This window comes from Passer domesticus, chromosome 2 (genome assembly GCF_036417665.1).
Source record: "Passer domesticus isolate bPasDom1 chromosome 2, bPasDom1.hap1, whole genome shotgun sequence".
In the NCBI taxonomy this organism is placed as follows: domain Eukaryota; kingdom Metazoa; phylum Chordata; class Aves; order Passeriformes; family Passeridae; genus Passer; species Passer domesticus.
In genome coordinates this window covers 37,443,061-37,515,149 of record NC_087475.1, presented here as the reverse complement: position 1 = coordinate 37,515,149, position 72,089 = coordinate 37,443,061, and positions in this window count along the sequence as shown.

Sequence of the window (72,089 nt, the reverse complement as noted above, 5' to 3'; positions counted from 1 at the left end):
CTATGAGCCAGGCTCAGAGTCTAACAAAATTATTTTGGTACATGGCTGAGAATCCTTAAGCTGGCCCTATCTGAAGCATGCTAGAGAAAAATCTACCCATCAGTTTAGTTAATAAGTAGATCAAGTAACTTTTCCAGATGCAATAGATATCTTTCACTGAAAGGTAATTTTCTAAACTCTACAGTTTTTTTGCTGCACAGGCTAATGAAGAGTTTTCAGTTCATACTTATCTGTACCATGGTTCTGAGAGATCCCTACAGTATAAAGAGTTTAACACTGTAATTTTTAAAACACAACAAAGTGTCACAGTGAACAAGTGCGAAAAATTACTAATAGGAAAAAACCACCTACAACTCAAATCTGAAATATTTTTCAAAAAAATTGGTAGAGGAATTGAAAAAAATAAATTAGAAATATTGTTGTTATACAACATTCTAGATATAAGAAGTGATGCATACAAATAAGTATGTATCAAGTACTATTTCTAATTATTTTAACCTTACTTTTGAGGACATTACTCATGTTTAGCAGTACCTATCTGCTCAAATTTTCCAATTAATTTCACCAAGTGAGTTGTTTTTCACTGATTAAAATATAAACTCCTTTCTTTACTGGTATAGTGGGTTTACCCTGGCTGGATGACAGATGTCCCCCAAAGCCACTCTAACGCACCCCTTCACAACTGGACAAGGGGGAGAAAACATAATGAAAGGTTCATGAGTTGATATAAGGACAGAGAGAGATCACTTGCTGATCACCACCACAGACTAAACAGGCTCAGCTTGTGGATGCTAATTGGGTCCGTTAGTAACAAAATTAGAGTAGGATAATGAGACGAAAACAAACCTTAGAAATACCTTCTTCCTATGCCTCCCTCCCGCCCAGCTCTACCTCCTACTCTTCAATGGTGCAGGGAGATGGAGCATGTGGGATATGGTCAGTTCATCACATGTTGTTCCTGCCACTGCTCAGAGACAGGAGCCCGTAACTTGCTCCAGAGTGGGGCCCTCCCATGGGAAAATGTTCTCTATGATCTTCTCCAGTGTTGGTCCATCCCATGGGCAACAGCTCTTCCCAAACTGCTCCAATGTGGGTCCTTTTCCATGGGGTGCAGTCCTTCAGACACAGCCTTCTACAGTGTGGGATCTTGCAGGGTCACAAGGAAACATGCTTTACTGTGGGCTCCTCTCTCCACAGGTCTGCACGTCCCAGACAAGAGCCTGCCCCAGCATGGGCTTCTCCTGGGCTCACAGGCTCCTCTCAGGCATCCACCTGCTGCAGTGTGGGTTTCTCCATGGGCTGCAGGTGGATCTCTGCACTCCTATTGACCTCTATGGACTGCAGGTGCACAGATGCTTCACCTGGAGATGGAGCACCTTCCCTCTGTCCTTCTCCACTGATCTTTGTGTCTGCAAAGCTGTTCCTCTCACATATTCTCACTCTTTGCTTTTCTGAGAGCAATTACCTTTTATCAGTAAAATTTTTCCCTTCTTACATATGTTATGACAGGGACATTACTATTATTCCTGATTGACTTGGCCTTGGCCAGCAGTGGGACCATCCTGGAGATGTCAAGCATTGGCTCTGCCAGATATGGAGAAAAATTTGGACAGCTTTTCACAGAAGCCACCCCTGTAGCCCCAGCTACCAAAACCTGGCCATGCAAACCCAAACCGGCTAGGTCATATGCAAGCATTTTGATGGAAGTTATCAAATATCCTGCTGCAAATTTTGACATTGAACTGTGGCTTCCAGAGAATGAAAACAGCAGGGTTTGTACTATTATTAGGTGTATTTTAAAATTCAGAATGTAATAGAAAGAAATATTTGAAATATATGACCACAAATGTGTGTGGTCTATACCTTTAGGTATTTAAGGGTAATTACATTTTGCAGGCCTAAATATATTTTTTTTTGAAAATACAATATTATTAACATAAACAGAAAGATGCTGTAAAATATCCTGTGATAAAGCTTAATAATTAAGCTCCTTTAGAATAAGATCAAAGAGGTACCACAAATGAAATATATGACTTAGCATCACTTTTCACCTACAAATTGTATGTGTTTATTGCTTTCTAGATCACAGACAGTTACTATGCACTATGCAGTCTTTTATGATGGTTTGCAAATTACTATTTATCCACTTTATATGCTGCAACTTTGATATTTCTGCCTTATAACTGGTTTAGTGAACTTTTCCAGAAAAACTGAAAAATGCCAGGAAACACAAAAAGAATTCAGCAGCAAAAAACTTTCCTGTCTCAGAAACCACAAGAGCAATATGTTATTAAATTTGCTATAATTCATTGGATTCAGTTTGTGCAACTTCCAAAGAAGAAATGCCATAAAGAAAACTTAGTGATGGCATATGCAATGCAGTACTACTGTAAGCCAATGAAGTGTGTGTAAAATATTATTTCTGTAAACAATTTTATTTCCCAAACCCAAAGAACTATTTTCATGCTTGACTTCCCATTCTACATGAATCTCTGAATTCAAACTTTTGTATAAATCAAATGTTTTCTTCATTTATTTTTACTGCACTTCATGGTACAATAAATCACCATAAGATAACTTATTTACTACATTAAATGCTGTAAATTACTATAAAATGATGAAACCTATCACAGTGTGATGTTGGAATTGTAAATCATTGATATTTCTTAGTTCCCAGAGTGATGTTGTTTTTCTTGAGCCTATGGTGTCAGACATAATTTTTAATTTACATAATTTGCCCTAAATTATTCTGTTATCAAAAAACAGCAGGTATACACATGAGCACACACATGAACACACACCTGCAAGTATATATGTCAGCTATCATTTCTGAATTGAATGAAAAGGAGGGGGTTGAACTGGTAGAAATAAATCACAAAACATATATCTATCTTCTTTTAAGTTGGTCTAAAATTGTATGATATAGCTTAACCTAATGAAGAAGAATCTATGCATATTTGATAGGTTTTAAATAATGATCTTAATATCATTAAGTTGAGCTCATATAATTTCTTTCTCTGTTATAACATCATTATATGATTTAAGCATTTTCCAGGTATGTCAGAATTGTAAGACCTTCCAAATCTTTCTTTTCTGTGCCACTAGATTAAGACTAAATTTAGATCTGATTTCTCTCCCTGCTTTTTGTTGTAATTTGTCACTGAAAATAAACAGTTTGACATTGCAAAATCCTTTAAAAAATTGCTTGCAAGTTAAATTGATCTAGACATGTTTCCCTATCTTCAGCGTGGAAACACTGTTTACTTAAAGTCCATTTCTGCTGTACACTTGTGCAGCAGGAGCCAACAGCTCTGCAAACAGGCAGAGGCTCCACACAGAGCTGCTAATCAAATCTGCCTAACAACTGATATTAGTTAGGGAACTAGTGGATTAGGACAACATGTTTGCAAAATGTCAGATCTGTTTGTTTTGAGGCAATAAGAGCTACTTCTGAGGGAGATTAAAGATTAGATGAGGTCCTGTGAGGAGAAAAAAAATCACATAACTTGGTTAGGATTTTGCATTAGAAATATAGAGTAAAATAGAATAAAATCAGCAACATCTCAAAGAAGTCAGGAAAAAATAAATAATTTTTTAATATATAAAACTCTGCTTATATATAATAATACATTATTAAGGATAACATATTAAGGGATATACCAGGTTGGAGTACGCCAGGAAGGGGTTTAGTTCACAAAGTCTCTGTGTTTCTGTGAAGTAGAAAATTGATTTATTCTTACTTTATAAACAGACTTTGGATTTTATTATTTTAGTAAAGGCAAACAGGACACTTGCACTTCTCACAGGGAATGAATAGTCTCTATTTTAGGATGAAAAAGTGTTTTGTATATACAAACCAGATTAACTATCTGTTAATAGTTTAAGAAGCAGATAAACGACTGCCACAATGCCAATATATATTTTACACTCAGTACTGAGATGAAATCTGGGGTTGTAGCTACTAAGTTGGGCATATGAAGGAACTGTGCTGAATCCACGGGCAGAGGAACTTGGAGCAGCAAAAGGCAGAGATGAGTCCTGGCACGTGGCTGATCAGATGCATCACAGTACTCCCATCCTTACATCCTCTTCGTGGTGATCACACACAGCACCCTAAAGGAGATCCCATTCTCTCCTAAAGGTGAGAGATTTTTCAGGGTCAAGTGGGAATATAATGAGCCAGGATTAAGTTTGCAGACCAAAAGCAGACTTTCTTTAGACTTGAACAGGAAATATTTCAGCCTTCTCTCACAGGCTGTTGCTGACCTCATTTATTGAAGTGCTACCTTTGGAATGGCTGTTTGCCCCTCAGCCTTCAGAGACAGTCCTAATAGCAAGGCATCTAATTTTTAAAGGCTGATGGATCTTTTCCTGGGGTACATCTTCTGGTTACGTGGTCCTAGATGGCTGATTGTCACTCGCAATACAGGAGTTGTATCTGTCCTGCTCCTAGAAGAACAGAAAAGGGAGTGTGAAGACTAGCATAAATTAGACCTTGTAGCAAATTCTTCCCTTCTGTCCAGCATTGCTGAGACCTCAGCTGAGTTTTTTCCTGATTTTGGACCTCACATTAAAAAAGAAAAAAATATTTGAACTAGTAGTGTCTGGAAGATAGTTACTAAGGCCAGAAATCTAGAAAACTATTGCTTGTGAGGAAAGTGAGGAATTCAGTTAGTTTCATCTGCAGAACTGGAAACTAAAGAGAGTCAAAATAACAACCTTCAAATCTATGGAAGATTATGGCAGAAAATAATAAATGAACTGTCTCCAGGGGGAGAGGAATTAAAAAAAAATAAGTTAAATTTCATTGAAGGAGATCTAACTTAGACACCCAGAAAAACTTTCCAGCCTTTATGCTATTTAAGCAAGGTAACTGATTGCTCTAGCAGGATGTGAAATCTCTATCTTCAGATGCTTTTAAGAAGAGGTTAGATAAACATCTGTCAGGAAAAGTTTAGATATAGTGACCCCTCTCTTCAGGAGGGAGTTTCCACAGATAAATTCCTGAAGTGTTTGAGAAGTTTTTCATCCTCATTTTCCATTACTTTAACACGTCTCAAAATTTTATGTTTAAAGAATTTATGAACTCATTAACACAGAAGTATGCATCATCCAGTCATTAATGTTGCGTTATTCTTTAGAGTTGTTTTGATGTTTTCCTCTTTACTCTATTTTACAACCAAATAATCCTTCTATTGATTAAAAAATACTACATTTGAGAGGTGCATAACAGAGCTGCACATAACTGTAAGAAAGAGCAAGACACTGCTACTATTATTTATGAACCAAAATTCCTAAAGTATTACACAGTTGTTTCACTTTGGCAGAGAGAAAGATTCCATTTACAACATAGAATTAACATTAATCCAATAAATAGGATAGCTGAAATTTAAACAATATGCTAGTTTTTAAGAATAAGTTAAATATTTGTCATTTTTTGTAGTTATAGTCCTACTTGTTCCAGTCTTATTTCTGCAGTAAAATCTTGGAATACCTGCCTTACAAAGGTATTCTAGTTAATTTATATTCTGTTTAAATATATGGTTATTCTAGGAGGTTGGATTACGAAGGAATACTTTCCTTTTTTGATTAATGTAAACTCAGAACACATACAAAGCCATTTATCAACAGATGCTTTTTGACATCCGATAAAGTCTGTTCATCCAGATTTTTTTAAAGCATACTTGTACAAACATTCTCTAATGCATAAAATACAACAGTTCTGCATAGCTTTGAAAGTGAAAAAGGTATTTTATTCAGCAGATGAGAAATGGTTTATTTTCCCAAAAGATCATGGCTATATAATTTATGTTATTTATACAGGACAATGCTGCAACTCCTTGTTCCAGCACTAAAAAGAAAAAGAAAAAAGGTAAAGGACATAGAGGTGCCTTTTTGATGTTCGGTGGTGTTCACAAGACATAGAGATATGCATTCGTACATAAACTTTAAACACAGTTTTGTCAGTAATTTGTTCTCATAAAATTATGCAAAAAAAAAAACAAACCCAAAACCCAACAAAACTCATCACCAGTGAAGGAAGGCAAAAGACAAACTTATCATTCATACAGTAGCAGGTCTATTACTCTCTTTGCAATAAATGTTCCATACAGTAAATCCCATAGATATTTTTCTTAAATGCTACAGTATTAATCACTTAAAATAAATTAGTCAGAGGGATTTCAAAATTGTATGTGGGTCTAAAACAGTGCTGAAGGACAGATGTTTATAATCACCACTGCTTCTTCGCATTAATTTTTCCCAAATGTTTCTTCCAAGCAGGTACCTAAGACTCTGTTTGCTTTTAGTTAAAGGAAATTCAAGCTTAAATGATATTCCAGATTTTACAAAACATTTCAATTAGAAGGCTTCATTGACAGAAAGTTTGTAAGTCTACCAAAAATGGCAGTTCTGTAGAGAAAAAAACCCCAGCGTTCAACAATGACAATGTCAAGCAGATTGGGGTTGAGCAATGTTTCCTTTTGAAAATGAAAAAATGTTAGGGAGTAACTTATTTCTATGCTAGGTATGCATAGAAATATGAATAGCAGAGACTGTGTGGTGCTGGTGGCAAAGAACTGAATTGTTATAGCTGTCCTAGACCACCTATTCATCAGAAATTCTATCTTGATTTTTTATACACTTCTGATCTTAACTGTGAGAAGTGAAAAAAAAATTGAACAAAAAACCAAAGTCTTTTTTGCAGAAGCAAAAGGAATACAAAACATAGAAAGACTAGTGAAGTAAATTGAAATATATTTATTATTTTTATGTCAGTTTAGATTTAAAAATTAATTCTAATACTTTTAAAATGAATTATAGTCCTTGACAAAAGAGATAACCATTATTGTACATGAATACAAGACCTTGTTTTTTTTAAAATTTCATCCTAGTTAAAAAAAAACATATCCAGACCTCTCACTTTAAAGCTAGTAAACTGAAATTAACAAAAATCCCCCAAAAACAGTTAAAAATATAAAATTCTTAGCAATTTGTGTTTTACTTTTGTAGAGAATTCATCACATAAAAAAAATAAGGTTGGAATGAGATATTGAGCTAACTTTCACATGAATAGCTGAAAGTTAAGTAGTTACTTTTCAATATTTGGTTAGGTAAAATTGATATATCCAAATCTATATTTACTTGTGTCATCTCAATACTATCCAGTGAAAGATGAAATTTAAAAAGAAAAATTCCACAAGCCAGGTAAACCAGGTGCATTTTATTTTAAGAAAAAAAATGTGTTGAGGAGTTGTGAGTGATCAATAAATGCTGATACTCTCTTTTTACTTAATGCAGTGGAGAGTAATGAAATTATTTCAGTAATGCATGTGACAGCCACACAGCAGAGAATCCTGTGCGGGATCTTTCTGACAGGAGGCCTGAGCAGGTGCACACCTGGTGCCAAGAGCTAGCCTAGGGCTGACTCCATTTTACCAAGGTGATTTCAGGTCTTAGCATTACCCTCTATTTGCAACGCTCATCTGCTTGTGTTTTAATTTGTAAAATGTGCTTGTGCATCTCAGCCACTCTGTTTTCAAAATCTGGAGCAGAAGCGGCAACTCACATTGATCTAGAGTTTATGTGGTTGCAGGTACCAACATCCACAGCAATTAAATTAATCTGCTAATGTAACAAAGGATATTTACATATGATGGTAAGTGACATGGGATGGTAAGTGAACAACTCAGAACTTCCTTTCTATTCCATTTTTGTGCTTGACAGTGCGTTTTAACTCACTACACAGACTATTTTTACCATAGACTTACATAAGTGACCTCATAAATGAGTCAGGCTGCAGTGTGAGCAAAACCTGCTGCAAGGCATGTAATGGTTAGTCCAAACACATCATCAGTCAGCGTGAAACTCTGGTATATTTAATTATTCGATGGAGGAAACTGGGAGAAAGAATTAAAAAATATTTTAGATGTGTGTGTGATGCTAAAAACCTTCTGTCTTATTTGTCTTGAAAAATATTCTTTATGTTCTTCTATAAATTAATAGAGAATAGAGAGAATATCTCTCTTCTGAGATAGAGAATCTCAGTGATGAGATAGCCATCTAATAAAAAATTCTTTCTTTTGAAAACTCCCATATGATGAAGTGGTAGAAATATTTTTAAAAGATAACTTAAAATGTTATGATAGATAGATAGATAGATAGATAGATAGATAGATAGATAGATAGATTGACAGACATAGATGCATGTATGTGTATTATTTTCTGAATAATCCCATTGCTATTTCAAATAGATTAATTATTTTTGCATTGCTCTTTTGAGACAACTCAGGTAATGTAATTTGATTTGAATTAACCTTGAATGACTATTATCTTAGTCTTAAACATTGGGCACGGACTGAAAAATTAGGTAAAGATTTGAAATTAAAAGCTTTTGACCACATCAAGTTGAATGTTACTTTAAGTAAAAAAATCAAATAAAGAAAAAAATCCTAAAATTTCCGAGCTTAACAAGATATATATATGCATTAATACATTAAAATTTTAAATTTCCCACTGCAGTTAGTGTCACTTTACCCAGTTATGGCAATTCAAATTTGTTTATAACTCTGTTCCATTCTTCTTATGCTTACATCATTAGTTGGCAATATTTCTACTCATCTTATATACAGAATTATCTTTAAAAATCAGATTTAATATTTTTTATTAAAAAATCAATACAAATTAATGTGATAATATATTTTATCAAAGCTGTATTTCTAATATGATCCAGTCAATGGTCCAGTTATTACACATTTGCTTTTTCTTATTTTTGTGTGTCTAGCATACTGTACATGTGAGTAAAACTAAACTATATGTTCTATTTATTCAATCACTCTTACACAGCTGAAAATTACTCAATAAATTAAGAAAGGTGCTAGTAACAACTAAAAGAAACAGGATATATAGACAAATTATTTTGACAACCTACCCAGATTAAACATTGTAACGCCATGCAAGAAAAATGCTCACATTTTATAAGGACACTTTGTTCTCACAACCAGTACACAGCTCAGAAAATTTAGATCATGATGACTTAACATGAGAGGAATATAAATGCAGTACATTTCCTCCTCAGTAACTTGGAGTCAGTCTAAGGATCCAAAATTTTTGTGATGTCAAAAACTTGAGATCACAACAAGTAAAAAATTAAGAATCTCCAAAATTAAATGTCTTAAAGTAGTAATTATTAAATATCTTAAAGTAGTATTATTATTGTCAAATGTCTTAAAATAGTAATTTTTTTGAAAAATTTTTTATACACTTGCTGAGGTTTTGACACCTCAGCAACATGGGTTTTAACTATTGCTTCTGATGGGTCTTTGGGAGGAATTTATTTATTTTTGGGCTTCTTTTATTTGTTTTGAGGTTTTATCTTAAAGTACTTTGATTCTAAAATATGTTTACACTGATAATCATTTTACAATTATCCTAGTAATTAAAACTCTTAGGCAAAATAATGTTAGTGTTCTTCATTTCTGTTTCAGAAGATGTCTGCCTCAATGCTTCCTTGTACAGTAATATCCTCACTTTTCAAAATCTAATAGCCTTAAGCAAGGGATAATTCTGGTGTGGGTGTATAGGTGTTTAGCTAGAGCCACAATAAAATGCAATTAAACAACACCTCGGCTCCAGTTCCACTTAACTCCAAAAAAGCCCCATGAAATTGTTTTCAAGTGTACTCCAAATATGTGTTGCAGGATGTTAAAATGCTCTCTCTGTTATGGCATAATTTTCTATAAAGTAATATCATTACAGAGCAACATGTACCGGATTCTGTTTTGTCATATTTATCAGACCAAATATGTTAAAAGTTTGGGCGCTGCTAAGGCATTGATATTATTAAAAGTTTTCAGGTTTCTTCTGCTGTTTTTGCTTTCACATTAAAATTATGTTACTACCTAACACTAGCCTGTAATAAAAAAAGCACACTTGAAAAACAATCCAATACAAACCCAATTCCCAAAATGTTTCTTATTCAAAATAACTCAAGAACAATACAGATATAGGGTATTTTTTTCCCAGGTGTATCAACCTTATAGTTAAACAATAGTGTGTGATTCTTACTGAATAAATCAGGTAGTCATATGAAGAAATCTACTTACAGACGTGTTAAAATTGGTCCAAAATATTCCATAATATCCCATGAAAATATTTTACTGAATAGTAGATTTCACAGTGTCTGCCTCCCACACCCCCAATAACTCAAGTGTTGCTTTACTACAGGAAATGTTAGATGGAAACTCTCTATTTTAAAAGGGCAAATTTCCACCTAAGAAAATGTGGATATCTCACAAATAGTGTAGCTTAGTGTTAATATAATACAGTAAAGATGAAAAAGCAGTGCCTTTTGCAGTGATTGATTTTATCTCTTGGAATGTAATGGCAATCTGTTTATTTAATCAAGACTCTTATTGTAGTACTTGAACCACATGTGTTTTAATTTGATATAAAAATATCAGGGTATTCATATGAACTTATTCTAAACTAGTTAAACTCAATGCATTCCAAGCATGTAAGATACAACATATGGATTTTTGTTCTCTAACCTTATGAACATTTGCACATGTTCAGGAAAGCCCACTGGATAAAATTTATGTATTGCTAATGATTTTTATTGGCCCCATGGCCCAAAGTGGTGGCAAAATGCCCAGGACTTTGAAAGAATCCTGTTTTACTTCGTAGTCAGAATGCAGAAAGCCATAAAAAAAGAAACGGCTTGATGGAAGTCTGAATGCTTTTTAACTGGCAGAACTGAAGCTGCTTGTGCTATGCAGCCTTTTGTTGTCAGACCTCTAAAGTTTTTTGTTGGTTTATTTTGGGTTGGTTTTTTTTTTGTTTTGTTTGTTGTATTTTTTTGTAGGGTATAAGGGGTAACAACCCATCTCAACATATTAGCAATGATATAAGCAGTGATGTTCTTGAGCTGAAATTTTGCAACCATTTCTTGGAGCACCTGATATGGAAAATCCACATAAGCATAAATGAGAAAGAAGCAGAAAATATTTTTATTTGTGGGATCATTTCAAAATCTCTCTGTTTCAGTTCAGTATCTTAAGGATGTTGTTAAAATTTTTGGGTGGAGATATGGGTTACCACTGAAACTGAGACTTGGCTGTCCACACCATAGTCACCTGGGGCTGATCCTGAGGATTCTAATGCAGATATTTCTTCAAATGTTAATGCACCTTCAAAAAACACTAACGTTTGTAGATTTTTTCTGCAGCTACACCTTGGCAGCTAAGAGAAGGGAGTCAACTAATGATAGGCTGTTTTTCATAACAGTTCTGCTGACAGGGGATTGAGTCCAGTAGCTATGCAAAAGAAAACAGGAAAGCATTTCTAGTCTCTAAAGCTCCATAAATATGAAACAATGGCCATCCTTTCCCATTTTCCTGGATTCTACTCTCAATCCTGATGAAAAAGTGTATTAGCGCTCCATTGCAGAACTGGGAGAAGGGTAATAAAGTTTCTCTTCTGAGTAGTAAGTAAATGTCAAGTATAAATGCCCAAGATTTGTGATGATTCAAAATTTGTATAGGAAAGAGACCAGGAAATCTATTCAGATTTAACAAGGTACAATTATAAAAACAAAGATGAACTGTGAACTTCACAGAAAGATAGTTAAAATTATTGAAATCAATCAGACCACAGCCAGTTTGAGATATTTAAAAGAGGACTTTGCATGCTGTGTAGGTGATTATGTATAACTGAGACAAATTAGATAACTTGACATAAAGACTGAGACCAAAAATCTTATTTAATAGTTGAGCAAGTCTTTTGAAGTGGTACATCCCAAAAGACATTCATAGGTGAATTTATGTGCAATGCTGAGTTTTGGGTTATTTTAAATTCAGTTTTCAAAATAATGACCAAGCTTTCACATCTGCTCTTAAAAACAAACAAACGAACGAACAAACCCCCCCCCCCAAAAAAAAATGACAACAAAAACAAACAAACAAAAAAACCCCCAACCTGATCAGACCCCAAAATCTGATTTACATACCCTAAATTTTCTGTTAGTGAGATTGAGTTCTTGTCTACTGGAATCAATTCTAAGACCAAAACACTCTAGTTTTTGTTTTGGTTTGGTTTGAGTTTTGTTTTTTATGTTTTGTTTTAGTTTGGTTTTGTTTGGGGTTTTTTTAATCTACATATTTTTAGCTTTACAATTATACAGAACTATCTTCTCTGCTATCTGTCTGAAGTGAACCTGAAAATTGAAAATCTATATGGGCCTTCAACTCCTCTGTATTTTCTAGCCCATAAACCACAGCAACATAGCAGTAATTCCTACTACACCAGCCACTGAAATGTGTCCAGACTGGCCACAAAAAACAGGGGATTGTTTCATTCATAAACATTCTATGTACCTCCTTGAAATATTTTGTGAAACCATTTCCAAGGTCTTAACACCAAAAGCATTTCAAATACCAAATACCAAAATAAAAGGAATATAAGGCAAAGAGGTACTTTTAAAAATTTATTCCATAGATTCAATCTAAATATAAATTCTTGAATCTTATTACTTGAAATTATTAATAGAGGTGATGGTAATATCTTTGATGCTAATAGCTTTGCCTTCAAAAATTTTGGCAGAGAGACGGAATATTTGATTGTGCTGATTACCTTGGCTTATGCTATACTGCATTCATATTATATTTTTGTTAGTATCCCAAAAGGATCTGTAAAGTTAACAGACTTATCTATATATGCATAAACCAGGATTCAGCCTCACTGTGTTTGAAAACCTGACAGGAAGATCAAGAGTTATGTCTGGTGCAAACAATATTTCTCTTCAAGGGATCACCAGCTTCAAAGTGAAAACTGGTTCCATGGAACTTCTATTGAGAATGCCTTTTAGGAAAAACATAAAAATCTTAATATGTGTCTTCAACTTATAATTATCAATTATTTACTGTTTATCCATTTCTCACTGTTCACATTCTGTGATTTCATTGTGTTAAAGAAACCATTAAAATGAAAAAAGAAAAAAAAAGAAAAAAATTATAGTTCATATTTGGAAATGTTTTATATAACTGTGCCTTTTCCCTAACTCAACTCTTTGAGTCCATTTGTAAGCATCAAATATGAAACAAGAAGACAAAATACTCTTAATTAGACAATTATACTTGTGCCTAAAAGTGCAGAACTCTTCACAATACATTAAATTGGGAAAGGTTTGGAGCTCTGAAGAAGGTATCACTAGTTCTGAATTCTGCACCATACACAGTAGGACTAATAGTAGAAGCAAACCAGTTGTAAAATCTGCAACAGATTTTTTATTTATGTTACAAGAATGCAAGAAAAGGACAAAATATAAGGTGATATCTAAACTATTTGCATATATATAAGGAAAATCTGAAACTGGTAAGTCAGGATGGGTTTTAACATCAAATAGTGAGAAAGAACAAGAAAAGACTCATTCTTACCTCACACTAGATGTAAAGTATAGTTTTAAAGACACGGGAATTCATGGGCCTAAGTTATTCTTGTTTTTTAGCATTGAAAATGAAACAAAAAATAATCTTTAATAATGTTTCTGGGTTTTTTATTACAAATGAAACACTGCAATAAATCTGTGAGCATATTCTGCTGAGTCCTTAGTAATCTATAAGGAGTCAAAAGTAATGGGAACTCATCTGATCAACTTTAAACACATATTAGGATGAAATGGACAGTAACTAAAAAATTCTTTGTCATTGTTAATATAAAACAAAGATTAGTATCTCAGTGTTTCCAATAACTTGCTATATAATTGAGATTTCAACAGTCATAATTTTCAATTTGTAGGCTGAATTCTTAATTAAAAAACAGAATGAAAATAATTATCCATCTAAAAAAACTCACAAATGCATTCTGCTCATTTTTATGAAATTGAATTAAAATATAAATGATTTTTTTATGGCTTAAAGAAAAATTGGTGAAGCTTTTTTTTTAAAAAATAATTAAGTTTAGCTCAGTACCATTTCACTCAACAGCTTTGGCGAAAGGAAGGAGTGGAAGAAGGATGACCAACATTATCTCAGAAAATTTATTTCTCTAGAAAGTTATATTAAAAAGCAATGTTCAGGTGGCTTCCCACCTGTCCAAACATTAATTCTGGCAATTAAACTGAAAGAAAGATATGAGTGATCAAAAGGGTTCTTCTGAGTAAAGACAGGTCTTTAACTGAAGTTATAGTTTATTTTATAAGCTTTAACTATAATTACCACTTTAAAAATAATTTAAAAATATAAGAATTTTCTTATTGTAGTCTTTACAAAGATTCCGTTTTAATGTGAGCTTAAAAGAAAAATCACCCTAAGTAACAAGGGGAGTCTTATTTGTTCTTCAAATATGCTATAAGGGTTCTTAGAACGCCAATTCAGGAAATTATTTCCATTTTTTTAGCATAGGTCTTCTATTGTTGATTACAATTATGGCTATTTTTACTCCTATCTGCTTTTATTTAATGTCCATTCTGACATAATTGCTTCATATGTTTCTAGACAATTTTACTGCTTGCTCTCTCTGATCTTTTCCAAATAATATTTTAAATGCTGTCTCTTTTTTTACCTCCTCTTTCTTTCAAAGAAAAAAAAAGGTCTTTGATGAACAAAATCTCTAGCCAAGTCACCTGTGAAAATGTTTACTTTTCTCCCACCACTAGCCCTTTTTTTATAACCAGGTCTTTTATCTAACTGTGATGCAATTTCTGGCAGCTTAGCAACAAGATCTTCTCTGCACTTTTATTCACAGCACAAATGGTCATAGATAGACACAGTCAAGAAAACAGGCACAGCATTTATTTCTGTGAAAAAGTGTGCTCCTGAAAATTGGAAAAGAGCACTCCATTTGCCTGTTACAGTAAGAAGTGTAAAGCAGCCATGAACTATGTACAACTTGAGGACATTTCTCGTACTGCTTCAGGATATCAAGTGTTTAAAGACAAATCTCTGCATTTCGATATTAGGAGGTGTACAATCTATCATCATATTGTATTGCATCTTTAGCAGTAGTGATGGACAATTTTTTTTAAATTAAGTGAATTTTTTAAATGTATTTGTTCTGAAAGAGGTTGGTTCCCTGCATCTTCTACTATTTAAAGGGGGAAAAACAATAACCATCAAGTTGTTGCTAATTAGAATCATCACACCTAATAATTGTTTATATCTGGCCAATTACTGACATAGCCATAGCTTTGGAAGTGTTGGCACAACAGCTCTGGAATTCACATGTCAACTGCTATTAGCTGAACTCTTCTCTTGCATGACTGAAGCAGATGGCGACTTCCTTGAGTTGAAGAAAGACAGGATAAAAAATTCCTCGTACATTTTCTCATGCATTTAAAATTCTTGACTAGATTCTCAAGAATCTACTAGGCAATCTGTGAAATCTAGGCAAACTGTAAAACAAGCTGTGTTCAACTGACAGCCTAGAGGGACTTGGCACATAAGATAGAGACTATTTTGAATCCAGATGCCGTTAAATGTGGACTATTAGTGCACTCTATTCATGACAAACATCAGTGGAAGCATTAGCTGGTAACTTGTTATACATGTTGGATATCCCTACAAGTCATTTTTAACCTGCTGATTTTCACATTTTTAACAATATCATCTGAAACATGTATTGGTTACTGCTGACTAATTTCAACGATATTTGCTTGCAGGAATATTCTATATATCTATGACTATTAGGCAGAGAGCTGTTAAAACTGATACCTCTGTCTAACAATCTTCAGCAGAACTTTATATATTGAAGAGAACTTTTGCTGAAGCAATGTCAGTCAGATTATGACCAGACATGGAAACAACAATTTGTTAGTGCTTCTTAATATTATCTGCTTGGAATACATATAGAATCAGACTTGGACCATGAAATAAGGAACTATCAAATACAAATAAACTAAATCACCCTACGTTATTTCAATTCTCAAGTTTAAAAAACAAAAATACTCAGATGCTCTTTTCACCTTAATGATCTGAGCTCAGTGGTTTGACAAGTTTTTCTTTAAAAGGTCACCTGTTCAAGCTGCTTTCTACATTTTCTAATAGCTCTACTACTGATGCAACACAAGCAGGGAGTTGACCAACCATGGTGACATAAAAAGGTCTTCTGCTCACAAAAAAATCACATATTGATGCAATATAATTTTAAAGAAAGGTGGTTTTAATAAAGAATTCTCTTTATACAGGAGGCATTTTTTTTTAGATTTATATCCTGTAAACTATGATGACAACTCAATAATGACTGTGCCAGACCCCTATATTATTAAGATTTAATATGGCAAAATTTCCTGAAATGTGTTTTTTGAAATATTATGAGTCAAAAATTGTTCCTCTGAAGCTGAATCTCATCAACAGTTTTTTATGAGTTTGCATTTAAAGAATTATGCATAGAATGATTAAAAAAAAAAGTAGGAAAGAAAGAATGAAAATAAGAAAGCAAACAAATTTTTTAACAAGTCCCTACACACAGCAGATATATAGTTACTATGCCATATTCATGCTACAGAAGCAGATTACTTCTTTTTAAACCTTTTGAAGTTTGTGGTTTTGGAGTTAAGAATAGAACGAAATTAATTTTGATTACATATATATTAAGTTGTAAAAGCTAGCAGTTCTGCCATGAAATATCAGCTAAAGCATTGGTACCTATCTGATTGCACTAAGTTGAAAGGCTATTTTATATATATATATATATATATATATATATATATATATATATATATATGTATATATATATATATATATGAACATAAACTTGCATTAAATTTATTAAATTTGTACCCTAAATGCAGGTTTTACATGGATGGTCTCATTTTTTGGAGTACTTTGAGGTAACTGTCTCATAAGCCAGCTTTAATTGTAAACTCAAGCTTTTGGCTTGTATTTTCTGTGTATTTGCTTTTCCCCAGTTTATGTCACAGTACTTTGTATCTCAATTTAAAACTGCTTAAGGCAAATCACTCATGGTATATGTGACTCTTCATTTTTTCTTTTAAGTATGTAAAATTTCAGATTAAATCCATCATTCTTGTAAACCTTTAATTAGCTATTCAAAGATTATTTTTAATCTTTCTTATATAAAATAACTATGCATATAAACATATGTAGATATATATGTGCATTGTGCTTGTGGTTTTGATATCCAAACTCTTCTACATCTGCACACAGTTCAATGCAAAAACGTAAAATACATTTATATTTTGGAGCAACAGCAACAATTTTTTTTAGTGTAATCTTAAAATACATACAATAAATAAGTTTGTTGCATAAATTTACAGAGACAAAATTAGCCTGATTTAAGAGAAAATTACCAAATATACTGTCTGTGCAAAGTGGGCTAGTGCAACATCAAATTCTTGCATCTTTCTTTAAAAGAAAAAACTTCAACAAGTAGCTACTTCAACAAGTAGAATTTTTATGGTTCTTTGGTTTTAAGTAAGGATATATCTTACTGTGTTTGGAGACACCAAAGAAGCTGAAGTAACCTATATTGTTTGGAGCAATTGTCAAGTTTACATTTAACAGTATTCTACATTTGATGTAAGCCTCTGGCAAGATTTTGGGGAAATGAGTGTTATATGAGGCAGGTAATGAGTGTTCTTCCCACTAAAATCTTCCCACTGTTTCTTTTCCTTAACCACTGGAAAAGTAAATACAACCTGGGTGTACAATGTGTCTAAACATTATGAAAGGAATTATTTCATAAATTTTCAGAATTATTGTAGAAATTTTAAAAATACAGAGGAAGCACCACAAATTGTTTTGCCTTGTATGCATTTTCTTTGGTTGTCATTGAAAAAAAGCTATATAAAATATGTTTCATTCATATTTCAGCTGCAGACAGCAAACACAATAATTGAAAACAAAATCATGATGATTCACTACATCTCCCCTGATGCATTTCACACCTGCTAACCAAGGTCAGCAATAAATTACAATAACTTAGTACATCAGACAGTTGGCAAGCTAACAGTTTTGAAAGCCCTTTCCAGATTTGAATTTATAGCTTATCTGAGGCTGACATTACCACACAGTTCAGTAACATTAACATAATATTTCTCTGATAGATGTTTGTGTATATGTAGATATATATATACATGTATATGTATATGTATATATATTTATATATATATATCTGTAAAGAGACACATGTATAAATATGTGCTAAAATAGTTTTTTCTTCTTCAATGACTAACAGCCTGCAAATTAAAACCCTGAAGTGTTTGGGTCAAATTTTCTAAGGGAGAGAAATTAAGAGGAACCTGGTCAAAAATCTGGGGGGAAAAAAGGGAAACATTTGTTCTCATATGTAGCATTTTAACTGCAATCATTTTGAGTAAAACTAGCGAAAAGAAATGTAAGGATTTAATTGTCATATTAAAAAAATGAAAGAAAATTAGGAATAATTCTGAGGGTAGCTGCAAAGATTTTAGGCCGTTTCTTTTCTGTATCTTCTTGTATTAAGATAAAAAACCACAAAGAACAAAGCCAAAAAGGAAGAGTCAATCCCTTAAAGAAAATAATGAACAGACTGGGCATTAAATTTCAAACATTTCAATAGATTAATTTTTATAATTTTTATAACTTATATGTTCAAAATTCCATTTTCTTTGATAAATGTATACTGTCTGTGGGTATTATTCTTCTCTCTGTTGAGAGATATGAACCAGTAATCAGAATTACATTGAAAGAGTATCAGTATTGCCTGTCCTCATTATTTTGACAGACTGTTTGTGAGGTCAGCTTTATGATTTAGCAGGACTTCTTACAGCTTTGTTTAGGAGGTAATTTTAATTCTCTACAATTGTAATGGCTGCATGCAAAGAAAGGCGGTCTACAGCTCAATGTCCAAATGGAGATCAGTCACAACCGGTGTCCCCTGGAAGTCCCTGTTGGAAGTAGTTGTGTTCAATATCTTTATTAATCTCATAAACAGAGGGACTGAGGGCACCCTCAGCAAGTTTACACATGGCACCAAGTTGAGTGGTGCAGCTGATAACCTACACTGAAGACAGGAAATCCAGAGGGACTTTCACAGGCTTGAGGAAGAAGACAATATAAAATTCAAGAAGCTCATCAAGGCTAAGTGCAAAGTCCTGCATCTGAGTTGGGACAATATTCAATGTCAATACCCACTGAGTGGTGAATACACTGAGAGCAGACCTGGAGACACTCAGGTGTATCAGTAGATGAAAAGTTAAATATGAGCCAGCAGTGCCCATTTATAAGCCATATATCCAATCATATTTTAAGCTTCAAAAATGAAAACATGGGCAGCAGATGATTTTTCAAGCAAGATGATTTCTCTCTTGAGTTTCTCTCATGACACCCCCACCTGGAGGGTGCTCCAGGTGTGTTCAGTTCTGGGATCCCCAGCACAAAAAGACATGGACCTGTTTGAGCTGGTCCAGAGGAGGATCATGAAAATGATCAGGGAGCTACATCCTTCCTATGAGGAAAGGCTGAGAGATTTGTGCTTGCACAGACCGAAGAAGAGGAGCACCAGGGAAGCCCTATTGTGGCCTATTAATATATGTAAAGGGATCTTTTGAGAGACAAAGAGAGACTTTTTAGTGGACCTTGTAGGGAAAGGAAAAGGTACACTGTTTTTAAACTGAGAGAGTGTAGATTTAGATTGGACATAAATAAATTTTTTTTTTTTTGTTATATGAAGGATGAGGCACTGGAACAGGTTGCCCAGGGACCCATAACTGGAAGTGTTGTTGTGAATGTCCAATCATTGCAAATGTTCAAGGTTTGTTTTTGAGCAACCTGCTGTAGTGAAAGAGGCCACTGCTCATGGCTGAGAGGTTAGATTTAAGGAACTGAAGATGCTTTCCAATACAAACAATGCTATAAACAATGCTGAGATTCTATATGTGTCTATTCTATGGTGTCTATACAAAAGTATCCCCAGTTTTATTAATATGTAAATATGATTAATATTATAGACTAAGTATCAAAAATAACATTTTTTATTATGTAATATCTTACGGAAAGTCTATGCAATACTATTAGTTTTAGTACCTTTTAACTGGTGCAAATATTTTATTTTCACTGCATGTCTATTGATTTTATTTTTATTTTATATTTTTTTGTATTAGTTTTTTATATATACTTCTGATTATTTTTCTGCTTTATGCTCATGTGTCTGTTGCCATTATATCCTATAACTTTACCTGAACAAGGTAACTCTGGTGTCATTTTGACTTGAAGAAGGTTATAATAACATAAATCTTACCTTTGAAAGCTTACAAATTACATCAAAGCTCTTGAAGAAATCTTTTATACATTCAGAAAGCTCACTTCAGTACTCTATAGTGCTTGTACAAGTTTTCTGAATAAGTTTAATTGAGACATATTTAAAAAAAAAAGAGAGAAAAAAGCTGTCTAGTCCAAGAAATCTTGAAAAAAAGCCCTGTTTGTGTGCAAATGGCTTTACTCAGTGATCTGACTACTAATAATTGAAATTGTGCCACCAGCAAAGTTGAACCTATAAAACAGGTATCTATCCGTCCTCTCTAGCTTAGAAACACTGATATTTTCACTGTTCAAAATACTGGGTTTGATTTATACAGTCTAATGGTAGATAGGGATTCTTCTCTTTCTCCTTTTAATTCTTTTCAAAGCATCATTCTGCTTCTCACTCTCACCTAGAGAACACAGAAATACTTCATGTGAAAATCCTCTAAAGTGTGCATAGCTGTCAGCCGACCCTATAGTACAGAACAAAAGCTGAGAATTTGTAGAGCCTTTTAGTGTTGTAACTTCACTGCTCTCCCAGGTGAATTTTGCAAAGAGTATAGAGTGTAGAGAGTAAGAGGCTGCCAGCTTTTTAGCACAGCTGAAATCTCTGGCAAACACATTTGCTGAACTTTCAGTTTTCAACTAAATGCTTTGTCATCTCATAATAAGGACAAATTTAGTCTACTTTTCAAACTTGTCCCGTCGGGAGGTCTTTAAGAATTCTGCTGTGTGTTCACTGTGAAATTTTACTTGAAATTATTGTTTACTGGGCACAGAAGACTGAGGAAGCCAAAGCTGATCTTTTTTTATTATAAATTTCAAGTGTATGTTAGTGGGGACAACCACAAACAAATGTTTAAATGGCATGTGAATGCTTAAAAGCTCATCAGGATGACAGGTACACAGCATAAAAAAAATAGATTTAATGAATTTAAGATATGCACTGCCACAAACTGAGAGATCTGTGGCATCACTCAGCATTCCTTTCACTGCTCTTTGGCAGATATAGAAGGAAACCTGTGACAGATGAACTGGAATTAAACTAATTTGTATGAATTACACAGCGCATTTACTTTCTTCTATGACTATGTAGGTGTTATAATCATAGTTTTTATTTCAAATAACTAGTAGATATTTGTCCCAATAATCTATGAATTCTCTTATGCTGTTTAGTTCCAATGGATTTCAATTTTTTTAAGGATTTTCTATATAAAATTTTCCCCAGCAGCAACGTTGCTACAAAGAAGCAATGAAAAATATATTGTTAATGATTTAAGCAATGCTGAAAGTACTTTTTGTGATAAAAAGGTTCCTGTGTTCACTTTTTTTCTCAGAAAAAATAATTTATAGTTAATTAATAATGCAACATTTAAAAATGAGTGAATTGTGCAAAATCCAAATGAGCATTCATAGTCTGTCTCCTTTTCATATTTCCTCTTTAGTTGTTTGCATAATGTGAAATCATAGGAATTTTTTTACCACATTTGTTTCTGAGCTGACTAATATACTAGTACTGTAACATGTGGTCTGCTTGACATGGGAACAAGCTAAAATATCTCAATATCTCAAAATTACAGAAACCCCCTTTTTCCTGTAATTCATTGAATGTTCATTTCCCCTGCCAAACAATGAGCCTGTGAAGAAATATTTTCCTACATCACAATCACAAAGTATTCCTGGTTCACTTAATGCATTATGAGATTGATTTATAATCTATTTAAACTGGTTCCTGTGCATGTAGTTGTGTATCATCACACCTAATCTTGTTTATATTGCTTCTGTCAACAAAGCAGTTCTTACAAAGTTCTAGTCCTGTTGATGTCCCTGGACTATGAAATTATTTATATGACCTAGAGTAATTTCAGATGTTAAATGTATACAGTTCCCATTTTTATATGCTACACAGGTATGATTTTTTTCTGTATATCTAGAAAATCAGCTAAATATGCTGTTCAATAAATAATATTTACTAAAAACAAAGACAAACAAACAAACAAAAACCCAAAAAAACCCCAAAATCAAACCAAACCAAACAAAAAAAAAATCCCTGTTAGGAAAGGAGCTCTACCATGTCAGGTTATCTTGCATTATTTTCTCCAGTGCTCCAATGTCCAGTTCTAAAAGACTCATGAATAACATCCTAATAATTGAAGGAATATATAAACTCAGTTTTATTGTGGCTTTGTTATGATATTTAGTCCTGAGGTGAAAAATCCTTAGGATTAATCATGAATGAGACTTTCTTGCACTCATGATTTGATAAACAAAATCATTGTGGTAATATCTTTTGATGAGATAAATCACCAAAGCATCCCAGTTATGAGAACATGCTCTAGCTGTGCTCTGCATATAAGAGGCACTGAATTGCTAATGTATTGCATCTTGTACACATATCATGGAATTATAGAATATCCTGGATTGGAAGAGACCCAAAAGCATCATCAAAATTCAACCCCTGTCCCTGCACAGTGTAGCCCCAAGAGTCACACCATGGAACTGAGGACATTGTAGAAAATCTTCTTGAACTCCGTCAGACTGGTGCAGTGATCACTTCCCTGGGGAGCCTGTTTTCAAATAACTTAGGGGTGAAGAACATTCTCCTGATATCCAACCTAAACCTTCCCCAACACAACTTCAGGCCACTCCCTCAGTCCTGTCACTGGCCACAAGAGAGAAGAGATCAGTGTCTGCTCACCCTCTTCCCCTCACAATGAAGTTGCAGTGAGGTCTCCCCTCAGTCTCCTCTTCTCCAGGTTGAACAGACCAAGTGACTCTAGGCTACTCCTCATATGGTTTCCCCTCAAGGGCTTCATTCTCTATGATCATAATCCTCCTTTCAATGCTATTTAATAATTTAATATCTTTGTTATATTGTGGTGCCCAAAACTTCAAAGAGTACTCAAGGTATTTTTGTGTGTGGCAACAGAGAGAAAAAAATGGCGTAGATTGTTTGCGGTACAGAGGTGTGAAGGTTAATTGTTAATAGATACGAAAGGTTTGAGGTCTACAGATGGTAGTTACTCTCAAAGTGCAAAATATTTTATGTAGAGGGCTATTACTCAATCTGATTACATGTGTATTCACCAGGCTCATGATTTGATAATCAAATACTTCTTGATCTGGAAAGATTTGCAGTGCATATATTAATATAATACAACCTACTGAGCTTGTGAGTTGTATACAAACACTCATGCATTATTCAGAGTTTTTAATAAAATTGCTAGGCAACAGAGACGCTTAGTGTAAACTCTAAGAAACCATAGATAACAATGCAAACAATAAATACTGCTGTCTAGATATCCAGGAACAATAAAAGTAAGAGGTTTTGCTAGTGTTTTCATCTCAGTAAGGCTACTTGCTCTCACAAGAACAGGCTTAGTCTGATAGCTTAATGAAAACGCAGGCAAGGACCCCAGAAAAAGCTGGTGGCACTTCTGCACTGTGAACTCACAAGTGCTAATCTGCATTAAAGAATAAAGAAGTTAATTTCCTTGACCTAAGCCTGGATTCCTCTTACCAGGCTTCAAATGCCTGGAAGTTAGGAGCCTAATCATGAGTGGAAAGGAGTCTGGTCTGGAGAAATGAAATTCTCCCTATTGACAATAGAGGAAATACTTATATATAGGTGTGCGTGACCACATATTCTTCATAGGAATAACCAGCAGAAGGGATTCTTGTTCTGTTTTCCAGTACACATTTCAGTTCTGAACCTCTTCACTCATTTAACACTGCAGACTGTTAATTTCCCATTTCACCTACCAGTTTAAAAAGTCATTCTGATAAATAAAGCACTGAAGAGAGCTTTTTTGCACCACCTATCATAACTTACAATAGGATTTATATCACATTAAATTCTATTCAAAGCTTCTCTAGCTCTGTTGAAAGAAGCATGTTTGAAAAAGCTTTAACTTCTTTTATACTTCTTCCTACAAACAATTATAGGGCAGTACCATTTTTCTTATTTTAATTAACTCATTATTCACCATTGAAAGAAATTTTTTTAACATTATCATATTAATGCTGTGCTTCTTTCTCTCTGCCAAATTAAATAATAGAGGAAATGCCAAATTCAGACTAAGTTTTCAGCATCATCCAGCAGAGAATCCTTGAAACATTTACCAACTTACAGATTTTTAAAAGTCTTCATAACAAAAGCAACAAGAAATTAATTCATGCAATAGAGAGTAATCTGAACTATTCGTTAATGGGAATAGAAGTGTATATATATATATATATATATCTATATAAAATATTTTACCTTGAAATATTTTACCTTTAAATAACTTTATTCAGGAAGCCATTTCTCTCACATGAATTTCCTCAGAAAAAGAATATAAAGATGTAATAGACATAAACGAGCAAATGATGAGATATCATATGGATACCCAGTAAAGTAAACATATAAGTAAACATATAAGGCATCATTCAATGTGGGTGATTTTTTATAATAGGGAAAACATCAAAATTATGCTTTTGGAGCCACTGAACAGCCTTCTTTAAAGTTCAATTTATTTTTTTTTTTCCTCCTACAAAGTTTCTTGATATTCTGAAATGTAGTGCATATCTTCACTGGAAATTTTTCAAAAGGAGGGGTTCCAGGAATGGATTTCTATTTGTTTCTCTTATGAGAGTATACATATCTTTGATTTCTGGGGAAGGCTCAAGGGAATAGTATTAAGGTGGGAAAGGAAGAACATACTCCCTCACTATTCACATTTAAAGGACAAAAGAACATTTCCACTATTAGCAATAAATTTAATGTTCTCTAGAGGCAGCAGGGAATTCCAGAAAAACATAGCTGTTGAGCGCTGAAGTATCTCAGAATGTAGTTATTTTTTCTCACACCTGTCAGGAAAGACCTACACTTCATGTTGCATTAATTTTACATGACCCAAAAGCAGTCCAACAGTGTAAATAGACCCTTTACTGACAGTAATTCAACAAAAGGTTCAAAAGAATGTATATGTCTAAGGATTTGTATATGTATAAAACCTGAGATCAATGTTCCAGCTATCCTTACCAAAGACCAGATCTCATTTGCTCTGATTTCTTTTAGTATAGGATATGTCTGTATTGAAAAACAGCAGTGGAAACTGCACAGTGATATCATGTCAGAATTAAGCTGGATGTACAATAATATGTAAAAGCTGAAAAGTAGACTGCTTCCCCACTGAAGATGCACTTGTAGGCTAAGATTACTTTCTTCTTACCATTACTTATGGCTTTCTCCTTACAATTTTGTATGTTGGTCTTCTAAATCTCCCATCAAATCATACAATTTTAGCACTACAGAATAATTGATTCATGTAGTGATAAGAGGTTGGAATGGACATTGAATATCATCTAGCCCCAACCCCTCTTCTACAGACAGGGATACCTCCCACTAGTTCAAGGCCTTATTCAGCCTGCCTTTGAACACTGACTGGCTTGAGGCATTCACAACCTCTCTTGGCAATTTATGCCAGGGTCTCACCACCATCACAGCTAAAAAATTCCCTTCTTTCCTAAATCCTTTAGCATTCGTAAATGTTTTAGGAATGGTAGAAAAGATGAGAAACAAGAAGGGAAGTAGAGGGAGACAAGATGAGAAAACTGCTTGAATTTATTCTGTGAAGTATAATTCTAACTTCTCTTTGAGGGTATATACCACACCTCTACAGTGGAGAAAGAAGGATTCTCACCAATCTGGGAATTGGAAGGGTCCATAGATGGAATGCAGCACATCATATATTCTGAATCACAGTCATGCAGATGTTAAGGATGTTTCTGCTTCCTAAAGTATAAATAATTTTTTGGTGTTTTTTTAATTCTTACTATGTAATTGCTATTTGGAATTTCAATTATAAACCCATTATTTAATATTCACATTTTCACTTAGTCATTTAAATATTTTTCAATAAACACAAAATTCTATGTCATAAAGACATACTATGTTATATTGTCTTTCAAGATCTAACTGCAATGTTCTTAATACATTGGGTATTCAGACATTATTGTTTTCCCTATAGGATGTGAAGGTCTCATAATCTTTGATTTTTCTTCTGGCATTGAGGAAGGGTACTTGAGGAATAGAACACTAGTTTAGAATTGAAGTCTCAGTCCTGTTAGAAGAAAATTAATTTAAACAATGACCAACTCAGTTTAGTGTTGCTGATATTTAGAAATGGATGGAAAAATATTTTCCAGAATTGTCTTGAATCTTTTTACTGATTCCTATTACTTGACTATCTGGTTTTGACACTGCAGAAATTTTCATAGCTAACAGCAAACCTTAAGAAAAGTCCTGGAGATAACTCTGGAGCAGAAAGATTCTTGGTCAAAGCTAAGACACTGTTAATGAAAGGCTCAATTCTCTTCCTTTTCTACTTCTGAATTGCACTGATTCACATGGATTTCCATTAGCATAAAGTAATTTTAGTTCTATAATGCCATCATAAGAATAAGGCATTTTTCTTCCCCCATGTACAACAGCATTAACATGGAGGAGGGAAAAAGAAAATCTAAATTGTTTAATTGCAAGCGTAACACTTCCTAGTAGCAGGTCCATGTTATTATTAAGAAAGAGCCAATCGTAAAAGAAACTTGAAGTTCTGAACCTGTGCTGCCTTGTATAAACTACTTATTCAGAACACACATTTAAAATTTAATCTAGCAGGCATTGTTACGAACAAGAGCTGTACTCTAACTTTTTTTGGAGACTTCTGAGTGCTGTCTCTTTCTACACTGAAGTTGCAAATCTCCTTGATCTTCCCTGTTTTAACATTCCCTTTACAAGAAGAGTTAAAGTAGGTCACAGTGGCAAAGATTTAAAGAAGGCTTAAATGGAGTTTGTGAATTCCTTTAGGAATTCCAAAATCTTAGGATATGTAAACAACAAAAAAACATCATTTAATCCCCTCCTCTCTGTGCATCGGTGAACTCAGTCTTTTACATGACAAACGTTTATCTTAGCATAGAAGTTTGGCATCCTATTCTTATGTAGTTATTATGACCCATTTTTATTTTTGTTCACTGCCTCATATTTTTACTTCCATTCTGTAAAAGGAAGGCTACTCTTTCAGGAGAATTGCATGTTGCTCTTTTTATCATTTAATAGAAATACCTAATAACCCTGACTGTAAGAATACCAGGGCCTGTATATCCCACTCAGTCCCTTTCAATCCCATTCATAATACAACAGGCAGACTAGAAGGTTTGGGCTTGCACTTTATGATTTCTGACTGCTGTTCCTTGCTTCTTATTTATTTTTGTCCACTGCTTCTTGCTCCTTAAAATACAGCAGGTGAACCTGCTGTTGCCCTCCTGGTGGTGTCCCTATCCCACCAAGGGTCCTCTACAGGCTGTGGTCCTTAATGGTGTCCCTGCCTCGGTGTACGTTACCCATAGCAACATTTGCCTCAGAGATATCTTCTCCATCGTTGAGAGTCTCTTTCCAAGGTGATGTCTCCAGCCGTGCTTCCTGTGCCTCACACTCACTGCCCTTTCTAAATACGTGTGAGTAGAGGCACCATAAACTCCTCTGCCTGGCTGAATTTCTGATGCTCCATGATCTTTTTTGGCCTGTTTCACAGCTTTATGGAACCATCTGGGACTGGCATAGGGTGGCTCATTGCTTCCTTCTGCACAGCTCGCCCTGCTACCAAAAGTCTGCAATTTATGCCCAATATAAGACAAAATATAATTATAGCGATGTACTACACATTCAGCCCTGGAATGGAATATGATACCTTCCCACACAGGCTTGGGGAATTAGTGAAGGAATATGAATGGTGACAAAATGTTTTGAATTTAGTCTCTGTTGAGACCTTGAGGTTGTGAACAGACAGGCCATTCATGAAATAAACAGATTGCATTTGTTTGCAGTTTGCAGAACCTGATGGGTTTAGAAAAAGTGGGTTGTGTCTACTAAACAAAGTCACTTTGCACCTTTCATTACAGATTCAAGTAATCTCTTTGAAAATCAGCAACACCTCTAGCCTGTACTTGCACCTCAGAAAGGGATTTGTGCCTATTCAAGCTTTTGAAACTGCAGTCATAAATGCTTTTGCACTCAGATGACACTTTTTTTCAGTGACAAATTCATGCCAAATTAAATATTTCTGTGCTTTATAGTGAGATGGGTGTTCAGAGTCAATTCCTAATCTGATCATTTCCAGGTTCTCAGTTCAATATGATTTATCTGCCTGAAGGAAGCGTTATGGCTGTTATCAGCCACCACTAATGAACGCATGAAAATGACACAGTATGTACTTCTGCTGGCCAGCCATGCAGTCAAAATATAACCATATAAACCACTGCTGCAGCTCTGGTACTCCTTGTGATGTGTTGAAATGAAAAGTCGCTAACAGATATGAGTGTGCAGATTTAGTATAAAAGAATGTCTGTAAGCCAGCTGGCCTAATGTTTGTGCACTGTAAGGAGGTCAAAGGCCTTGTATGGTCTTAATAAATAGAATCAACTGACTTCATATGTATTTTGGCACTAATATGTGGCCTATGGCATCATTTCCTGAGGTTTAGTACAATATTAATAAAAAAGGCTATTCCAGATTAGGTCCAAATCAGTGCTATGGTGGAGAACAGTTTTTCTCTTTGCTCAATCAGAAATAAATAAATAATTTGAATAAGGCACAGCTGCTTATGGCATTACTTTGAAATACCCACACAAATACAAATCCCCAAGTTAAGTTGAAGCTGGCTTCATTTTATTTATTTCTCATTAGTTTGCTTTAAATCACTGACTTCTCTGGGAATGAAAAAAAGGAAAAAAAGAAACAAGTCCTACCCAGGCCAGAGAGATGAAGAAAGCACATGCCAACAATAAATCCAGGTTTAGCCTTTGGCTCTGAAGCACCCTGAATTCATTACATTTGTTTGTGCAGCCACTGCTAATCTGTTGTGACAACAAATTTAAGCCTGATTTAAATTAAAGCAAATCACAAAATAATTATAAGCTTCTTGTCTCTCATACCACTGCTCAGCTCTTCATCCATTATTGGTCCAGGTTAGAGAATCAGCACCTGCCATTTGATGTTTCAGAAGATTTATCTATTAGGCTTTACTTTTTATTTCAACAAGGTACCCCATTTTTTCATGGAAATCCTGTGAGGTACTTAAACATTAAGCACTATTTTACCTGCTTCCCTTCAAAGACACTTACTTTAGAACTCAGAAGAAAATAAACCTCTTGATTTCTTCTTTAGGAGTCTTAAGTGCTTGTCCAACACCCTCATTAACCATTTTTCTGAAAATTTTTATGAAAGCTGCTCTGAAAGACATAAATTCAAACAGTTTTTTCCCAATGTAATGAACTCTATTTCAGTAATGGTCAGTGTTATGACTCAGCGTGCAGCACCCAATCCCACAGATCCCAATCCTCTTCATTTATGAGAGGATGTAATCCAGTTCTACTTATTATTTTATTTCACTTTTTCTCATTGATAAATGGCAAAGCCAACTTTGTATTTAAATATGGAAGCATGAGTATAAAAGTGAGTTTGAGAAAAGTAGTACACAAGAATTCTACACCAGGATTGTAAGAGTAATTCATTAGTCAGCAGTATGTACACTTCTTCCCTATCTGAAATATATAAGTTATCTGTGTTTAAATTAGATTTTTAAGACTTGTTTTGAAAAGTGGAAGAATCATTTGTTTTCAAAGCCTTTTTCACCAGGATGGATTTTATAGAGTGAGTGCATATGTGCATTTGTTTACTTATATGTGTTCACTTTTGATGGCCAAGTAAGGCAATGAAGTAGAAATTTCACCATAAATTGGTGAAAAATGCTTTTAAACTTTTCATCAGCTAAGCTGAGGCAAAATCTTACATTCAATGTCTTTTAATAGTAATAGTAGTTGTTGTTGTTTTTGTGGTTTGTTTTTCCAGTACATAAATAAATAAATAATTTTGGATTAAAAGAGTAGGTGTTAACTTCTTAAACTTGATTGCCTGATGCCTTTTTAGATACCTTAATGTATCCTGTTTTCCTTCCAGCTGCAAATGGATTCTAGCATGTTTTTAAAAACATTTAAAAGTGAGAAGGAAGTAATGTTGCCAGTAGTAAAAAGATTAATTTTTAATTTTCTGTGTATGTGTGGTGAGCTGGTATTGTTAACACATATGCCAGCTTTGGAAGAATGTAGCTTTCAAAAGGTTGTTTCTATAATTTTGCTATTTTAAGGTGTGACTTATTCTGGTATACAGATGAAGCTAGTAGATATTTAAATCTATTAAAAATAATAGGAAACTGCAATAATCTTATGAATTATGCTTTTAAATCATTAAAACTTCTTGAAACAGATGGAATATACTCCTTTTTTAATTCCCCAGATTATCACCAGCCTTGAGGTCACAGATAATTATACCTTCAGCACCCTGCTAAACCATTGGAATTACAGTAAGGATTTAAAAAAGGAGCTCTTCTAAGTCTTAAGCTTTGGTATGCAATTGAAAATATAAAAATGAGAACACAAGGAGTTTTTGTTACTGACTTGATTCCCTGACTCTGTAAATATGAAATACTGTGCAGGTTTATAACATAACCACCTTTTCATGTAAAATTGATATAAATCCTTGATTTCATTTTTTCATCTTATTCAAAGCATGCAAATTGGCATAATTCTTAAAATATATCTGTAACTAAGTATTTTCAGTAAAATACACAGAATTTAAGCTACCTTGATGCTAGTTTCTTACATAGTACATTTCTTGAATTTATCTTTTTTTTTGAGACATCAGTTTAGAGACATGGGATAAAAAACAATAGGGTGAAAAAGTGTCTCACTTTTCTCAAGACTAATTAACAAATTGACTCATTGGTACACACAAGGACAAAAAATTGCTTCATAATCACTTGTATATATGCCCAAGAAAAAAAAATACACTGAAAAGAAGTAAATTTTGAATTTTTATTCATGCACAATAGGAAAATTGAGGTCTAGGAAGAAGGTGCTCACAAACATGCATTTCAGATGTTTGAGGGAGCCTTTCCATGCTCTGAATAAATGAACACTGAAACTGTGGTTTCTTAGTCCCTAACTGGATAAATTATTTTCATTCTATTGCATTTTCAACTATGCTTTGACTTTGTCCACCCACTTGAAAACCAGCAGTATTACTGGAGCAGATAAAACAGGTTACTGAAGAAAACTGAAGAAGTTAAAAACTGTCCTGGTTATAAATCTTCTTGTAACCTTCCCATAGTTTCTCCTGTGTTTCCACTTGATACACTATCTTAAATACCTTCATATCTCCCAATAATGCATTAATTCTCAGGAAAGAATAGAGACATATTCTGGGTTAACTGATTTGAACTCCAGCACAGTGAAAATGGAATGTTGTTCCAGAAATTGTAATGGAATATTATGGATTCCATATTCCCCCAACATATCAGGAATAATAACAGTGATACCAGCAGTTTGTGATCCTAGCTATATTTAACATTTAAGTTAATTCCTCAGGGACTGTCTCATGGATTAAGATAAATGATAATGGATTGTATTATGGGGAAGAGAAACATATGAAGTAATGTTTTAATTGACAGTTTTTAAGCACAATAAAACTCTGTTTAGTGACAGATTATGTTGTTGTGGATGAAGAAAAATATTTATGAAGGTAAAGAAAAAACTTATTTCCTGGTTTTGGATCTATTGATTCATGTGCATACTTCCAATAGGTAGAATGGAAGGCAAATAGGCTGTGAGATGTTCCTAACATCTAAAAGATGCAATATTTGTTTTGAATGTTCATCTTGATATTTTAATTCTTTCTAAAGAGTTCAAAATATGTTTAACCTATAAAATGAAATAAATTTCTTTTAAGTGCTTTGATGCACTCTTTTTAGAGCTCACAGAATAGTACTAGCAATTTTGTCTGTTTACCTAAGTCCTATACACTTGAAGTAATGGCAAGTGAATAGCAAGTTCTACCTGACCAACCCAGTGACCTTCTTATGATAGAGTGACTACATCAGTGGAGAAGGGAAGTATTAAGATGCCATTTATCTGAACTTTTGAAAAGCCTTTGATATGATGCCCCACATCGTTCTCTTAAAACAGAAGAAAGATGGATTCAATGGGTGGACATATAAGGAATTTGTTGGATGATTGCATCCAGAGGGTAGTGGTCAATGCCTCAGAGTCCCAATGGGCATCAGTGAAGAGTGATTACCTTCAAGGGTCTGTGCTGGGACCCAGGTTATTTATTATCTTCATTAAATACACAGACAAAAGGAAAGAGAGCACCCTTAGCAAATTTGCAAGTAACACCAAGCTGAGTGGTGCTGTTGACACACCTAAAGTGTGGAATGTCATCCAAAGAGACCTGGAAAAGCTCAAGAAATAGGCCCACAGGAATCTTATTAGGTTAAAGATGAAATACAAGGAGTTGGACCTGGACCAGGACATCCCCCAGTATTAATTCAGGCTGGGGGATGGACAGATCGAGAACAACCCTGCCGAGAAGGACTTGGTGATGTTAGGGTTGAGAGTCTGGACAACACACTCTTGTACCCAGAAAGCCAATAGTATCCAGGTGGTTCTGTTCCTCTATTCCAGTCTGCTGAGACTACACCTGGAGTACTGCAGACAGCCCCACAGTCTCCAGCACAGGAAGGACATCAGCCTGTTGCAGCGAGTTTAGGGAAGGGGCACCAGGTTTATCAGAGGAATGGGATACTTCTCCTGTAGGGAAAGTCTGAGAATTTGTTTGGCCTGGAAACAAGAAACCTTTGGATTGACCTAATTGCAGCTTTACAGCTCCTGAAGGTAGTCTACAAGAAAGATGGAGAGACTATTTACAAGAACATGTAGTGATAAAACAAGATGGAATGACTTTAAGCAAGGTGATACAACAAGGTAGAGTAGGTTTAGATGAGATATTAGAAAAATGTGTGGGGTTTATTCGTTTTTTTTTAATTTCTTTTTCTTCTTTGAAGGTGGTGAGGCACTGAAAAAGTTGTCCAGAGTGGTTCCTGAATGCTTTATTCCTGGACCCTTCAAGACCAGAGTGTATGGGATTCTGAAGCCCCTGGTTTAGTGAAGGGTGTCCCTGCCCATAGATGGGGGCTTAAGGTTTAAGGTCCCTTTCAACCCAAATCACTCCATGATTCCATGATTTTATTATGTCCTTTATTTGCATTTTTGGGTGTCCATACATGGCTGAAATTACAAACTCTTTAAAAAGCACTGTGTATCGGCAGAATACTTAATGTCCATGGTAGAAACATTTCTATGCAATTTCTGAGTAGTTTGGCAAGCTGGTTTTACACTTCAATACTTTTGATAATTTCAGTTCTACCTTGATTAACTTGTTTTTTCCCTTTCTGGAAACCAAAAGAGTGCCCTTGTAAGTCAAAAAGAAGCACATGCTACAGGAAAAAAAAAAAAAATTGATCTGGCAAAGCATCTTTGGAGTATAAAACTGGTTTCAAAATTCACATACACAGTTTAGGTGAATTGCAGTTTTTCACTTTTTACCATAAGAAAGTATTCTAAAGTTGATTAAGATTTTCTTCCAACAACAGCATAGCCAGCAAAAAAGAGATTTTTGGTATTGCTAAAATAACCAATACACCAAGAATAGGATAAGTGAGATTCATGAGCTAATAAAAATTATAAGACAAATAATTGCAAAACTGATTAGTTTGGTTTTGTGTGCACGAAATTAGCAAAGCTAATAAGAAATAATGTTTTTACAACATTAGAAGTTAATTAAAAAGTGACATTTTTCAATAAACTCAACATTTGTCTCCCAAAGTTAATAAAATCATACCTACAGCTATGTTTAAAAAAATTAGACCCACCATCTATTATATTATCTGGGTGACAAAAAAAATTCCTCAGCATTATTTTTCTTCTTCTCTTAGCTTATTGATTAAAACATCCCCAAGGAAGAGTTTGGGGGATTGTTTGGTTTTAGAGCTTTTTTCAGCTGATATATGCCAGTTGTGCAAAATTGGTGATAATTCAGGCTAAAAAATTGTTTTGCCAACAATGATGTCTCCAACAGTATTAATCACATATATAGTACATCTAGTGATGGAGAACTGAGATAATTTTAGACTTCTGCTTTATATTTTCTGAAATTTAATTGCTGCTTGACAGCCTCTACAGTTCATGAAAACCTCAAAGGGAAGTTTAGTCAACCCTAACAGTGATTAGGGACCTTCCCCAAACTAACTGATACAAAAGCACTAAATGCACTCCATAATTCAGAGCAGTGATAGTTGGGAAACTGACATTTTTCCTTTTCTTTGGTATTCAGAGTAGATTTCTTTATTGAGGACAATCATCCTTTAAAGGACAGATTACTAACAGGTGAAAGTACATATTTTAGTTTTGTTTAAGTAAGGCAGTGATGTTTGCTACTACTTGTATGAGAATTCTGTAACTAAAATGTTTATCTACATATGTGCTGTCCAAGATCAGTGCTATTATTCCTTTGCTATCACTTTCAGATCAGCGCACTAATCAGAAGTCTATATGGTATCAGCAGGAAATTATTAGTAGCTATAGATCTTATTAAACTTTTTTTGTTGTTTTTGTGTTTTATTTTGGTTATTATTTTGGTGAGGATTTTTTGGTGAGGATTTTTTTTTGGTACAGGTTTGGGTGTTAGAAGTGGGAAGCATTTTATATGTGGTTGGTTTTTTCCCTTTTGCTTATTTTTTTTCTTGGCATGAAGCGAGAAATCAGGATTCTTTTGTTCCTCTGAAAGTGACTGATTTACAGGTGTTATTTTAAGTTTACATATTTTACTGGCATCTAGACCCTTGTAAATTTTGGATACTCATAACTAATATGTTCATTTCCTGAAAGGAGAAAATAAATTAATATCTACATCGAGTATAATTACGCATACTTCATAGCAAAGCGAACTATCTAGCACAACTGACTTTTTAAATAAAAACATTGCATTCCCCTAGAGAAGTTACTGCTCCTAGTTAATGGGTTGGCTGATTTGAATCAAGATCAAATCAATTAATTAAAATAATATCTTTTTTTGTTTGGTTTTGTGTTTCAGATTTGGGTGGTTTTTGTTTTAGTTTAATTTGGTTTTGCTTTCTGGTTTTTTCCTCATTCATAAAAAAGAGCAGTGAGTTACTTCTTATTAAGATAAACTATCACAATCATGCAAGAGGTTCAGCAAGAAATATATTGCTACAAATGGCGTATCAGGTAGTACCTGACTCTTTATCCAGCTATACAAAACTAAGGACTAGAACATGAAGTATTGCTTAAATTTTAATATTTAGTATTTAAAAAGAGGCATACAACCCAATACAATAAAATTAGAAAGCAGAAATTTGGTCCATTCTTTCAGAATATTACTGAATATTTGTCTTTGAAAATGCTGTTTGTTCAGCAGCAGAACATGCAGGAACTAAACACATTCCAAGACAGAAATATTTGTTTATTTAGGTGGCTCAGTATAGACTGAGGATTTTTTAGTCTCATTTCTTGTTTCATTGTTATTCTTCATGTGTCTGGTTTTGACTAACTGAGCTTTTGATGGAAAAAACAAAGGGAGATTAGTGGTGAAGCTTTGGTAGTCCTCTTTGTAAAGCTCAAAATACAGCGGTGACAGCACTTGCACTGGCTTTCTGCAGGTGGAGAACACTGGGCCAGATCCCATTCATAGACCCTTGCCTGGTCCTGAACTGGACAGTGTAAACCCTCTGCAAACAAACTTACTATTAAAAAACAGATCCAAAGTATGATTGCTTCCTGGGTTGACAGGATTTGCTGTTTGTTTTGGAAATGTTTTGGACACTTTATTGGGGAAATTTAGTTACCAATTTCTTTCTACTGATTTAAACCAGCAAGAGAGAGTGGCTTGAAGTATGTAACAAGGTATAGGTCACTCTTTTGATCCTGAGATTTAAAGTGGGAATAGTGCTTTTAAAATCAAATTTTCTCTTGCAACTTTAATCAATCACTTTAAAGTGCTTTTATTTATAAGCTACATTTTCTTTTCCTCCTGTAGCAAATGAAAAAAAAAAATCTGTTGGAGCCTGAAAAAGTTTGTGAGTCTGCCCCTTCTTGTTCAGAACTTAATTCCAAGTTATTTATAATATCTCCCTGTCTGCTTCTAGCATTAAGAAGCTGTGTTGTAACATTCATGCCTTTTATCTCTTCAGGTACCCTTTCTGCTGTGCTTATTCTCTGATCAGGAGGACAATATCTTTCCAGTTACTTTTAGCCAAATCAGAGACCTGTAACATGGGAAAGAAAGATAAGTTTACTAATGAAAACATAACTAAAATGAGCTTAACTTGAACTCATCTGGAAGCATGATGAAATTGTGTAAGCAGCAGGAGTATTTAAATATTTTGTAACATTCTGAGAGCATAGTCAGATACAATATTACACGTGCATGTGAACAATATCATCCTCACAAAAGCAAAGAAGGAATATAATCATGATGTGGTTTGTCCTCAGTTTACAACTAAGACCCATAAAGCTGCTTATGACCTCATCTCTGGTGGGACTGGGAAAAAATTGCAAGAGCAAAGAGAAGTGAACTCATGGGTTGAGGTAAAAACACTTCACTAATGTAAATAAAACGATTAATAAAAATAATAATAGCAGAAATAGTTGGGGTAACCAAAAACAAAAAGAGAAAACAGAAGAAAATAAAAACTAATTGCTCACCCCAACCAGCCTGCTCTTAAACAGCAGCCCCTTGTCCAGGTTTCCTTCAGCTTTCTATTCTACGCATGATGACGTGTTAGTCCATTAGAGTCAGCTGTTCTGGATGTAGTGAGGTGGGATGAGAGGCAAAAAATGGCTTGACTCTGCAAGAACCATTCATCAATAATAAAAATATCCCAGTGTTATCAGAATTACTGTCATCCTAAATCCAAACCACACAACTATAGCAGTTACTAGAAGAAAACTATCCCAGCTGAAACCAAAACATACTGGATATAAGAGGCATCCAAGCAGCAAAAAATGCCAGACCAAGGCCTAGATAAGCACAACAGATTGTAAACATGCTGGACATTCTCCTAAATGCACAAGACAAAAAAAGAAATAGGTAGGAGAAGCAGAGGAGACACTCCAACTCTACAACTTTTCTGAAGAAAAGGCAAGGAAGAAAGGCAAGACCACTTCTGTTCCAATTTCTCTTGCCAATAAGCTCTTAAGCTTCATCACCTCAACCTTGGTGCCTCAAGACAACTAAGACTCTTCTACATCAGTGCTAAATGTTACTTCTGTGGTATTGCATACTCAAAAGAAATTTGGAATATGACTGTTAAACATGAGCACCTTTCTATATGTGGTGATGGTGATATTGTGAAAGGCTTGGCCATAGCTTGAAGTGAGTTTTTAATGACTTTATTAAAGTCCTTCTTTGAAGATTAAATTTGGCCCCATTTTTCTGTTAATTAACCTATATTCAGTCTGGGATAAACAGGGCATAGGAAGTGAGTTAAATACTATAACTCCAGTGTGTCCAGTAGAGTGTCTTGAAATTCATGGAGTCATGGTGTCTATTGCTGAAACTTTTTGCACGCTGCAAAGGAAGAACCATGCTCCCTGGCTTCATTAATGTCTTTTTCTTTTTTTTTTTTTTTTTCTTTTATATAGTAAGTGATATGCTTTTTAATCACTAATGTCACATTAGCAAGCTTTTAGCTCTGAAAGCCATAAAACAGATAATACACTATTGGGGGGATGATTTATGAGACAGCTCGGCCTGACTGAATGCAAAAGACGAGAAGGAAGTCAAGGGAGATTTCAACAATTGAAAAAACAGTAAAAATAAGAAAGCTGAGGATAATGACTGTAGAAGAGGAATGCTGACATCTGGGGACAGAGAAAACAAAAATTGTTTCAGAAAACATAGGAACAGAAATAGTCATGTTCTTTAAAATTGAGGTGGAATGTGTCATCTTGCAAATTGCTCCTTTCTTTTAAAACAAAAAGCAGGCCTATGTGATTTCACACCCTAAATCTTTTACACTGCTCATTCCTCTTTTGATGAAAGGTATCCCTGCCACCCTCACAGAGATAACAACTTGGATTTAGGAGTTGATAATTAATTACATAAAATTTAATCTGCAATCTGATTGCATTTCTTACTGCAGTTCTGGAGGAGATGTCATTACAGCTGGAGTTGCTTGAGTGAAAACTCTAGAAAAAGCAACTGAGGGGGGGAAAAGTCACTAAATCTCCTCTCTAAATCAAGTAATAGACTGTGTCCTGGTCCTGACGGAAGGGTTCTGAATTTTTAAATGTCATTGACAAGATATATTAGACTATCCTAATCGTACAATTCTTTGTGCTGAAAGGGCCTTAAAAGTGATTTTGTTCTAAGCTCTCTGCCATGGGCAGTGACATTCCACAAGACCTGTCTGCTGAAAGCCCCATCCAACCTGGCCTTGTGTATTGTCCAACAAATTCACCTTGCTTTGTACTGCAAAGAAAGGCAGCTCATCTTTACATAGATACAGACTTCACTGTATATCTGCTGAACATTATATAGATGTCCTCAAAGCCCTGCTGGGGGAAATGTGTAAAAGAAAGTCACGGATGTCTTTGGCAATTCTCTGGTTCCCAACGAATAGTAAGCTGTATTATAATTACCCTAAGAAAAATCTTTGTCATATGAATTCACTGGTCACTCTGAAAGGATAGATAGATGCCAGTTGACGATGATAACTGCCTAAGAAATAAGAATGGCAGGCATAAAACAAGATCTGCTGAAACCCTAAGGCCATGCCAATACCTTTCAGTGTCTAGAGATTTTCTGCCTGTAAATTTAAGTATTTCCAATAGTGATTCCTTCCTTGTGAAGAGCCTTCTGCTTTCCAAATTTCTTCTCATGTCTTCCTAGCCAATGCGTATTTTGAAAATCAGATGCCTCCTAAAACAAAGGCAGATAGAGATCTATGAAAAGCTCAGTTCATCATGCTTGAGATAATTTAAGACCTTTAAAGATGGAGGAGTTGGTTTGGAGATGGTCCTCTGGGACTGGCTAAAATTTGGTCTGGCTGAATGAGAGCAGCTATAGCAGTAGCCACAAGGAGCCCATGCTAAGTTCCATGTGGAAGCTGAGAGACTGGGATAGTCCCTTCAAAGAGGGTGCTGGAGAATTATTAAGTGATCACTGACAAGAAAAGACAAATGCAGTTAGCATACTAGAAGAAATAATCACAATTAATTTCAAAAGTGGTGTTAGTTTAAAAACCTACATTCATGCTTGTGAAAGCACAGTGTTGATGCAACTGGTAAAAGAGAGAGATGAACAAAGGTCAGCATAAAAAATCAACTATCCTGAGTGAGCTGAAACTTGAAACTAGATTCATTTCACATATCATGGTCTCTGCTGCATATTTGATCATCTAAAGTTGATTCTTTCAGATTACTCATATGTTTTGAAAGATTTTATGAGAAGTCTTTCAGATTTCTCATATGTTTTTGCTGAAATTTAAGATAAAATGCTCATTCCTGAAGAGGAGGGAGAGATATATGTATAATTTTTTTTTTTCATTTATGAGTGACCTTCCAAACAAACTGAACAAACTAAATGCAAATTTATTTTGATTCTTGAATGTACTTAAGAATATAATTTTACTGATATTAGTGGACTCATGTTAGCTAATATGTTAACTATATGTTAGCTATATGGAAATCTGAGTGAAGACAATTGCAAAAATATTTTCCAGGCTGTGGGTCAAAAACTGTACTTGTAGATAACTTCTCCTTGGAGGGATTAGAAGTCAGAAAATCATAATGGTGAATGCTCCTGTGAAAATGAATCCAATGTGACTTTCTCATTAAACTGAAAACCTAAGAAGGATGTTAAAACCTCTCCATTTTGTTGACAACTAAAGCTATCAGGTATGTTGCAGCTCATACAAGAGCATGTGTTTGAGATAGTCATATACTTATGTTTCTTAAAACATTTTATGTTCATATGAATAATATAGTTTCTCTTTAGATATAAATTTTTCACAACCTAGGTCTCGCCGAATATCACATCATATCTCCCTTGCCTCTTCAAACTATATTCCTTCACATGTTCTGGCAGATGTCATATCCAAAGTCAATGAAAAATTTATTAAAGCAATACTTCATTTTCTAGTCCTTAAATAGTTTTGTATAGCTGGATAAAGAGTCAGGTACTACTTGATATTTTCAGTATCAGAACTGCTGAAAATATAATTTATTTAATAAATCTTTATAATTAGAAAATTAATTATGTCTACAAGAGAAGTGCCACAAAAAAAAAAAAAAAAGAATACAGGTGTAAAAACCAAGAACCTTAAACTGTTATTATCACAGGAAAAGAAAAAAAAAATAATGTTCAGGTTTGTAACAATTAATTCTTAGATTCAGGATTTGGTCCAGTTGAGTTATATACACCATTTAAAGCAACATTTTCAAGTATAATTCAGACCGCATGTGTTAGTTCGATACAATGAACATTGATTTTCTACAGTTTTCCACTAGTTGTAACTCTGTGTTTTTTCCTATCTGTTGGGGATAAAATGGACTTCAGATGATATAAGATAAGGAGAGCAGGGAGAACAGCAACCTGGATTAGTAAGAATTGAATATAACCTGATAGCTCAAAATACAACATGTCATGTGTCAAAATTAATGGACTGACAAACAACTGACAAACTGTAATCTTGTATATTGTCATAAAGTGATGGTATCAGAAGAGCCATGGCAGGATGATTAATATTGATTGCAAAGTAATGAAAAGGCAGATTTGGTACTTCAGAGAAACTTGTCTCAGAAAACAGAGGAAATATTACTTTTGGTTCATTAAACATTTCTTCAGCAATTTCACATGGTTTTGAGTCACTTATATTCAGAATGCTAGAAGGTGAGTATTACTGCATAAAGAAACCAAAAAGTGGACAGAAAAAGAGCATAGTTTGACAATCCTAAGTAGAAGAATGACCAGAGTAGTAAGGAATTGAGAACAGATCTTCTAATAAAGAAAACCAGTAGTTTGGAACATATAGGAATAGACTAATAGCGAATAAATTTAGGCTAGAAATTTTGAGTTGTTGGAATTGTGAGTCTCTGATGTGGATTATCAGTGGTAACAGAGGAGTCAACTCCCCTGTATTGACATAAGATGGATTATGATTTTTATATCTAAAGGAATATATAATAAAATAATCGATGGGAGCATTTGGATTTAATCAGCCAGGAGTTTTCTTCAAATCATAGCTATCTAGCCTGACATATGACCTAAATTTAGAGAAGCCTAGTTTCTTGAAACTGTCTTCTGATGTCATCTTTACTGCCAAACCTCCTCAATTGCTTCTGCAGCATTAAAGTAGGTTATTTCACCTGCAAATGAGATTCAGAATTCCTAAAAAATTGTCACTACTTGAAATGCTTATGAAGGACTTCACTGAATAAAAAATAGCATGGTTTCAGCATTAAAATTCAGAATCAAGTGACACTTCACACTTTATTCTGTTAATTTTAACAGTTATGCTGTTATCTCTAAATGCATAGAACAAAGTGAATGTTACATAGTCTACAGAAATAAGTATGAGACATCTTAATCAGGTGTAGTAGTCTGTGATAATCTATTCCTAATTTATTTTTGTTAACATCATACATTTCTGTAATTAACACTGTCATGGACTATCCACGTACACTCTTCACGACAAAACTTACTGATACATCTATCATTCTTCTAAAATCTACTCATTGTGAATATGTTAAAACAACATTCCATTAGCAGATTTGCTAAATAAAATAAAGTCAGCCGGAGAGTTTGCAGATTTCTCAGCTCTTAAAATATCTAATCAGGAGAACGGCACTCATGCATTTTGGCACTAGAGTTATAAATTATGCATAATACAGCATAGCATTAAAGCATTAACATAATTTAACAATACCAATCTATCAGTTCCTTAGTGAAAGCATTAGAATTTGTTGCATTTGAGCATCTTGATTCACCTAGTTTGTACATGTAAGATTTCTAGTAGTAAAAATGGTTAAAAGCTTTAAATCCTTAGTAATATGCCCTTAATTTTTCTTTAACTGTAACTTTTACATGCAAGCCTTCATTTATTGACTTTTTTTTTGTCCAACTGTCATGCTAAGTAATGTTCTTTCCTTTAACCTAAAAAACCATACAGTTACCTAAGACTAGCTGGTTTAAAGAGGAAAACAAATCTCTGAATCACATCCAGTTCCATTCTGATTGTTTTCAAAGTATTAATATACATATAACAGTCATTTTTTAAGTATACTCTAACCAGTTTAGCCAACATCCAGCAGAAAAAAATAGATAAAATTTTTCCTCATGTGTGATGATTGTCACACTAACACAATTCCTAATGCTTCTTAAATCTCACCTGGATGTTTTTCTACTTTAAATGTCTACCAAAAATATGGAGGACGGTGTGATCTTGTGGACATTTTTTTAGACTGGGAAACACAGATCTTGGATTGACATAAGCATTTCTGAATGATCTTCTGATCTTCAATATTTTATTTTGTTTTGTTTTGTACTATTGTCTCAGTCATAAATTGCAAACACACCTCTGGAAAAGACTGTTCCATTACACGTGTAGACATAGTAACTATGTACCACAAGCCTGTAACTGGTATCTCAGAATGCATGACATTACTCTAGGTCATAGAGAGAGAACCAGAGGAAATACTGTACTAAAAACCCCACATTATTTTACTTCTGTTGCAAGGGTATTTAAACAGGCTTTAACCAAAAAATTCACTGTTCCTGTACAATTGTTTCTAATGAAACTGCTGTTTGAAACAGTGTTGAACTTAGTTGTATGAAACATAACATATAATGATGACAAAAAGTTTAAACTGTCAGAAATACATTTCATCTGACTGTATATGACTTATCTTTTTCTCTCATACCTGTTTGCAATTATTTTTTTTTAGATGAAAGAGAAACCAGAAAGACTAAACCTTCACAACAGCATTAGATTTTTTACTTTTCTTTGACACAATCTACAAACACAAAAAGGGAAAATGCATCTATTTCTGCCCAATTTCCTTTAGAAGTTAGAAACCAAGAAAATTGTAAAATGCATATCTGCATCCTAGTTATTCACTATTAGTAATTCTGATTTTCTTAATCACCAAGGTTCATTTAGACACTGAGACCAGTTGTACACACTAAGAGCATGGATTTGAGCTAAGCATCTTCTGTGCCATTATAAAATAACCTTTCACTGCCCAGTGAGATCTCAGTCACCCAAATCCTCTCTGTCTGTCTGTGAAAATAGGTTTTTTTTTATTGGAATGTACATAAATAACATGATTATGTAGCACAAAAATAAAGGTACACTTCATGGAAGATTCTTTGGGGTAAACAAATCCAATTTGTGTCGTTGCTCTAGAATACTTCAGCATTTTTCATTCAATAATAACTTTATTGCAAGACTGATGGGACAAAGCTGAGGCAGATAGCCTCATCAGCATGCAAGGGTCACACTCCTTATTATTTCTTTTCCAAAGGTTCATGAGTTTTGTATCCTCAAATGTACCATGGGCTAGGTTTTGCAGATTTGGTGGCTACAAGCCTAAGTTATAACTCAGCAGATGAGTATGAATTTGTTCAGGCAGAAGAGGGCACTGAGCACAAATCTAATTTGTTGAACAAGTAGTGTAACCTGCTATATTACAAAATGTAGTCAGGAATAACAACACAAGCATTTCAGGCTGCTCATTAAAAAAAAAAAAAAAATGGAAAAAACTACTCATATTCATAAAAAAAATACCGTACCACCTTAGACAACTAAATTCTAGGGAGAGGTAGAATTTTAAAACAATATTCCTTTGGAGTTATTGTGTCATCTGTTACACATCTTTCATGCTATGGGTGGTCTCTTTATGGATCAAATATAGGATGTATTCCTACAGCTGAAAGTGAGAGATAAACAGTTACACATGTGTATAGAACCCACCTTCTAATAGCTGTACGAGGCAGGGGAAATAAATCCTTGATTGTACACTTACTGAAGAAAGCCAAGATTTTTAATGCTTAGATAGATTAACTGTCTTTATGAGTGAACCACAATGAATGCTATCTTCATTGCCCAAGAAATTTAGGTTCATAATTCATGTTTTTTGAGTTTAAATTTTTCGAAAGACACTCCCAATGCAGCATTCTACACCATCAAACATGAGACTGTTGTGAATTTTGGCTTTAGGAGAAAACAAAACCATCCAATGAAAAACAATCCCACAGGAAATCCTAAATTTAAAATATATTAAATCCTAAATTTAAAATTTATAGCTTCATAGTATAGAATGGCCTGGATTGGAAGGGACCTTAAGGATTATCTGCCATGGGCAGGGACACCTTCCTCTAGATCAGGTTACTCAGATCTCCGTCTAACTTAGCCTGAATTATATATGTGTCTGTGTTTGTATGTGCATATGTGTGTGCACGTGTGTGCGATGGTACTGACTGGGGTAGAATTAAGTTTCTTTATAATGGCTGGTATGAGGCTGTGTTTTGGATTTGCACTGAGTTGATAGTATGAGATGTTTTGGTTACTGCAGAGCAGGGCTTACATAAAGCAGCCTTTGCTGCTTCTCATAGGGCCATGTTAGAGAGGAGGCTGAGGGAGCATTGGAGGTTGGGAGGAGGCAGACCCAAGCCAGGTGACCTCACTGACCAAAGGGATATTCCAGATCATGTGACATCATGGCCAATATATGAAGTGATGGGAAGAAGGAGGAAAGAGGGTTCATTTGGAGTGATGGTGTTTGTCTTGCCAAGTCACAATTGCATGTGATGGGGCCCTGCTCTGCTGGGTAAAGCTGAACACCTGCCTGCCCATGGCAAGCAGTGAATTAATTCCTTGTTCTGCTCTACATGTGTCTATAGCTTTTGTTTTTACTATTAAACTGTCTTTACCTCAACCTACAAGTTTTCTAGCTTTTACTCTTTCAATTCTGGACCTGGTGATGGGGAAGTAAGCAAGTGGATTTGTAGAGCTTGCTTGTTGGCTGGGTTGAAACCACAACAATATATATTATACTTTTCTTGAAATATATATCTTATATATAAGATAGATATCTGTCTTGAAATTTTTAGAGGACAATTAGGGGAGTTGAAATAATAATCAAGGTCACACCTTAAGCATTGTGAATTGGAAGAAATATTCGTTAAACAATTCTAAAAACACTCTAAATTCTCTCAAGAACATGAATGGAAGATGAGAAAATGGACATAAATATATATATATATATATATATATATATATATATATATATGGAGTACATCATAATCCAGGATTAAATGAACAATGACTGTACAGCCACATAATTTGATTTAATTTTAGGATTTCCAGTCTTTTGAATACTTTACATGAAGCTTAAATGCTTAATTAGATATATGCAGAGAGACTCTCAAAACATAGGAGGAGAGCAAAGTGTTTTTTAAAACATCATACCCAATACTTCTGTAAATACCTCCACTATTAAAATTCTATTTATTATGTTAATTATTATTTGTTATAACATTTATGTACAGAGTTGTTAATGAATAAATGTACTTTCAGAATAAGCAATGGACTTTTGAAATACTGTAAATGAAGTTTTAAAATAGAAGTAAATGGAGAATTAATACAATAATTTCTGTCCCCAAAGACAGCTTTTTTAGCCATCTCTAGCCATTGCATCCCTCCCAATTTGTATAAAAACTACGCACAGTGATATTAATATGCTATAATTCATTCTTCTGTCACAGCATCTTTTTTCTATTTAACTTCTAACTTACTGTTCCATTTCATGTTTGACACATGAAATGCACAAATGTAATCAGGGGAATGCATTTATTTAAGCCTCCAATATTTCTGAAACAAATGCGTTAGTCTTACTGACTCTCTAGTGGACAAATGCTGATCTATCACTGAGTTGTAATCAGCACAGGCCATAAAGAATAGAAGCCTTGATGCTGAAATAAACTGGCACAGACACTTATCCTTGCCATTTTTATTCGGTGACAGTTTTCAGTATAACTCAGCAGAAAGCATTTGACACAAATTTCAAGTATAACTAAATGATTTGGAGTAAATAGCTGGGACTTTTCAGTTGTAGTTCTTATCTCTGTCAGCTGTAGTCTGATTAAGCAATATTTGATTTTTTTTCTTTTTTTCACAGCAATGCAAAGTTCTCTATGTGTTATGTCAGCTATGCTAAATTTAAAAACTTGGTCCTAAAACTATTTCTAAAAATTACTTCTAAAACCAGATCATCTGCCTGGTTTTGAGAATTGCCTGCCCAAGTACAAATGTTTGAGTATTTACTCTACTGATACTAGAGAAACCCTTAATATGTAGTAGGTCAGGATGCTACACTTGTCACGGGCAATGTTTTAAGAAAAATTCTTAAAATAAAAGCATTGAGATTTGTTTTGTGTTACCTAAATATAAATTACATTCAAAAAAAGAAGGTTTTTTTGGGGAAGAGGTACTGAGAATTTGAAATGGGATAGAATCTTCTGTTATAGTTTCTACAGGTTTCTTTACATGATGATGTGAGGTCTGTGCTGTAGATGTGTTTGAGCTAGGGGGAGAATTGAGTTCATCTATGTCCATGTAGAACTCTTTCAGGTGCAATTTGCATATATAGGACAAGTTGTCATTATTGGAATAAGGTGTGCCCTCTTCCTACGTATTTCCAGTTTAAGTATAACCTATGAATATTTATGTAACATTGTGCTTTCTAAATTCATATAAGAATATTGAAAGTACTAAAGGGAGATAAAATACTTACTAGTTCCTTTTCATATCTAGAATTCTACATTAGGAAATACTGGTTTAAAAATATTTTATTTTAAACCATTAAAATAATACCATATGTATGGCAGATGAATAAAATAAATGGGGAGAAATACAGCAGAAGTGGAATTCAAGGAAGCAGATTTTTTATGCTGATCAACATAACTTATTTAAACCATAGGCAACAGTTACATTAAATTGGGTCCTAGCTGGAAATTTGATACAAATGCATCATAAGTTCTGCTTCATAGAGGTTTGATGCCTTTACTTCCTGCCCTCAATCTTTTTTGTTGCTTTTGTTACTCTAGTTTAATATTTAGATCTTGGTTTGTGAGTTCATCCAAATTTGACTAAAGTGTCAGGGAGTAAAAGCTTCCAGATTTCTAATATCAGAGGAATTAAACCACTGTTCTAGTGATGATATCATTCACAGAATTTAAAATTGTAAATGGTGTTCTCTTCTGTAGTATTAACATCTAACAGCCTAAAGGTACAACTTGATTATTTGTGACAAGATAATTGCAAAAGTATTATTTGTCTCATCTTTTTCATTTCCTTTGAGTTATCCATATCTTCAAAGGTTTTCTAACTTTTCAGTGTGATGTTTCTTTCAGTGAAAAAGTGGTTTATTACATACCCCTGGCCGCAGTGTACAATAATCACTATAATAAAGATCCTTAGTTGGAAGAGAATCAGACTATCATAACATGAAAATCTTTCTACAGTGTTACAACTCTAAATGTATTAGACCAATTCAGAAAGCTGGAAAAATTCATGCCAAGTTTTTTTAGACCATTTTAGACCTATTTAAATTATTTTATTTAATTATAATTTCAATAATTTATTTTATTATTTTCAAATTGTTTTCATCCAGGTACTCTTATACCTGCAAGCTTACTAAAATAATCAACACTACTGTTATTTGAACAGTGAATCTGGGAAATGGCTAAGTAGTCCAATATTCCCAGAACAAAAAACCAAAATATTATTCCTTAAAAACAGGGCTATATTTAACTTATTTTTAGGAATTTTTTACTGTTCATAACTTTTAATTTTTTCTCCATGTTTTATGTATTTTGATATATGGGATGATTGTATAGCCTCAGGACTCCAAAACCTGAAGAAATTATTTTCAGATTCTAAATTAGCTAGAAAACTTGACAATTCCGATCATTCCAATTAAATATTAAGATATTTAACACTGACATTAAAAATCAATACCATTAAGCAATGAGGAAAAAAACCCCATGCCAAATTTGCAAAACAATTATCTCATTATGTTAAGTAGAATTAATATTACCCGCATCAATTTAAATTAAAGAAAATGGGCAATCACAGGCATTCACAAACATGAAGAAAATACTTTCACATCAATCCAAAAAGAATTTTTTCCACAGTACAGATTTTACTTTGATAATTATAATTGTTTGTTTCCCAGAGGAAACTTTTACATTTTGCATGTTTTTGCGGAAATAAAGGTGCAACAACTTTTGGATATTCAGTTTGTTGTCTGTAATTGTTTTCTATCTTGGGAAGATTTTTTTTTGTCTAACTGGTCTCTTTATTGCTCTATGTCCAGCTATTATATTCTTAGATTCTACTTGTGATTCTATGCCTGCATCTCCCTTGTAAAACCGTTTCATGTGTCAGATTTAGGATTTAATATTTTCAGTCAGAAAATACTAATTGTGATGATTTGTTTTAAAGATGTAGTTGTGTAGATGCTTGTACTGGTTCACTTGCCATCAAAGAAACTCAAATTGTTGTGTATTCATGATGTTGCTCTGTATTTTTCTTGATTGGTAATAGTGTACATGAGTATATATAAGTTTATATCCTTTGAGTAAAGGTATAAAATTCACTTACAGGTAGTGACTTAGAGAGTGTCTGATATCTCCGAAATTACCCATTTCTGAGTAACTAATACAATAGCTGTAATAACTTCCAATGAAAATGTGTAAAACTACAGCTCATAAGGACTGATATGAAATTTGGAATATCTGAGTAATATGAGGAAGCTCAGTCCCTGTCATCATTTAGTGATCCACCTTCAGTCCTTGAGGTGGGATATTATATATCTGGAAGAAAAGGAATGATAGGTCCTTATGGTATTTTCTGCTCTTGTAACTGGAAGTTTTTATCCTCTGGCAATGCATTACATTTATCTCTGATTCTGGAAGTAGCTTCAAGCTGAGTGCTGATAGCATTAACTAAGCATTTTCCTTTCAGGCAACTACATACTCAAAACTTTCCTGGCTTTGATTTGTTTCAATATTGGGAAAAGAGAAGCCACCCCAAGGGAGACATTTTTTTCAGAAAAACAGTAAGTTGGATGCTGTTTTTAATTGCATTGGTGTATAGTAGGATTAAATCCTAGCTAAATTTTTTTAATCCTAGTTAAATTCTTAAAATCCTAGTTAAAGATCTTAAAAACTTAGATTATATCTAAATTTATGTCTCTATACTAGAGATAAGAATTTGATCAAGTTATTTCCCAAAGTGCATCTTGTAAATAGTTATGCCTCCTAATTCATCTGTCATTTGAAAATTGTATAATGATTTATATTGAATGAAATTCTTAGCAAATTTTTCAGAAAGACAAGTAGTTTTGATCTATGAAATAAAATGTCTATTTTACATAAAAATGTCATATTTTGAAAAATTTTATTATGCCCTGGCTTTGGTGAGTCAAAAAATACTGCTGCAATATTTTCTCTTCTCAATTTATCTCTCTATTCTCAGGTGAAACCATCTCAAAAGAGCAAAGGAAAAAATACCTGATCAGTCTTACAAAATAATTAGTGATTTTAAAACTATTTATTAATTTCTTAAATTTCCTTAGGTGGTTTTCTATGTTTGATTAGTATTTTTTTTTTGTGCTTGCTTTTCTTTGTTTTGTTTTTGTTTGGTTTTTTTTTAATTATTTTTTTTTATTTGTTTTGTTTGTTTTGGTTTGGTTTTGTTTCGGCTTTTTTTTTTTTTTTTTGATTGATTTAGCTTTCATTGGGTTTGTTTTGTTTTTTGGGTTTTTTTGGTTTTTTTTTGGTTTTGTTTTTTTTTTGCTTGTTTTTTGGTGGGGTTTTTTTGGGTTTTTTTTTTTTTTTTTTTTTTTGTCTGTGTCTGTATGTTCATTACTTTGTCTGTTTTGGGAATTTTTTAAGTACCTAGTTTCAGCCCAGTGTAGTCCTCTCTTGGAATTTTTAAAATCCTTTTCTTCACCTGAACTTTTAAAATCTATACCTTTTTTTAATGCTTAAAATATCAACACTTGTCATATCAGATTAATAATGATGCATTAAGAAGCTTGAAAGATCACAAGACTTTAAATTTTTGGGTAAGTCGTACAAAAAGTAATTTTTTTAAGATAAATGAAATTCTGTATTTCTCCGAAGTTTATTCACTGTTTAGAAATGACATTCATATTTTGTCATATTCGTTACATTATTCATATTCTTTAAAACACAGCAAATAAAAGTACATATGAATATCTTGTTTCAAGTGGCTAAGGCACCAGGTGTCTAATGTACTATTCTTGTTTGAAAAAGCCTCTTTTTTCTGGTAGCTCTTATAGTTTGTTAGTCCCCATAGCCTCCATTGTTACTTTGAGCAAAATTTCTGATGGCCAGTGATGCAACTGGTATATGAAACTGTCAGTGGGATGCTTTTATTTTAGGTATACTTGGAATCGATCACACAGCATGACTCACAGGATTTCCAGGTGAGTCTAGCTACACAAGGTTTATTCAAGAATCTCGTGGTTTAGGCATTGACTATATAATCCTTGCAAGGAGCTATAAAATGCATTAATGGGGACATTTTCAACTTGTAATGCCATTATTTTAAATATCCAGAAGTTAACCCAAAAAGGCAGTTATCTGTAAAATTGTGTTGGAATTGTACATATTGATGCAAAACACTAAGATTTCCTATTACTTCTATTAAAACTGATACATACAAAAAAAAAGAAAAAAAAAGAGAAGAGATGCAGTGGTATGCAGTAACATTGGTATGCACATGCAGATACATTCTCTCTGTTTCTGGCACTAGACTGAGTGTAGCGGAGCGTTTGTACTAGTAAGCCAACAGTATGATCATCTCTAGAACATGTCTGCTAATCAGAAAAAACATACTTTATTGATCATGCTATGCCATGTGCATTCCTAATGTGGATGCCAGTTTCATTTTGCAATCAATGAGATAGACATGCAGCAATCTTGCAACACAACCACAAACTAAAGCACTTCTGTAACCCCCTGTTTTGATTCCTGAAAGGTTTTATGACTTGTTCTTTGCTGATGCTTATCTCTCTGCATGATCCTGGCTAACAGGTACAGATTTGGGGGGCATGGGATAGATTAAAGACAAACACCAGGCTCAGAACCACATGGTCCTAGGTGGTGGTAAGGGGAAGTAGATAAGTAGTAAAGCTGTGGTACCACTGCTGATTAATGTGCGCTTTACTAAATTAAACTGAGTTCTTTAACCTTGGAGAAAAATCAAGAGCTCAAATACGGGGCAGACAGCAGCATTTTGGGGGTCGTGGGTAAGAGTCAATTCTTAGGGAACAAAACCATGTGAGCGAAGAATACAACTAAAGAAATATTTTTGAAATTTTTTTGAAATTTTAATGGATCCAAGTTTTATTAACCTTAATTTGACCCCCAGTTTTACTGTACATGGACTTTTCTAAGCCTTTTCAAGAAATTTAATTCACAAATCATTGCATTTCTTCCTCATCAGTGTCCTTTAGAAATCTGAGCTTTCTGGGAAATGAAATACAAAAAAAGGCAACTATGATATTTATTTTATATATGCCATGATGTTAGTAAGTTTCTTACTGAAATACTTGTAAAAATTTTTATGCACGGAAAAGAAATTTGTGCTGATCATTGAAAACCAATGGCTTTGGGCAACTCTAAGTTTTAAAGGTTTAATTTTATGAAATATATCAAAACAGTCATAAATTTTGCCCATATGATTTATTCAACAGGTAGGTACTGTAAAATACCTAAGTAAACAGGGTGTAGCCTACTGTCTTAAACTGGATTTCAAAATCTCCATGTATATTGTATATACCAAATAATGAAATATGCCTCAAAGTACTTTTAATTATAATTTGATTTTTAAAGAGTCTAAAAATATTATTTGGGTGTTAATTCTAAGGAAAAAAATTCTAATTTTAAAAGGAATATAGCTCTGCTTTGCCTAAGTTTAACTGATAATGATGAAGAAAAAGAGAGTTGATTTTGCTTTTTCAAGTATTTAATAAACTTTTGTTAACGGTTGCATCTACTTCTAAATTATAGTTTCTATAATAATCAATTCCCATTATATGATTTACTTGGAGAAAATCATCCTATAGTTCTATAAAATATGATCCATCATGGAAATACTTAGTTTTGCAAGACAGCGAGATTTTGTATAAATTAGTCTATCTTCAATCTCATTCTAACATTCCAGTGAGTAAGCAAAGGATTATTGATATTCTTTGAAAAAAAAGTAAAATATTTAATTACATATATTATTTTTTAAAAAATTAATTTGTAGATCATAGACTATAAAGATCCCACTGAGTTGACCATGCCAGCACTGCTCTTGTTTAAGATACTTGACTTAATCAGAGATATCCATGTGGGATGGTAGATATTTCAGGAGAGCAGACATATACTGGAATCAGGATGTGAGAGAAGATATTCTAGAGCCTCTCAAATGGCAATAGACACTACTGTGAAGCAACTCAATCTAACTTTATACTTCCTCAGATCATAATGGAAGTGTAAATTTCTAGTGGTAGACACATAGGTGTTTAATTCAGTGTCGTCTTCTGCCCATTCCTAAATTCTACTGTGGGACAAATTTCACTATGGTACAGAGCTGTATCTCTGAGAACCATGAACCTGGATATCCTGAGACTCCTCAGGTGAATCCAGATGTACACAGAAATACATGCAAGTAAATTGAGTCTCAGTCTACATGAACCATAACAAGAACTCAGGGACTCCACTTACACACAGAAGTCAACATTTAGGTGTTTACAGTACATAGCTGAATACCACTTAAAAATACCAGAATCAGGAATTCAATTCATATCTCAGGATAAACACTTCACCAATAGAAACACAGATTATAATTTATTCCTAGAACTGTTCTTTGCATTGTAGTTAATAAGTAAAAATCACATGAGACCCAACAGGTAAGAATGACAGTAAAACAGAGAATCACTCTGGTAAAGGGAAGAAAAGAAAAATGAGTTATTCCCCAAGTAGGAGTTTAAGTGTTTCAAAGACAAAGAGCATGTATAGCCAGCTTCTCACAACATGCTGCCAAGAAATGCTGACTGTACAGCTGGACTGATCCAGATTGACATCAGCGGTAGAAGAGTCCAATAGAAGCTTTCAAGAAACAAGATATTCTTGGCAATAAAACTAAAAATATGACTAGTGATACCAGTTCTGATATAAAGATGGCAGGTGTTCTTCACATTTTTTAAAGACATTATCAGCTGAAAGCAGTCCAAATGGTGATGAGCAAAAAGGAGAGCACCTGCTTTTCACTCATAAACACATACTGCTCAACAGAGTTCCTGGATAAAGACACGTGTGTGCTTCTATAATAACTGCCTGTTAAAGAAATATCTGGGAAAAGAAAATAGAGAACAAACAGAATTACATGACTGCATTAAAAAGAGAGTTTTTTAATTAGTATACATTAAGAAGATAATTTGTAGTGCCATTTTTACTGAAAAAGAGCTATTGCTACAAGTCTTCCTTCCTCGGTCCAGCTGCTCCTCCTACTTTGTTATGCAGCAAGGCTTGAGGCTTGATTTGTAAGAAGCTATTTTTAAACTAAAAATCTGTTATTGATAGAAAAGAATAACACTGGGAATAATAGAAATTAAGTACTTTGACATTACAGTGAAAATGTTCCGTTGTTGAGCACTGGTCCAACTACATCTGACAAAGTTAAACCCTAAAGCCGAAATCACTATAAAAGTCAAGTGAAAAGATTACAATTATGTGGACCATTTGTTGCAAAAGTTGTCTAATCTTTTTAATTTTTTTGCAAAATTCTCTAACAACTAAATATGTGAATCCTTTTCAATGTACTTTTGAATACTGAGGCAAATATATACCAAAACATACAAACAGCAGCTTAGGTAAAAAAAACATTACCCTTCACAGCTGAGTTCATGCACAGTGATTATTTTTTGCTCTTAAACTTAAGAGCTGACATATGGTGATTAAAGCAAATGTAAAAATAAAAATATATACTGAATTATGCATTATGTCTTAAATATTACCTGAATTTCAATAAATGAGCATATTAAAAATATAAGAAAATATATAATTTAAAAAAAATTAGGTACAAAATATAATGCATTCTTCTATGGTAGAACAAAAGGATGTTTTTAGTACTTGTCATGTTACAAACTTCCAATTAACTTGCCAAGAAAATGACAAAGAAGTGATTTCTGAAACAGCAAAATAAAAATTCACACAACAAATCTTTCTGAAAACTTGTTCCCAGTCTGAAAATGGTCAAATCTATTCTATGTGGTAACACAAGGAAACGACAGTTCATGCATTATACAAATACAGATAGAGTGGAAATCACTTTGCCCCAGAACAGAAAAAAAATAATAGAATAGGATCAGGAAAGGAGTGGAAAGAATAAGAACTCAAATAGCTAGTTTTGTTTGTGCAAAATTCTTTAAAATCTTCTCTTATAAAAAAAACACATATAATAAAAGAAAGACTTTAACAGAGCGCTCCTGTTTTACAGTTGTAAGTCTGGCTACTTAGGTCCTTGGCTACTTAAAGTATTTCATGTCTCCTTATCACAATCAAGCACTATACTATTCTATTAGGATTTTTTTTTTGTTTAATTTGATTGATCACATAGAATCATAAATTTTTTTGGAAAGTGTATTTAAATCTCACCAAGTCCAACCTCCCTACCATGGTCAGGGACATTTTCACAAGACCAGGTTGCTCAAAACCTGATCCATCTTGGCCTTGAAGACTTCCTGAGAAGGGACATCCACATCTTCTGAGTAACCTGTTCCAGTGCCTCATTAGATCTAATCTAAATCTGCAGTTTTCAGTTTAAAACCACTATTCTTTGTTTTATAATATAGGCACTGGAGAAACACATCTCTCCTTCTCATAAGCCCTCTTTAAGAATTGAAAGGCCACAATAAGGCCTCCCCAGAGCACATGCTTCTGCAAGATGGACAACCTCAACAGTGTCAACATTATTTCATAGTAAAAATGTTCCAGTCCTCTGAATATTTTTGTGTCATCCTTTAGACCTATTCAACAGATCCATGTTTTTCTTGTGCTGGGGATCCCAGAGCTGGATGCTGTATTCCAGATGGTGACTTAAAAGAGTAGAGTAGAAGGGAGAACCATCTCCTTCAACCTATTAGGTTCCCTCTTGATGGTATCCCTTCTGGCTGCACCACTCAGTAGGGTGGCATCTGTCAACCTGCTGAGGATACTGATTCAGTGTCCCAATCAGGATATTGAACAATATCAGCCCCAATAGGGACTGCTGAAGGACAGCAGATTTTAATTATTCCATTTGGACATTGAGCTGTGAGTTGCCATTCTTTGGACACACCCATCCAACCAATGTCTTACACATCAAATAGTCCATCTGTAATATCTGTATCTTTTTAAATTAGAAAAAAAATTATATTATGTCAAAAGCCTTACAGAATTTGAGATACATGGCACCAGTAGCTCTTTCCTTATCCAACAATGAAATCAGTCCATCATAGAGGGCTACCCAAGCAGTCAGAAGCAATTTTCCCTTGGTGAAGATATGTTGGCTGTCTCAAATCACATACATGTCATCCACAGCATATGCCTGGGCATATCTTCCAGGGATATGCGGAATTCTTCATAATCTTACTGAGCACTGATGTGAGATTGAATAGCCAGTAGGTCCCAGAATCTTCCTTTTCACCCTCTTTAAAAAAGAGTGCGCTGTTTCCTTTTTCTTTGGGGGGAAATTGGGGATTTCACTTGACTACTATGATTTTTCAAATATGATGGAGAGAAGCTTAGCAACAGCACCTGAGAATCTCCTCAACACCTGGACATGAGGATCTCAACAGCTTAATTGAGCCTCTTTGAAGTGTCTTAAGAAAGTATGTATAATGCTACTGGAACACTTGTTAAAGGAGCTTTATGTGACCAGCTCAGCTTGTCTATGCTGTAGACATGTAAGTAGATGTACTTCTGTTCAGTTAGTAAAGTCAATCAATCTGTTACCATTCACCCTTGACTCTCACCCACACCCACACACATATATATATTTTTTTTTTTTTTTTCCAAAGGGTTTAATAGGTCTGCTCTGGACATCCAAAGTTTTACAAAACTCCTATGAAACAAAATAATAAATTGCTCCATATATATATAATTCCTGCCTTCACTGTGACTAGAACCATGACCATATTTTTGTTAGTATGGTGTGAAAACAATTGCCACACAGAAAACTTCTACTCTGTATACTTTGCATTCACATGTTCCGTTGAGCATGAAGACATACATGTATGAATATGTAAGCCTGTCTAATACAGCTATAAATGTTTTTATTAATCATATGAATTTTAATTTTACTTTTTTAGTTTCATAGCCTCAAGTAACTTGTAGTAAAAATTAAAACAAATTAATTAAAAGGATGTAATATTTGGTGGAATGTTTAATTTTTTTACTTCATAATTCAACTTAGGTCTCTATAATCTTACATTATACTTTGATAGGGAGAGAAAAGTTTTGGATTTGCCATCCAGTAACTTATGCCATGCATTGTTCAATATACCACCTTAATGTACTTTTTAATGTTGTGCACTCTTGAATAAATAAGACCATTGTTTGCACACTATTTTTTCTCTTGTCCTAAAAATTTTCTTCAAAAAAGATATGCAGGTAAAATTCTAATATATTTGAACTGGTTGACTTAAACGAAATCTAGTATTTCAACTGAGGAATCATTACAACTGTATAGAAATTAATCATATTGATATCTTCCTGGTTTTTTTCCCTATATCAATCATCATTTGTGCTAATGCATTTTGACAAAATACTCCTTCTGTCAGTTCCAGCTCTCAAATAGGTTAAAGTATAGGACAAAGTGTGTGTGCTTGACTCACACTGTCAGTATTAAACATCTTCTGTTTTGTTATTATCTTAATTTGTCTATATCCTCTCAATGTCCTACTAATTCTTGTCTGATTTTGAGTGATGAAAATAAAAAATCATGCTACCTAAACTATTTATTACCCCCACATGTTAACCTTTCCAAATATTTTAATACTCATTTTGTCCATTAAATTATAAGCTAGTAATGGACAAGACACAAGAATGAAACAAGGAAATTATCAACTGAGTCTGTATATTAATCATTGCATTTCTTTAATTTGAAATTCAACCTTCATTTCATATGAAAAAGCATTCTACAATGAAGTGATTACATCAATGGACAAGAGAAGAGTTACAGATGTCATTTATCTGGATTTCTGTAAGGCTTTGACACTTTCTCTCACAATAATATCCTCCTCCCTAAATTGACAAGAGACAGATTTGATGGGTGGACTGTAAAACAGATTAGAAAGTGGTTTGGAAGGTCATATCCAGAGGGTAGCGGTCAGCAGCTCAGACTCCTGATGCCCATCAATGAAAAGTGGTGTTACTCAGGGTTCTGTGTTGGGACAAATGTTATTTAATATCTTCACTAATGACACAGAAGAAAGGATTTAATGCACCCTCATCAAATTTGCACAAGTCACCAAGAAGGGTGGTGCAGTGGACACACCTGAAGGACAGGGTGTCATCCAGAGGACCTGGACAAGCTCAAGCAGTGGGCCCATGGGAATCTCATGAAACTTAACAAAACAAAGTGCAAGCTGCCACACCTGGCTTGGGGCAATCCTCAATATCAATACAGACTGGGATATAAATGTATTGACAGCAGCCCTGCTGAGATGGACTTTGGGGTACTGGTGGATGAGAGGCTGAACACGACCCAGCAATATGTGTGGGGGGAGCCCAGAAAGACAATTTTTTTGTGGGCAGCATCAAACAAGGCTTGGACAGCAGGTCAAGAGAGGGGATTCTGCCCCTGTGTTCTGCTCTTGCAAGATCCCACCTTGTGTACCATGTACAGTTCTGCAGTCCCCAGCATGAGAAGGACATTGACCCATTGCTGTGATCCCAGAGGAGGCTCACCAAGATGATTAAAGAAATGGGACATCTATCCTATGAGGAAAGCCTGGGAGAATTGAGTTTGTTCAAACTTGAAAAGAGGGCTTTGATGTGACCTAATTGCAAGCCTTCCAGAAGCTTCAGGGAGCTTGTAAGAAAGATCTAGAGAGACTATATAAAACATGTAGTGACAGGACAAGCAGGAATGGCTTCAAACTGAAAGAAGATAGGTTTAGCTTAGATACCAGGAAAAATCTTTACTGTGAGGGTGGTGAGGTACTGAAACATTGCCCAGAGCAGTTTGTGAATGCCTCATGCATTGAAAGTGTTCAGGTTGGATGAGGTACTGAGCAACCTGGTCTAGTGAAGAGTGTCCCTGCCTTTGCCCAGGGGGCTTGGAACTAGATGATCTTTAATGTCCCTCCCAACCCAAACAATTTTGTGATTCTATGAAATTCATTACCTTCCTTATTCAGGAAAAGGAAAAAAAAAAAAAAAACAACCAACAAATGAACCAACTAAAGATATTTATGGATTCCAAGTCTCCATGTCTTCATTTCTAAGGTTTTATTTAGACAGTTTGCGATCTTTGCTAAGCTTTGCTCCTGGAACAAAATGATAGCACCAGGCTTCCTTAACTGAACATCAGGAGGGACTTTCTGAAAGTCTGAACTGATTATATTAACTGTTCTCTTTTTCACAGTATTCTCACTGACAAGCAGAAGATTCCAATGGAGAGGTTGTCAGATGCTTATGATTGAATATGCTATTTGGGAGCCAAAACACTTCAAAAACACATATTGCCTTCCCCCCCCCCCCCCAATCCTTTCCCCATCTTCTCCTATTCATATTCCCTTGCAAAATATTTTTTTTTAGTCAAAACAGACCCTTTCAAAATGTACTTATAAACATGGATAATTTTTTTTTGTAAAATTGATTTTTTTTCCCAGAAAATGCATCTAGTACATTACAGAGATACTGTTTCTTGTTGTTGTTGTGGTTTTTTGTTTTTATTTATTTTCTTTGCTAAAAAGCCATGTTTTTTCCCCAATAATCATTTACATTTTCTACAGTACAGTTGGCAGTATTCTTTGACTTTTTTTCCATTTATGGAGACAGTATCCCAAGGTTGTGTATCAGCAGAGCCTGGGACGCTGTTGCCACACCCATGCTGTCTTTCCCAGTAGTAATTCTTGCACATCTGAGACAAAAACTTTCTCCAATCTTAGCAATGTATTTCCTATCCAGCATTTTTTATCAAACTTAAACAAACATATCTATGGAAATTTAAATTCTATTCTGATTATGAAAGGAAATTCTTTTTCCTTTCTGAGTACACTCTCTTTACCTGTCTTATGATAGGTCAAAATACAGAGTAAAAAACAAATTGTCTTTAAAAGATGACTACTGTTAATTTTGTAAAATCACAAGAAATCTGTCTTTTCTCCTGTGAATTTAGGAAAAAAAGGTGGGCTGAGAAATGAACCAGCAATAATAATACTGGAACATGAATGGGTGGAGAAGCAGCCTATCAAGAACTACTAAATTTGGCTCCCGAAAAGCTTGGCAGCCCACAGTGCAGAGCTTGTTTTACTATACTATTTATACTAACCTTACCTTACCTACTCACTCATTATGAAACACATAAAAATGTTAAAACTCTCTGCAGTCACCAATTTGGAGAATATAATATGCTTTAATTTTATTTAATTTTATCTTCAGTATGAGAACAACACATTACCTTATGATTTATTCTGTATATGCTTATTGAACTATTTTCAGAAGTCTCTTGGTTTATTCAATTTCAACAAGAAAATTGAAAACTTTTAAATATTTTAAATAATACAGAAGCATGTAGTTTTCAAATCATTTCAGTGGAACAAATCTACTTAATTTAGACAGGTAGGAATGGACTACCATATTTTATCCTGCAATGTGTGATGAATTAATAGGAAGATATAAAACTCTGACTTAATTCTCATGTTTTTTTGGTTTTTTTTAATATAGAAATGATCCCAATGATTTTGTTAAACTGTTAAACTCACATCTAGTCATATTTAACTTTAACTCATAGAGTGAAGAATAAAAAATCCAGACTTTTTCATTGTCATTTTCATTTATTTTAAAAGCTTTCAAATAACATTGAGTTATATATATTGTTTTTTTTCTCTTCATAAAGAACTCCTTAAGGAAACAGAGATGCACATAGAGTGTTTTACAGAGAGCCACTGGCAAAAAATCAACTAAAATTAGGACTGTCACTGATAAAGAGATTGCTTATTATTATATCAAAATTTTAAAGTAAAAGGAGAAAAATACAATGAAAATTTTCATAACTCAAGTCCTAATTCCAATATTATAAAGAAACACAAATGTTTTTTCATTATTAAAAAATATGTTTAGTGATTATCTACATTATGTCTGTTGAGCTATAGTCCATTATTTTTTCATGCTTTCCTTACTTCTTTGTGGTTTCTCTGTTTGGTCAAGCAAATATTTTTGATATTACTTGCATAATTTCAAAGTTCTCCAGTGCATCTGAGTGGATTCCTTTTTTAAAGAACTAGTGTTAAACTAATAAAAAAGTACTATAAATAATACAAATGAGGTTTATAAATTACTGCTGCAGATGTTCAAACTATTTATAGTAGAAAAAATATGCAAATATTCAAGGAAAACTTGATTGCATAGATCAGTATAACCACTGAGGATACTGAGGAAATCAAATAAACATGTGCTGAATTATATTTTTATCCAAAGATTTTTGCATAGCTAAAATAACATTGATAGTGATTCACATTTACCATGGTCAGAGAATACCTTATTTTTTTTCTTACCTGCTGCCAAAGATTAAGCAGATAATTTATCTGATTGAGCTGCACCTTTGGAGAGCACCAATTTGAGAACATGGGGTACTTATTTATGTACATTATTATAGAATGTACAGAACACTAAAAAATTATATTGATTTTTTGGTTTTATTTAATTTGTCAGATTTTAAATGCTCAGACTTCTGAGAGTGTTCTGACATTTGTATTGCAGTTATGAAGACATCCCCTTCACTCCTTTGAGTTTTATCTGATGATATTGAAGAACTTAGCATAAAAGAAACCTGTTAGACAAACGACTGAGATATCAATCACTTTTTGGCCCTGCAGAAACCCATCTGTGTATTGAAGAAACAGCCCAGACTAACAGACAATCCCATCTCCCACTGTTTCCATAGGCTATATTGTGTATTTGCTGTTTGTGTTTTCTAACTGTTAAATTTTTTTCCACAGCTGCAAGCAGCCAATACCACAGGTACCTTCTATATTGTTGCTACCAGGAATGTAGACTTTTATAAAAACTGTCTCATTGTAAAAACAAGCAAACAAACAAAAAACCAAAACACAAAACAAAACAAACCAAACAGGAAATAAAGCTGCTTCTCAATAAAAAACTCTAAAATCCAAAATCTTGCCTTACTCAGTCAGAAGATATTATTATTGTTAAGAAAATCTAGCTTAGAGTTCAACAGTTAGAAAACGAAATTTGTCACTTCTAAAGAGAAAAGAGTAAGTACAGTCAATCAGTTTACTAAGCTTCCAGGAACTGGTTAATAAAATTGCATAGTTAAATCTGCATTACATAGTTGATGCTGGATTTTTTCTCGGGTCAATGCCATATATTAGCAATTAATTTATAACAGAAGACTTAGAGTCAAATTTCAACCCAACAATCAAACTACACAGCAACTGAAATGCGGGAAAAATTTTGAAAATCATTGACATAATTATGGTAGTTAAAAGAGGAGTGTAAATTATGGGAAGAAAAAGAAAAATGTTAAAGGTTGGTGAGAATAGTTTACTCTTCCTTGAGTTAAATAAACTCTGGTTGTTTCAGTGGCAGTATTTATTTCCAAATGATGTGCACCTGCAATACATCACTACATGTAGATCAATGAGTTGGTATACTAGATTTATTTTATGTCTATGTCAGGTTTATGTTAAAGATAAATTGATAAGAAAAGTTCAGTCAGCCTCACTGCCAAAGACAGAAGCTTTTAAATGTAATAGAAGCCTTATAAAGGTTGGGAAAGGTAACTTTTATGACTTTACTTGCCTCATCAGAATCAAGATAAAAGAAATATCTGGATGTATGATTTGAACTTCATGAGGTTCCTTTCTTAAACCATCTAAAAATTTGGAAGGACCCACCAGCAAATCCAGGGTGGCCAAGCAACTGTCATCCTCAAAACAATTTGTCTTTTCTGCCTAGCCATTCAAAAATAAAAATGAATGAAAATATTAGCATAATGCTTCAAAAAAAGCAAATGAAACCCACTGGAATTAATATTTTATTCCTATGTAATTTAGACATCCTATACTCCTAAACTGGTAATGCTTCAATTTCAGTATTAGTAAAAGTGCTGAGAGAATTGGCAGAGACCTTCATGTAAAGATCTTTCAACTTTTTCCAGTCCCCCACACAGCCAAGTTGATTGACACAAAAATGGTCAGGTCTACTCCTTTCTTGAAGACAGCTTTGTTTGAAATCAGTAGCAATACTTATTTGAAATGAGCCTTTATTTTTGTTGGGGATTGAAATGATGTTTTCAAGAGAAAACCTCACTGAATTAATGTTTAACATAATATTTTTAACACAGAAATATACAGGGGCTCGGAGACACAGAATATTTGGCATTTATGAAAGCTTCATAAAATAAGTTTTCTCCTGCTCAACCTAGATTTTTTGCATAGCAGGGTAGAGTTGAAGCATACCTAAAGGCAAATAATCCTGTGGCAAATCAGAGGATCGGTCCATGTTGAGGTTTTCTTTAATACTCCAAACAGTCCAAAAATCAGCATTGTGTGAACCATGAAACTACCTCAGGTTTAATGGGGACTTGGTCACTACAAATCCACTGAGTAAGTTTGATAGATACAGCTACACCCTGTGGTATACTCTGTAATGTTAAATTATTCTTTTTTTCAGTTGTGCTCTCTTGTATACTAATAAATTTTTCAGTGTTTCTGTGAAATTCTAGGAATTTTTTGGTTGGAAGTAGGTATATTTTTTAATGTAAAATATTATTTCATGTACATTTTATAAGCTGTGTAGAGAATAAGTGCAATTGGAAGTGGCAGGAATCAAAAGCTCTCCTATCTATCATAAGAGAAACATCTTTTGTAAGTTACCATCGATAAGAAATAAGCAATATAATGAAATGATGCTTCAGCTACAAAATAGTTAATTAAATATATATTAGTAAAGAGTAAAATCAGTTGCTACTTATTCAATTAAGCCTCTGAAAATTGTTTTGTTCTGTATTTCCCTTCTTTTGATGTCTAATTTTGGGCCCTTAACAAAGTTTTATACAGTAGGCATATTACAATTAAATAAAAGCTAGTAATTGATTGGTATTTTAGTATACTCTCTGACTGGAGGGTTGATTTTCACAAGCCAGTAACAGGAAATCAAACACTGAAAGGGTCACAAAAATAGCTATCAAATATAACTCACTTTCACATTGGTTGTTGGATGAGGAAGAGAGCAATAGAAAACATTGGGAAAACTTCCAGAGGACTTCAAGATATTATTGAAGTAATAGCCTGAGCAAACATAATTTGATTAGAGCCATTCACCACAGGTTTAAGAGGGGAAACTCATGCTCAAGCAAATTAAAAGGTTTTCAAAGATGTTATTGTCGTGAAGTTCTGAGTGACTTCAAGTGGTGGTAATGGGATACGGGCCTGTTCACCTCTGGGTCATTATTTCAAATTTAGCCAAGGTCAACAGCAACCAGAACTTCTCAGTACCTTATGGCATAGTGACCTGTGTGAAAAAAGCTGAGGATCTCCTTTGTGTTCTTATTGGACACTAGCCCACATCAAAAAGCAGTCACAACCGATGCAGCTGTTGTCAGCCTCAACAGCGATGAAGGGGCTGCATGGACGTGCAAGCTGCACTCCCCTCTGAACTGGGGTCAGCTTTCTAGGTCAGGACTGATACATGCTGGAGATACTTCTAGCAACAGTACCTTTGCTCTACCTGCACAGGTATGTAAACAACCTAGAGCAAACACTATACACAAACAAGAAATTAACAAAAAACCACAAAAATGAATCCAAGCTAAACCAAACAAATATACCAAAAAAAAAAAAAAAAAAAAAAAAAAAAAAAAAAAAAAAAAAGACACACAGCTAAAATCTTGTACTTTTTTTTTTAGTTAGAGTATATAAATAATTTCCAAAAATAATTTTACAGAGGGAATATAGTCTTTGGGACATTGGTGATCAAGGCATAAAAGGCATAGTTTATTTCTTTCAATATGTGTAAACAGTTGAAGTGTCAATGAAATGCACCCTGTACATATGTGGAAAATGCAAAATCCATTTTAAATTTATTGGACAATATGAATTCTATGGATATGTATTAGTAGAAAATTATTAATGAGTGTGTTTATTTATTTCAAGTTTTGAAGCCCCTGATTAAGGATAGTAATCTGAGATGCCAGAAACACAAACCAATGCTGAGAACAGGTTTTCCCTAAAGGCTAAAACCTTATATGACTGCACGGGGTACTCCATACTTGTTTTTTAATTCTTTAATTACTCACCCACCAGTTTGGTTTAGGATTCTGTCGGCACAGCTTTGTCATATTATTCTGAAGATATCTGCACAACTTATATTCAGATATAAGAATTCTACCTAAAAAGGAAGGTGGTCACCTCACTCGTCATCCGTCCAGACTTCAGGCCACACTTCCTGGTCTATATTAACAGATTCAGCTATGACTGAAAGGAAAGGACTTAAGGAAAAGAGTCTCCTCACTATTTCTGCCCATAGGGGCTATCCACAAAAGAAATGTCCTGAATCCCAAATGCCTGTAGGTGCCTTCTGAGGCAGGCCTCGACATACACATACCACTTGCCATTCAGTATTATACTAAATATTACGTGGCAATAGAACTCTCCTAGTCAACATGGTAATGAAGCACTACATTTAATCATCCATACACGATCATTAATAAGTAGAAATTTCTTATACATGCAAGACCAGATTTAATGAAGAAGATAGCTAAAATAAGTTGTGTAGGTTAGAAAATACCTAATGCTGACTGTATGTCAAATAAGATGGATAAAAACTTCAGTCAATATAATCTTTAGAACAGAAAGCACAGGGAAATCAAGCCATTAAAAAAAAACTCTTTTAACCTAGCTCTTGTTTTAAGTGTCTGAATAATTTGGCTGGTAGATTGCAGGTCTAAAAAACTCATATGGTATAGAGTTTAAATTAGCTTTTGAAATCCAAAACATGTACTTTATATTTTTTTAATTATTTACTTATTTTGAATAAATTAATGCCTACATGTGTAACAAATCAAAATATCAAAACTGACTTCTACCTTTTAATTTTCTTCACAGTTGTTGGTATGGGGTAGTGTTTTGAATTTGTGCTGAACACAGGGCTGATAATATAGAGATGTTTTTGTGATTGTTGAGCAGGGCTTACACAGAGCCAAGGCCTTTTGTGCTTCTTGTACTGTCACGCTAGCGAGGAGGTTGAAGGAGCACTGGAGGCAGGAGACAGAGCCCAGATAGGTGATCCTGACTGACCAAAGGGATATTCCAGACCATATGACCTCATGCTCAGTATGCAGAGTGGGGGAAGGAAGAAGGACAAGGAGGGGACTTTTGGAGTGATGAATCTTCCTAAGTACCTACTATGTGTGATGAGGCCCTGTCCTCCTGGCGATAAGTGAAGATCTTTGTGTACATGGAAAGCAGTGAATTAAATCCTTGTTTTCCTTGCTTGAGTGTACAGCTTTTGCTCATCCAATTAAACTATTTTTATCTCAACCTGAGTTTTCTAGCTTTACTCTTCCAGTTCTCCTCCCAGCCCTGCTGGTGGAGGAATTAGCATGACAAGCAAACAGCTGTGTGAGGCTTGGTTGCTGGCTGGACAATGTGCTGTTTTATACAGAAAGTAAAGCATCCATTATTTTAATGGTTTTATCTCAAACTCCATACTGCTTAATATTGTGTTATTCTGTTCTCCCATAAATTCAGTATTCCATGTTATAATAAACTTAATAGTTCAATTTTTAGCATTGAACCTTATCTTTGAATCCTACATGTTTATGTATGTTATACATGCGTACCTACAAGTAAGGAAAGATAAAATTCAAAAACCTCAAAAGTTAGTAATTGCTGTATTTTGCAATGATACAGAAGCCTTGAAAAAGCAATGATTAATCCACTGCTGGCCATAGCATATAAAGGCAAATGTTAAATATCTTTTTGTCATTAAAATTGACATAGTGGTAAATGGAAGAATTTTTTTTTCTGCTATTTATTTATATTTGGCTACATGGTCAATGGAATGTCTGCTTAAAAACAAAGAACCTTTCACTAATGCTTACTTTTTTGCCTCATTTATCTTACACACTATCAACAAGAATCAGCTTTCTCTCTGCAAAGAAAGCCTAAATGCTTATCACCCACATGATATGCAAGAAAAAGCTCTGAATTTGTGGGCAACCCCTTATCTGTGGCATGCAGAAACACACGAAATATCAGACAAGAAATGCATCAGCATTAATGTCAGTGAGAAGGGAAGCAGGACCTGTCACTTTGATTAACAGATCACCTGACAGGACTCCTTCCTGTACATGGAGAACAAATATATAACTCTGGCAACCAGTCAGAGTTGCTGTTTTCTCAAGTCACAGTTATTAATTGCATTGTAATCTTTGTTGCGCCTCAGTTTGGTTATCCTATAGCACATAAGAATGAAGGCCAGACTTTGTTTATATTTTTTCTGTATCAAGTATATTAGACCTGTTTCTTAGATGAGAGATTAGCTTTCCAAAACTGTTTATACCACTCCTTTAATGACCCTTTTTTCTAGTATATTCTATGAGTGGTTTTACATAATGGATTTTCCAGAACTATCAAGATCATTTTTTACATCTGTCTTCTTGTTTTGTGAAATAACCTGGTGTATGCAAATGACAGATTTCTCTTGTCAGAGTGACTGCAAGTCAGGAAATGTACATGTACTTAAAAAAAAAAAAGAAATATCACTATATTTGAGATGTTATTCCAGTAATTCATATTTAATACACTTTCCCAGCTATTTCGTTCTGAATGTAGCTCAATAACACCACAAATGGGCAAGTAACAGTGAAGTGGCACCATCAGAAACTCATAGTCTCATCCAGTGTCACGGAGACTTAAATGAAACACAGTCCAATTGAGTCTTCCTATCCTGCTGTTACACACCACTGAATATTCTATCCAACCTGACATTTATTGTAGTTCAACATAGTTCTCACTTTCAATAAAAGTTTCCAGAAAACATAACAAACTATTTAAATCTTACCACTATTTTTAAATTTTACTTCCCCCTCCACCTCCTGCAATCATGGCAGTAAAGAACAGAAAGGATCAAAAGGTACTGGCATCCAAGGATTTAAAATATGGCACTAGCACTACGTAGCAAATGCTCAGGTTTATTTAAATATGTTCAGGTTTTGGTAAGGAAAGTAACAGAACTTAACTATCCCCACAGTGGTCATCAAGTGTAATCATTTTCTAACATACAGCTTTTAGAAGGAATATAAGACCAGTTTTCTACTCTCCCCATTCAAAATATAAGCAGATTACAGTCAGATCCTATGACATTTGGGTATTCCACACTGATCACCCAAACTGTTTTTTCTGCTCTGCACTTAAACTCTGCAGGAAGCCTGTGAAAAAAATGTCTTTAAGATCATGCAGATAATTATCTTTAGTTTAACTAAAAGCATTACATTGTGATTCATAAAGTTTCATGGTAATCTAGTGTTGAAATTATACTGCACAGAATATCTTTGTTGAGATATAATTTCATGGAACACTTTGTTTCTCTCCTTTGACTTTCACTGCCCCATCAGATTACTTCCTCGCCCATAATTGCTGAGATGTGTTTAGCAGCATATAATGGCTTGAGGAAAATGCATGTTGCTTTTTGTGTCCTTTCAGGCTATTAATCATTAGTAACCTTGTATTCAGAGTTAGTTCATTAAATATGTATGCCTTTTGGTAATCTGATGCCTAATATATATTACAAACATTGTGCACTAACAGCAATTATATTCTCTCTAATGGGTTTTGTAATTGTAGTACCATGTTGGAGAAGCCTGTGAAGTCTGAAATTCTAAATGTGTCAGTAAAACAGATTCTGCAAAATGATAGCTCAGTAATAAACACAGGGACAAAAATATTTCTTTGAAAAATGATAGGATAAACTCTTTAAGGAACTGAATTATTAAGATTCATCTTCATTTCAATCTAATGAATAACAAAGTGATGAGGAGGGAAAAAGCAAATCAGAAATACTGTAAAATATCAAAGTACTATGTCATTGTTCAGTTCATATGCCCTCATTGCTCTAAACCAAGATTATTTCAAAATTTATAAGGTTTTTTTGTTTGGGGTTTGGTTGGTTTTTTAGTTTGATTATATTTTCCCAATCCTTTTGAGATATAGGTAATCAAGAACTAGCAGTATCTTCTTGGTGGAGATTACAACAGATTTTCCATGTTCTACAAATAAAATACAACATGAATATTTGAACAAAAATTTGGAATAATAGGAAAACTGGTGCCTCAAGTGTCTTTAATATATTTTATTATGCTAGTAAGCCTGCAAAATAAGGACAATATTATATTACTAACTAAAAAATATAAAATGGAAACCAACTATATTCCTGTATTTATGGAACTTTTGCCTCTGTGTTTGAATGAACTTGCATAGGATAGGATGAACTGTCAGCAAATATCTGACCTGCTTTAGATGTGATTTAGAAAATTTATCTGGATTGTAGCTAGAAGTAGCATGTTGTGCTGTTCAGGTGCATAAGAAAGTTTGGCTCTGATTATAACCTAATTGAAAAAAACATTTATGAACAAATAAGGTTATAACAGTACTCTTTTTTTTTTTTTTCTGTTATAAAGGGTTTTCAATAACATTCAGAAATATCACTGGCATAGAGCAAGGTTCATTAAATTTGAGGTGTGCTGTCTCCAGAATTTACAAGTCATTACAAATAGTGAGTGGCTCTGAGATTCCTAAAGACATTCTGGCATCTACTATCTTACGTTTTTGTGGTGTAAGAAAATCTTTAAGGCTCTTGCTAGGCTATTTTAATAAAAAGCTGGTCTCAACACATAAAGGAGCACAGAGGAAAAAACGTAGGGATCATACTAGCAGCCTTCCCTGGCTATTCCACATCCACCACAGGGGAGCTATTAAAGAGTTCTCCATTCACACAGGAGAGCCACCAGCTTATCAAAAGCTTCTCCAGACACTTAAAAGAGTAGAGAGGTATCAGAGCAGATGGAGGCAACCCAGTAATCCAACCAGAGACACATCTTCTCTCCTGGAGCTGTCTCTCGAGACCCTCTAAGTCCATGGGCTGGACCACCATCATCTGCAGCAGCTTTCTGGAACATCTTTTGAATGGAGGGGTGTTACTGCCTACATGGGGATGAGACACATTATTGGATGCATGGTAAAGAATATTTTTGAGTGGTAATGTTTATTTGGGAATGTTTAGCAGATAAACAAAACATGGGTAATGACAGTATCAAGGTGGGTTAGGAAGGCAGGTGTGGTCAAATAGGAGCTAAGAGAACAGAGTGCATGAAGATGGCAGCTAAGGGCACCATGTCCAAATATTTGTGCTGTGCCTATCAGGAACACCTTCTCAGCCTCACTCCTGGTTCAGCCCAGGGGCATGGAGCAGCAGCCATGCCTCTCTGGCTGTTGAATTCAGCAAGTCCCTTGTAGATCTGGGCCTTCAGACCTAGCTTAGTTTCCTTAGAAAAGTATGTAATTTGTAGGATGGACTATTTCCTTTCAGCTTGCAGGTGGTCATCAGCCCCTCATCCCAATAAACTGTTATTTAATTGTTTGATTGAACAAACTATGAATCCTGAGGAATGAATTTTATATTATTTGGAAATGTTAATATTCTTATAAAATATGTTAATGTTAATGTTAATGTTTACGTTAGCATTTACTAAGAGCTGTTCTTGTCCATCAAGAAAGAGTCAATGGATTTAGAGAAGTTACAGAGAAGGGCAACATATAAGGGAACAGAACACCTACATTTTAAGGAGAAATTGAAAAAGCTAGTGCACTAATTTGAAAAGGAGAAGGCTAATTAGTAAGATTTCAAAGACCAGGAAATTAGTGGATAAGCTGATACAGAACAGTTCTTTGCCAAATCCCATGCTAATAAGCACTGGGGCTGTCACCGAAGCTAGTACAAGATAAACATTTTAAAAATACTTAAAACATGAGGCAATACAATTCTGGAATTTATTGCTACAGTAATTTGTGGGCGAAAATTATATCAGGTTTTGAAGTGGTTTAGACAAATTCACAGATAACAAGTCCAGCGACAGATACTAAAGCGAATGCATAGGAATGCACCTTATAATGTCCTTAATTTAATGATTGTATATAATACAATTTACAAGGGAAATAAACTGCTGTAGCCAGGATACTATTCTGGTTTTAAATGGCATATCCTACTAACATTTCTAAAAGAAAGACTAAATATGTGTTCCCACATTAGGAACATTTCTTGCATTCTTATTTATATGTACTTCCATCAGTTTCAAGAGCCCATTTCCTGACAGCTTACACACACGAATTTCTGAAATTTGTGATTTAAGGTCCACCTGCTCTAGTTTTCTACTGAATATGTACTTTTGCAGACAATTTATCTGGTTTCCACTATCACACCAGTGTAGTAAAAACAATAACAGGTTTATGGCTTCAGACTGATAAAAACTGCAGAAAGATGAAATGGTAATTAAAGAAATACGTTCCAAAAAGAAATTATACTGACAGCTAATCAACTTAGCATTAACAGCATGAATAAAATATCAGAACAGGAAATATTGCTCAAAACCACAATCTTAAAATATAACATTAAAAGTGTTTTAGGCATTTGTTAGGAAGTACCCAGATACAGTCAATAGACATTATATTTTTAGAAGAGTGTTTAGCACCAGTCAATAGAAGTATCTGGTTAGGTCTCATTGTTTAAAGAAAGCTCAGTTGATAGGTCAAATAGTTTGAGAGAATTCTGTTCTCTTGGAGCACAAATAAAACACTTTATAGTACATCATTTCTATAGGAAAGCATTGTCCCTTCAGACAAGTGAGAATTTATAGTAAATGTAAATAAAAAATTAGAAAGATTGCTCTTCCTTGACCTTGAGCAAAATCATGACTGTTTAGAGAGAAATTTTTCCATCACTTTATAAAACTTATTGACTGGCAAAGATGTTACTAAGATCTTATAGAATAAAAATATCTTTTCCTTCATATTGTCTTTACTCATCCCAGAATTTATTGCAATTTTTAGTTGAAAAGAGGGCTGAGTAAAATGTTCAGGTAGCTGGTAATAGGCATGCTGTTTTCAGTCCAGGTATAATGAAAAATAATAGATCTATCTGCTATTCTCCCATGAAAATAATACTAGAAAGAGAAGTCATAATGTTATAGACCTCATGATTCAATATGTATAACTCTTTTATCTGAAGATCATCCTCACATTACCTATTTTTCTACAAAGGTCTTATTTAAAAAAAATAGCAATCAGTGAGATAATTTTAAAATAAATACATTATTAAAATCTCTAAATATTAAAAATTTAGAAAATAGTTGTATGCTGTGAAACATTGGTATACAAGGCATAATTGTCTTAGCCTGAGCAACTTTTTAACAAACTGTAGTGTGTTGTTTCTGATATTGCTGCTGTAATATTTCAAGCAAAACCTTTAAACTACCTATATGGAATGTATCTTCTTGAGCACAAGGCAGGATTTTAAACTATAAGGGATACTTT